General features: G+C 43.7%; 1 protein-coding gene across 1 annotated transcript; it reads right to left on the reverse strand.

Annotated features, from left to right (window-relative positions):
• Positions 1-12,606: 12,606 nt before the first annotated feature.
• Positions 12,607-60,451, reverse strand: tmem231 (transmembrane protein 231). Its single transcript, XM_059993099.1, has 7 exons — positions 60,224-60,451; positions 41,327-41,493; positions 39,358-39,486; positions 29,730-29,873; positions 18,072-18,153; positions 17,844-17,954; positions 12,607-15,979 (listed from the first exon to the last, which is right to left on the reverse strand). The coding sequence occupies exons 1-7, from the start codon at positions 60,360-60,362 to the stop codon at positions 15,822-15,824; spliced, it is 930 nt and encodes a 309-aa protein (XP_059849082.1). The 5' UTR covers positions 60,363-60,451; the 3' UTR covers positions 12,607-15,821.
• Positions 60,452-62,061: the final 1,610 nt, after the last annotated feature.

A 62,061-nucleotide genomic window follows, 5' to 3' on the forward strand; every position in this document is an offset into this window, starting at 1 on the left:
GCTGAGTCTCTTTCAGCACTGCTTCTGGGTTCCCCCACCTGCCTCTCTCTGTTACACCCTTGTGAGCCAGGCCACAGACTGATTCTGAAGTGGGTGTGATCGCCTCCTGAAACACAGTGCCCACCTAACTCTTCTGATGCATCACAGTGTTCAAAGCTCAGGTTCCAAGTCATCAACTTTGGGCAAGGTGTAGCACCTGCTTTGCCCGGCCCCCCCAATCAGGGTCACATGAAGCCGTGGGAGCAGCTGGTGCATATCGCAAGACCTGGTTATGCAACCGCCGACACCAGGCAGACAATCTCTGAAGAGTATTGGTAACAGCTGGGGTCACCCATCTTGTAAAGACACTGCCCAAGAAGAAGGTAATGGCAAACCACTTCCTTCGAAAAATTTGGCAAGAATAATCAGGGTTATGGATAGACCATGATCGCCTATGTCATATGACTTAGCACATCATGAGTAATTATAAAAATAAAACCTTACCTGATCTTACCTGTGACTCACTGCTGAAATCTCTCAAGCCAAAGCCTCGGACTCCACCGGTGGCTTCTGCCTCTTCTGTCCATGTCCTCCCTCCACTCTTCCTTCATACCACCCAACCCTCCTCCCTCCCAGTTACCTCTCTTTCCCTCTCCACCTCTTCCCTCCCTCACTCTCTCTCCCTCCCCATCCAAAAGGAACGAAAATCCCGATGGCAAAAAGTGAAATGTTTATCAAAAGAAACTTAAATTACCAAAACGGTTAGGAGAGGGAGGGGAAGTGGGAGTGGATATGTTGAGTCAATTTGTTTTTGTGCATTTGGACGACATTCTTATCCAGTCACGCTCTTGTCAGGAACACACCAAGCAAGTCTGACAGGTTCTCAGATAACTCCTTGAGACCATCCTTTATGCTGCAACACCATATTGATGTTGGCATTCGAACTGTACTTTCCCAGTGCTCTTCTGTAGGTAATCTTTCCCATTGCTTCACTCCTGCAGAGTATAATGATGATGTCAGAAACCAAGAACTTCTGGCAGTCCAGAGGCATTGGGGGAATGGCAATGCTAGCTGGAGGGGGCAGAGCTCCTCTTTCTGGTATGGACAGATCAATAGAACTTCTCCTGCATCTGTGACGCACAGAGACTCGGCTCTCATCAAGCCTGTTGGGCTCTCTTCTTCATTCAGTTCAATTTCACTCTCACCTACCATCCTGGCAGTAAGAATACTAAGACCAATATTCTCTCCTGCCAGTTTGACATCACTGAGGACAACACCCCTTCAGGGCCCATCCTTCCTCACTCATGCCTGGCTGCCTTGGTGATTTGGGGAATGGAAGCAGAGGTGAGGGCTTCCCAACAGTCAGATCCAGGCCTAGGTGGGGGGACCGCCCAACCATTTGTCCACACCACCGAGTGCCCCAGAGTATTAAAGTGGGGTCACTCTTCCTATCTGGTTTGCCCTTCAGGAATTCAACAGAATCTGGAATTTATAAAGAAAGGACATTGGTGGCCATCAATGTCCTAGGATGTCCAATGTCCAACTTCATCTCTGCCTGTCCCACTTGTGCCCAGTACAAGATGTCACCTCAGGGCCCTGCTGGTCTTCTCTGCCCACTGCAAGTGCCTGACTGCCCCTAGTCACACCACATTACTGGCCTGTCTCTGTCAGATGGAAACATTACCATTCTGGTAGTTGTGGACTGGTTCTACAAAGCTGCCCACTTCATTGCTCTCCCCAAGCTCCCAACAGCTTGTGAAAATGCCACCCTGATGGTTCAGCACATGTTCAGTCTGCACGGCTTCCATCAGGGTATGGTGTCTGAACAAGGAGCACAGTTCTGGAAGGCCCACTGTCCTCTTTTGGCAGCCACAGCCTGCCTCTCATCTGGTCTCCGCCCCCAATCTAATGACCAGACTGAGAGAGTGAATCAGGAGCTGGAGACAACCCTGCACTCCCTTGTCTCTTCCATCTCCTTGACCTGGAGTTCCCAATTGGTTTGGGCAGAGATTGCCCACAATAACTTCCAGTCATCCTCTACTGGCATTTCCTCCTTTGAATGCCACAAAGGATTCCAATCACCACTCTTCCCTGACCAAGGGATTGACTTGGGAGTTCCTGCTGCTGAACAGTTGGTCCAGTGCTACGAATACATGTGGAAAACGGCCAGGGCTTCTCTGCTGCACGCACAGGTGCGATATACCCTGCAGGCTGATCAGCTCTGGTGACAAAGAGGAAGTCTGGCTCACATCTAGAGGTCTTCCTTTGAGAGATGAGAGCCGCAAGTTGGCCCCATTCTGCATAGGACCATTCGTAGTGGAGAAGGCTATCAATAGAGTCTCTTAAAGACTGCGCCTGTCATCATCGATGAAGATTCACCCAGAATTCCATGTTGCTCAACTTAAGCTCATGACTTCCTCTCCCCTTGCTCCATTCACTCCCCCTCCTTTCTCTCCGCTTGGTGAATGGGTCCATGGTCTATTCTGTGAAGCTCTTCTTGCCATCTCACTGGGTGGGGGGGGCAGGATTGGGAGGGGTATGGCCCTGAGGAACGTTCTGGGTCATGACATCCTGGACAAGTCCCTCATCTGGAAGTTCCAGCGGACACAGATCTCCGCCGCCTCAGGAGTTGCACCTGAGGGTGGGGCCTGTCACAACCATGGACTCTGCCACAGAGTCTGGCTGCTTTTTATAGGTGGGCAGCTGAACAGGACTGCCAATCACGTCCATGAATATGCACGTTCCAGCCAACTAGTGTTTCATTATGATTGTATTTAATTCACTTCCTTTTGTTTCAGTCTTGCCAAGACTTGACTGAAACATAGTGACTACAATGCTCTCTGCTTACCTTAGTCCACCGTCTGGGTAAGATTACGTTAGATTGACGCTGCAAAGGAGCACTATTAATTTAGTATTAAGTTACAGCTTCTGAGCCACACTAGATTTTAGTTTGAGAGTTTTAGTTTGTGGCCCTGTTGACCTAGCGTTTATTATTTTTTCCTTTTGATCAGTACAGATCTTATTAATACTTAGTGAACTGTTCATTCTGCTGCTGTGTCTCTGCCTCTACACTTGGGCCATCACTGAACACCATGTCACTTGACTTCCTCATTTGCAATGGAGAGTGTTTACAAAGTCTCCTCTTCATTGTTCATCAGTACAGGTGCACCTCGAGATTGCATGCTTAGCTTCCTACACTACTCTCTGTACACCTATCACTGAGGGGCTAAGCACAGCTCCAATGCCGTCTTCAAATTTGTCGACAACACTACTGTTGTTGGACAAATCGCAGCTGGCAATGAGTCAGCTTAGCAATGTGTCACAGGCACATCCCTCCACACGACTCGTAGCACCTACTGAGACACTGCCTAAAGAAGGCAACATCGATCATCAAAGTTCCCAATACCCAGGTAGGAGGTACAGAAGCTTGAAGTTGCACAGCAGCGGGTTCAAGAACAGTTAATTACATTTAACCATTTGTTTCTTGGATCAAGCAGCAAACCCTTAATCACTGCAGTTCAGCAACACTATGAACACTTAGTACTAAAATTAATTTTGTTTTTCCTTTGTTCTTATTCTGTTTCCTTTTGTTAAAAGTAAAGTACAATATATATTTGCTTTGGTGTGAATATTGCCATACATTTGGGGTGCTGCTTTCATTTCATGCACTTGTGCAAACATGTACTTATGCACATGACAATAAACTCATCTTTACTTTTTAAAGCATAAGTGTCAAACTCAAGGCCCGCAGGCCATATCCGGCCCGGCGTACAATTATATCCGGCCCGCGAGATCATTTTAGATAGATCTATTATTTTAATTATTAATGGCCCGGCGATATGAAGCCTATGATTGTAAGTTAATACCAATCATAAAAATAATGCTTGCTCAGCAGTCTTCTTCATAAGAAATGGAATTTGTGAAGTGAAACACTTTGTAGTTATAGCAGAGACTGAGACACATGAGGACAGGCTGAAAAAACGGAGGCAATGAAAGCTGCGTTCGCACGCGCCCGATTGATCCGGCCCGCTTGAAGCTGCATTTTGCCCAATCCGGCCCGTGACCTAAAATGAGTTTGACACCCCTGTTTTAAAGCATTATAACAGCATTCAAAAGAAAAACATAATTTTTACAAGAAAAAACACAATTACAACAAAAAAACTAAGCCAATTTTAGTGCAGTGAATTCAAAGTGGGTTTAGTTCTTTTTGAATATAGGGATTAACATCATTATAACTATGTAATGCCCTGGTTCATATATTTTACTGTTATGCCGTATGTATTTCATTTTGTGCTGTTCTGTGTGAGCGGCTTGTTTTCAGCTTATGTTTGGGTTATTGTTGAAGATAAAAGATGAGGAGAAATGTGTGCCATCCAATTAGGATGGTCAGATTAAGGGGAGGTTTCTTTGGTGAGGGACACTAAGGTTGGGTTTGGGACTTCTGTTCGAGAGGAGCCAGAAAGAGAAAACACTGGGGAGAACCGGTCGTAGCATATGATCCGGTGGGAGACCCGTTTGTTCAAGATGGATTGTGATCGATGTTCGGAAGGTGGTGTGTGTTTTCACGTTGACCGAGGGCCTAGCGTGTGAGTGATAGAGAAGTTCAAGATGAGCCCCAACTTGTGCCCATTTGACTGTTTAATTAGAATGGGCCTTTTTATTTTTGTTATTCTTTACTAACCCTGTAGCTAAGATTCATAAATATAATTCCTTTAATTGTATGCAGTGTACTGTCTATTATTTTGTGGCATTAATTTGTAATAGGGTAGCAAATTACACAGCATCCACACAAACAGGGGGTTTGGGGTGGGCTCACGAGTTTGGCGGGGTTGAAAATTGTCTTCCCTAGACCTATGCAGCCGAGGAAACCAGAGTGTTTCAACTATTTATGCACTGGAGGAAGAGTTGAGGGAACTAAAACAAACAAGAAATGGCACACAATTTAGAATATCTCTTTTCAAGTCACTAAGATTTAGGACTGGCATTTCAGGATAGAGAGGTAGTAGGAAGAATCATTTAGCAAAGTCTGAGATAACAGAGAGATTTGATCTTGGCTTAAGTATCAACGTGCAGAGAGTACCAAAACAGATAAAAAAAGACGTCATTAGATGGATTGTACCAGGCTCCATGCCAGTATCTACAAAAAGGACAAACAATAAAGCAAAAAATATTGGGGACTTGTGAGAAAGAACAAAACACCTTGGCAACCTTAATCTTCATACAGAGTAGAAAATGTCAGATTAGCATGGTAGCGTGGCAGCCTTGACAACATTCATATTGTGTTCAAGCAAATTTCTTAACATAATATGTATGGAACAGTCTTGGAAATAGCTATTTTAGTTCTGCTGCATACAATGAAGGAGGATTAATCATTGATCTTATAGTAAACAATCCTCTGGAGAAGAATTATATGATAGAATTTCCAATGAGATTAACAGGAAGATCGATTCAGTTTGAAAGTGAGAAACTTCCGTCTTTAACTGCAATCTTAAATAAAGGTAATTACGCAAGCATGAAGGCAGAATCAGCTAATAATGGACTGGGAAAATAAATTAAAAGGTCAGATGATGTGCAATAGCACATATTTAAGGACTATGTCATTATTTTTAACAGATAAATTCCATTGGTAAATAAAAACTACATGAAGAAATGATCTTTCCATGGCTAAGTTAAGGACAACATTAAATTATAAGAAAAGCATAACAATATTGTGAGCATAGGTCAGAAAATCAGGAATCCTTTTAGAAGCAGCAAAGGATGACTAAGCAAAGTAGAAGGAGAAAGTAAATTATTAAATTAATCCGGTAAACATATAGTATATAGACATAAAGAATGAGGATGTGCTGGAGCTTTTGGAAAGCATTAAGTTGGATAAGTCTCCAGGACCGGATGAGATGTACCCCCAAACTACTATGGGAAGCGAGGGAGGAGATTGCTGAGCCTCTGGCGATGATCTTTGCATCATCAATGAGGATGGTAGAGGTTCCAGAGGATTGGAGAGGTGTGGATGTTGTTCCCTTATTCAAGAAAGGGAGATAGCCCAGGAAATTATAGACCAGTGAGTCTTACTTCAGTGATTGGTAAGTTAATAGATAAGATCCTGAGAGGCAGGATTTATGAACATTTAGAGAGGCATAATATTTTTTAGGAATAGTCAGCATGGCTTTGTCAAAGGCAGGTCATGCCATATGAATCTGATTGAACTTTTTGAGGATGACTAAACATATTGATGAAGGTAGAGCAGTAGATGTGGTGTATATGGATTTCAGCAAGACATTTGATAAAGTAGCCCATGAAAGGCTTATTGAGAAAGTAAGGAGGCATGGGATCCAAGAGGACGTTGCTTTGTGGATCCATAATTGGCTTGCCAACAGAAGGCAGAGTGGTTGCAGGCGGGTCATATTCTGCATGGAGGTTGGTGACCAGTGGTGTGCCTCAGGAATCTGTTCTTGGACCCCTTTTCTTCATGAGTTTTATAAATGACCTGGATGAGGAAGTGGAGAGATGGGTTAGTAAATTTGCTGATGACACGAAGGTTGGGGGTGCTGTGGATTGTGTGGAGAGCTGTCAGAGGTTACAGCGGGACATTGATAGGATGCAAGACTGGGCTAAGAAGTGGCAGATGGAGTTCAACCCAGATAAGTGCGAGGTCATTCATTTTGGTAGGTCAATATAGTATTAATGGCAAGACTCATGGCAGTATGGAGGATCAGAGGGATCTTGGGGTCCAAGTCCATAGGACACTCAAAGCTGTTGACTCTATAGTTAAGAAGGCATATGGTGCATTGGCCTTCATCAACTGTGGGATTGAGTTTAAGAGCTGAGAGGTAATGTTACAGCTATATAGGACCCTGGTCAGACCCCACTTGGAGTACTGTGCCCAGTTCTATTCACCCCACTGCAGGAAGGATGTGGAAACCATAGAAAGGGTGCAGAGGAGATTTACAAGGATGCTGCCTGAATTGGGGAGCATGCCTTATAAAAATAGGTTGAGTGAACTCAGAGCAACAGAGGATGAGAGGTGACCTGATAGAGGTGTATAAGATGATGAGAGGTTTTGATCGTGTGGATAATCAGACAATTTTCCCCAGGGCTGAAATGGCTAACATAAGAGGGCACAGTTTTAAGATGCTTGTAAGTAGGTACAGAGGAGATATCGGGGGTAAGTTTTTTTACGCAGAGGATGGTGAGTGCACGGAATGGGCTGCTGGCGGAGGCAGATGCAATAGGGTCTTTTAAGAGACTCCTGAATAGGTACATGGAGCTTAGAAAGATAGAGGGTTATGGGTAAACCTAGGTAATTTCTAAAGTAAGTACATGTTCAGCACAGCATTGTGAGCAGACAGACCTGTATTGTGCTGTAGGCTTTCTATGTTAAATAATGTAAATAGTGTTACAGGTAACTAGGATTAAAAAAAGAGCTTTTGGCACATAGCCTTCCATAAACTGGAGTACTGAGTACAGGAATTGGGATGTTATGTTGAAGCTGTAGAAGACTTTGCTGGTACCAAATTTGGAGTATTGTATGCTGTTCTGGTCACCTGCCTATAGGAAAGGAATCAGTATTCAATACAGAGAAAATTTACAAGGATATTGCTGGAACTTGAGGACTTGAGTTATAAGATAAAGTTGAATAGGTTAGGACTTTTTTCTCAGGGGTGTTGGAGAATGAGACACAGAATTTTGAATGGTATAGATAGGATAAATGCAAGCAAGCTTTTTCCACTGAGGATGGGTGAGACTAGAACTAGAGGTTATATTTTAAAGGTGAAAGGTGAAATATTTAAGGGCATTGAGGGGGAACGTCTTCACTTAGCGGGTCCTGCAAATGTGAGACGAGCTGCCAGGGGAAGTGGCAGATGCAGGTTCAAATGCAACATTTAAGAGAAGTTTAGATACTTAGAAAGGAGGGGTATGGAGGGCTATGGTCTAGGTGTGGGACAATGGGAAAGGCGGAATAACTTCAGGACAATGGGAAAGGCAGAATAACTGAAGGGCCTGTCCTATAGTTTTTTATGACTGTATGACTCTAAATATAGAGCATAAGAAAATATGAAAGGTACATATAAAGGAAGTGGGTGTCTAAAAGAAATGTTGAACGTTAAAGGACCTTCAGAGAATAGACATTAACAAAGGGAATTTATATTACTAATAACGTTTAGATTCTCTTGTATTGAGTATGGTAATTACTTTAGTAGAGACAATATTCCTCTCATGTATCAGCCCATCATGTATGAATGTTACCTTGGTCTCACATCTTCTCTTGTTGAGAGCAACCACCACTTGGTTTGTGAGTGATATCACTTCAACCATTCTTTTCAGTTTTATTGGGGCTCCTCAATGCCCACTTGGCACTCTCATTTCATTTCTGGAATTCAGCTTTCTGTTCTTCTTTGGTCCAAGACTACGATGAAGTCTAGAGTGGCAATAGCAATACTGCAGGCACAAGAGCAGGAGAAAGGCTGGTTATTCTGGTGAGTGACCCACCTCCTGAAATCTCAAAGCCTTTCTATCATCAAGGCATGTCAGGAATGTGATGAAATACTTTCCACTTGCCTTAATGAGCTCTGCTTTTATGATACACAACAATTATTCAGGATAAAGCAGTCCACTTGATTGGCACACCATCTACCATACTAGCCATTCATCACTTTCACCAGCTGCAAAGTACTGTATATCACTTATGAAGTGCATTTACTCCCTGAAGTTGCTTCAATAGCACCTCTCATGATAGAAACTCCACCCTCAGTAATAACATCGAGCAATAGGTGTATAGGAATAGAATCACTTGCATTTTTCCCTCTAAGTCACACAGTATGATGACTTAGAAGTTTATCACAATTCATAAATTCTCTGTGAGTATAAATCATGTAACTCCCTAGACAACAGTATCATGGGCGTAATTTTACAAAAGGAACTGCCCAGTTTGAAGTGCTCAGCTCCATCTTCTCAAGGCAAAAAAGACTGGCCAATAGATCAAACACAAGGAAATCTGCAGATGCTGGAAATTTAAACCACACACACAAAATGCTGGTGGAACACAGCAGGCCAGGCAGCATCTATAAGGAGAAGCACTGTTGACATTTCGGGCCGAGACCCTTCGTCAGGACTAACCGAAAGGAAAGATTGTAAGAGATTTGAAAGTAGTGGGGGGAGGGGGAAATGTGAAATGATAGGAGAAGACCAGAGGGGGTGGGATGAAGCTAAGAGCTGGAAAGGTGATTGGCGAAAGTGATACCGAGCTGGAGAAGGGAAAGGATCATGGGATGGGAGGCCTCGGGAGAAGGGTGGGGGGGGGGGGAAGCACCAGAGGGAGATAGAGAACAGGCAAACAACTAAATAGTCAGGGATGGGGTAAGAAGGGGAGGAGGGGCACTAACAGAAGTTAGAGAAGTCAATGTTCATGCCATCAGGTTGGAGGCTACCCAGCCAGTATATAAGGTGTTGTTCCTCCAACCTGAGTTTGGATTCATTTTGACAGTAGAGGAGGCCATGGATAGACATATCACAATGGGAATGGGACGTGGAATTAAAATGTGTGGCCTCTGGGAGATCCTGCTTTCTCTGGCGGACCAAGCATAGGTGTTCAGCGAAACGGTCTCCCAGTCTGTGTCGGGTCTCACCAATATATAAAAGGCCACACTGGAAGCAACGGATGCAGTATACCACACCAGCCAACTCACAGGTGAAGTCTCGCCTCACCTGGAAAGACTGTCTGGGGCCCTGAATGGTGGTGAGGGAGGAAGTGTAAGGGCAGGTGTAGCACTTGTTCCGCTTACAAGGATAAGTGCCAGGAGGGAGATCGGTGGGAAGGGATGGGGGGGGGGGGGAACAAGTGGACAAGGGAGCGATCCCTGCGGAAAGCAGAAAGTGGGGGGAGGGAAAGATATGCTTGGTAGTGGGATCCCGTTGGAGGGATCTCCAACGCACCTGAACCCACAGTGATAATTTCAGATGGAACTGACATAGAACGATAGAACATTACAGCACAGAAACAGGCCTTTTGGCCCTTCTTGCCTGTGCGGAATCATTTTTCTGCCTAGTCCCACTGACCCACACCTGGACCATACCCCTCCATACACCTCTCATCCGTGTACCTGTCTAATTTTTTCTTAAATGTTAAAAGTGAGCCTGCATTTACCACTTCACCTGGTAGCTCATTCCACACTCCCACCACTCTCTGCTTGAAGAAGCCCCCCCAATGTTCCCTTTAAACTTCCCCCCCTCACCCTTAATGACTATTATTTGCCTAGAGAGTGAACCCATGCAAACCACCTGATCTGGATTGTGGCTCTGTCAGTGTCCTTAGATCCTGCACATATCAACTGGTGGTGGTATTTGCATACACCTTTACCCTCAGCCTACTTCAATATGAGGTTCCACCTGCTTTAAGACCACTATCATTCCAGTACCTAAGAAAATACGGGGTAACATGCCTGAACTACCATCCAAAAGCTCTGATATTCACCAATATGAAGTGCTTTGAGATGCTGCTCGTGGCAAGCATTAACTCCAGCCTCCCAGACAATGTCAACCACCAGGCAATTTGCCTCCCACCAGAACAAGTCTGTGGCAGCTGCCCTCTCCCTGGCCCTACACTCAACTCTGGAGCATTGGGACAGTAAAGACACCTACACTACACTATTGTTTATTGACTACAGCTCCACTTTTTATAATTCCAAGCAAACTCATCTACAATCTCCTGTACTGAGGACTCAACACCTCCCTTTATACCTGGATCCTTCACTCCCTGACTAGCAGATCACAATCAGTAAAGATAGGCAGCAATATGTCCACCACAATTATTCTCAACACTGATGCCCCATGACTCTGCATCTTCAACCCCCTACTCTACTCCTTATACACTCACAACTGTGAGACAGGATTCTAGTCTAACTCAATCGACAAATGTGCAGATGATACCACTGTAGTGGGCTTTATCTCAAATAATGAGGAGTCAGAACAGAGGAAAGACATAGAGAGCCTGTGACATGGTGTTAAGATAAACACCTTTCCTTCAATGTCAGCAGAAAAAGCTGGTTATTGACTTCAAATGGGGGTGGGAGGCAGAGGGTGTGGGGTGGATTGTGTGCATATGTCCCTGTTCATATCAACAGTGCTGAGGTCGAGAGAGGTTCAAGGTCCTAGGAATATAACCCAGGATATGACCTATACAGTAAATGGCAGGATACTAACGAGTGTCGTGGAACAGAAGAACCTGTGAGTATGAGTGTCCATTTCACTGAAGCTGGCTGAGCAAGTAGACAGGGAGGTGAACAAGGTGCTTGGCATGCTGTCCTTCAGTCAGGGCACTAGGTTTAGGATTAAATACATTATGTTGCAGTTATATAGGTCATTCTTGGTGATTCTCCCCTTGGAGTATTGTGGACAGTTTTGGTATTGTTGTTATGGAAAGGCAGTGTCAAGCTGGAGAGGGTGCAAAAGAGATTTACAAGCATGTGGCCTAGACTAGAGGGCTTTATTTGTAGGGAGAAGTTGGTCACACAGTATCTTTATTCCTTGAGGGGAGTGTCTGGAATGAACTACCAGAGGAATTGGTTGAGACGGGTACAATTGCAACATTAAGTAGTATCGTATAAATACATGGATGGGAAGAGCTTAGGGGTTTATGGGCCAAACATGGGCAACTGGGTCGGCGTGGACAGGTTGTGTCAAAGTACTTGTTTCTGTTGTATTACTTTGTGGCCCTAGGGCATAACCAATGTTCACAATGCCTATCCTGGTCCAACCACAAAGTTGCACAGCCAAGAAATCTCACCTGCACCTCTACTTAGTCAGGAAGCTAATGAAACTAGAATGCCCCTTTGACCTTCATCAACGCATCTTATCTGGATGCATCAAACTTTGGTATGCAACTGCTCTGCCCAAGGCTGTAATACAGAGTGTTGTGAACACTACTCAGAACATTACAGTAATCAGCCTCCATTCCGTGAACCCTGGCTATATTTCTTACTGCCTCGGTACAGCAGCCGACATAATCAAAGACCCGACCCACTCTGGGCATTTTCTCTTCTCCCCTCTCCCCTCTCCCATCAGGCAGAAGATAAAAAGCCTGATGCCATGCATCATCAGGCTCAAAGACAGCTTCTACCCCTCTGTTACATGACAATTAAACAATCCCCTAGTATGATAAGGATTCTTGACCTCAATCTACTTCATTATGGCCTCATTCTTTACTTGTGAGGCACTCTCTCTGTAATTATATTCTTACAGAGAGTGCTTTGCAGGTAGATAATAAGGACACAATATTATTCTGTATTCTGTTATTGTTTTACCTCATACTACACAATGCACTGTTTGAATGAATTAATCTGTATGGATGGTATGCAAGACTTTACATTGATCCCTGTGGTAATAATAAATCAACTTACCATTGCTTCAAAGTTTCTACCATAATCTGAACTGTTCAATGCTGACAGTACCCAAATTTAGAAGCTGCCAGTTTGCAGTGCTCAATTGTTTATATATTAGTATAAAGTTGACCTACATGTTGACCCTTACAACTGTACCATTTGTCAAAAAAATCTTACTTCACAAGTAATTTCACATATAGGATTTATTACACATAGAACAAACAATTAACATGTAAAAAGAGATACACAGGGTCATGCAATTTCCTATAATATGAAAGCAAAATTTCAGTGATTTGCATCACTATTTAAACCCTCAATTGTGCTTTTACGCATTAACATATACCAACCTGAAAATCCTAAAAATGTATTCTTATACAGAACAAAAATTAATGTATAAAAGCATAAATTTTAGCTAGTTTTGCTATTGTTTGTATTCTTCATAAATACTACACAAATATAGCATTTTCCCTCAATTATTTGCTAGGCATACTCAGCAGTCCAATCCACTGTCATTTTGGCCAGCAGTACATTTTTACACATTGAAGCACACTGACAGAATTGTGTACCTTGATCAGTATTTTCCTTTGGTTTTTGAACAATGAAGATTAATGTTGCAAAGGTTTATATTTTTTGTATTTTTTCCAGTTATAGCACTACAGATCCAAACATATTCATAAACTGGTGGCAAATTAAATAAAAATTACATTTGTTAACTCTTTTCTCCAGTTGCACCTCCTAAGGTCCCACAAGTGTGGGGTAATACCCAGGCTGCAATGATTGCACCATCATTAATTTTCAGCCAGAGGTAAACAACAGTTTAATTTTATATTTCACTATATTTTTCAAGGTGACGATTAAGGGAAATTGGTTTGGGGATACCATTATGAACCAATAAAAATGGAAGAAAAACAAAAATAAGTTTTGTGGATAGGACTATCAGTTAATTCATTGTACTTAAAGGATGATATCTGGTAAAGTGAATCCCAAATGGATTACATTTTAATTTGTAAATGAGTATTTAAAAATTATAAGTTAAAATCAGAAATTATGTTCATATGAACTTAAACCATTATTGTAATCAAGGAAGTAAAAATGAGGATTGGAGAGAGATGATAGGAAGTCAGAAAGTTCTACATTGTTTATGTTGGAGAATTATAATACAACTAAGACTTTTAAATGGATACTTTTTATATGGTGTCATTATTGAAAGCAATTCTAAATTGTCAGTGGCAAATGAGAGAAAATTAAATCCTTGAAAATTAACAAAACATATATCAATGCAGACTGAGAGCAAAGCTCATCAACATTGATAGGAAATATTGTATCTAATAAATATTTCTGTAGCTTTTCCCATTACTGTGCAGAAACTGTAAATGTGCAACACTCATCTATTTTTTCATCATCTGTAAACCAAATCAATTAGACAAGTTACAGAGCCACAGCTGAGCAAGAAGCCATCAGTTAGTTCTTCATTTTCACAGTTGTTTCAATCAAATGTCACTGTGTGCTGAGGTGCTGAGATCAGTTGTAGTATAATCAATGTGACTTTGACAGACATCCATTTGTACTTTTATTGCATTTGTTGTCTACAAAATTGAAATAATTTTGACACAAGGCTGAGTGATATTTCTTTTATTTCCTTCAAGATGATCACCAAACACAAGTGAAGAATGTCAGTAGGCTATGAAGGCCAGTCTTCTAGCTTGGTCAAAATTCCTATCCCTGCTATATCACTTCAAACAATGCTCAATCTCTCATTTCAATTTCAATAAACAAGAGGACATATTGCCAAATTCCATTCTAGGATTCCTTGACTTTAAGCCCAAATTGTTTAGTTATTTAAAACATCAAACACAGTTGTAACTAATAAAATGGAACCACAGGGAAGAGTTAGCTCACATCTCAATTTTGCAAAACTCTGAAAATAAATCAATATGCAGGGACTTAAATGACTCTATAAAACAGGAAATCCTTCTCTAGCATTTCCAGAGACACAAGAACTTATGAAAGAGAAAAACAGACTGAATGGCCCATTACCTTGCTATTGAATTAAGCATTGGCTGTTTCTTTAGCTCATATCCACTTTTCCACCCAGTTATCCAGGGTTTTATTATCCCTTGTGTTCAGAATAGAAACATAGAAAATAGGTGCAGGAGTAGGCCATTCGGCCCTTTGAGCCTGCACCACCATTCAGTATGGTCATGGCTGATCATCCAACTCAGAACCCTGTACCTGCCTTCTCTCCATACCCCCGATCCCTTTAGCCACAAGGGCCATATCTAACCTCCTCTTAAATATCACCAATGAACCGGCCTCAACTGTTTCCTGTGGCAGAGAATTCCACTGATTCACCACTCTCTGTGTGAAGAAGTTTTTCCTCATCTCGGTCCTAAAAGGCCTCCCCTTTATCCTTAAACTGTGACCCCTCGCTCTGGACTTACCCAACGTCGGAAACAATCTTCCTGCATCTAGCCTGTCCAATCCCTTTAGAATTTTATACGTTTCAATAAGATCCCCCCTCAATCTTCTAAATACTAGCGAGTATAAGCCCAGTCGATCCAGTCTTTCTTCATATGAGAGTCCTGCCATCCCAGGAATCAATCTTGTGAACCTTCTCTGTACTCCCTCTATGGCAAGAATGTCTTTCCTCAGATTAGGGGACCAAAACTGCACACAATATTCTAGGTGCGGTCTCACCAAGGCCTTGTACAACTGCAGTAGAACCTCCCTGAATCTGTTCACATGCTCAGTTACTGAGCATCAACTTCTCAATGGAATTCTTGATAAAAATTTTGGAGTTATGTACCCCTTGATGGTACAGAATTCCAAAAATTTTCAACTCTTATCCCAGTACCTGGCCCTGTTGTTCTATATTCTCTACCTTCCTGCGATATTTCTGTGTATTTCTGCCTTAAAAGCCACAGCATAAAATCAACATATACCTAAAAAAAAATACATCGTTCAGTTAAAGTATTATACAAAGTATCATCAATCTTCTGCTCCGTGCATTTTTTTGTAATCTAATCAATACCGATAATGAAATGTGGAATTACTCTCCAATCGTGTAACTTATATACAAAAAGGTATCATAATTATGAACCATTATTGCTGTGATAAGTGGAACCATAGCAGTGCAAAAACAATTATTTGTCAGTGTTGTTTGCCATCATTGCTCTGTGTAGGATGTTAACAATTTTCAAACATCAATGCAATTAATAAAAAGATAGAGAACTATTCTATACGACAGTATGTTGATAATACAAGATGAAAGAAAGGGGAAGAAGCCTCCTGTGGAATATTAGCACCAAATGTTTGATGCAGATTGCAAGATTAATTAATCTTCAGTTCACACTGGTATGCAAGTAATAAGTTTGAATTTACGCTCGTCAGGTGGCAAGACGTAATAGTATTGTTGTTGACTACTTCTTATGGTTTCAGAACTCCTTACCAGCTGTCCTTTTTAATTGATTATGACTGGTGCTGCTTAAATGGTAGTATCATTATTGTAGTTAATACTTTATTTTCAAAGACAAATATCTTGATCTTTTCAAAGACCCACAAGAAGAGAAGAAGAATACTGACATACTGGATCCACGCAGTCTTAATCAATTCCCAGAAACCAGGTCGATATGTAAAAACACTATTAAGGAATATAAAATAGCAAGAAAATAACCGTGAACTAGGGATATAACTAGGGATATCATATAAGAATCAGCATTATTGATCAGTATTAATTAGTAACAAATTTAAATTAATGGTATCTAGGGCAGTTTACTAAAGGTACAAAGTTCACCATAATTTTTATTAATGATCTGAGTTATATACAGCTAGAGATTGTCCAAGCTTTTTCTCCCCCCCAAGGCAGATAACTTTTAAGTTGTTTCACAGAAAGCACAGGGGGAATATCACAGGAAGTCTGTCTTTTTCTTAAATAGAGAGTGGTAAGTCCATGGAGCATGCTGCCAGGCACAACGTAGTGAGCTGAAGTCTTGTACTGTTCTATGTTCAAGGAACAAGTTATCTGGTTGACAATAAAGCAGAAATGATTCCAAATCCATAAATGATCATGACAGATGCTAAGTAAATTTGAAAAGCCCTGTAAAGTGGTAATAGGGACATTTCAAGTTTCTTCAGCATACTTTCCTACTATATTTTGCATCACTGGTATGCAAAGTTTATCACATGCTTATTTTCATACATGGACATCTGGTAATGTAAGGGTGCATGAACATGTAATGTGAATGCGCCTGATTAATTTGTTCTAATAAAAAGAAACATTAACATTAATGTTCATATGTTTGTATCAACCCCAATCCTTAACAGCTTTTCCTTCCTTACAGTTTTTGACAGATTTTTTTTGATTTGTGGGAAAAGAACTAGAGTTAGGGAAAACATCTGCAATTCAAGTAAAATGTAGTTTAAAGATGGATTTATTCTGTCCATAGGCAACAAGGTAATTCACCAAAATTTTAAGAATGAACTTCTGTTCGCAGAGGCAGCAGAATTAAAAATATATATTCATAGTAACACTTTCAGGAAGCACTGTACTGCTGCCAAAATAACAAATTTCATGACATGAGTAATAATTAATCATTTTGAACAGCAATTGACAATTTAGCCCATGATTCCTGTTTTATCATACAATTATTTATGATGGAACTGTTCTTCACCTTCTTTTAAGTGCATTTTGCTTTAAACTTTTGTAAATAAATGTGTTGGAATCAAGTTTATTCTATAATCTGAAACTTTTTAAGATAGAATTCCAGACGTCTACATTTGTTTATAATCACTTACATAACCCTTGCTTATTACAATACAAAATTTGTGCAAGAAAATGCTGTCCAGTTCTCCCTAGCAAATTGTCCACCCTTATTTTCCAAATAACACCCTCCTAAGGGAAACACTTTATCGTATCAACGTTTTAAAATACCATTTACACCTTAAAACAAATTTAAGAGATTACCCAATAAATTCTTTAGATAGAAGAGTATACATTTACCCTCCAAGTCCCCAAAACATTCTAGCAAACCAGTGCTTTATCCCCCTCAATGTTACTAAATGCTTCATGAAGTGTGGTGACTAAACTGAATGCAACGATCTGGGTATAGTTTTACAAAATGTTTTTTAAACAATCCATCATAACCTCCAGCTCAGCAAACATTTGTTACAATAAATATTATAACAATTTCATCACCTTTGTTTTTGCCTCTCTCAGATGACATAGTGGTTGATGGAGAGGATAGGAGGGTGTCAAACCATCATGAATGTGGAGGCCTGATGATCAGGTATTCCTTTCTTACCCTTCCCTTTTCTGTGTTGTTAACTTGAGTGCTAACAATCCTAATAAAATTACATGCAACATAAATTTCATTGAAAGAAACACATTGCCATCATAACCTAATGCTCTGGGTTTTAAAGTGAGCTCAGATTTAAATTACTTAACATTAATTTTCAGTGTTAGATAACATTACTTTGCATTTACAAAAAAAGGATATGTGATAATTTCCACTGGATATTTCACAACTGCCTTAATAATAAATGGTACATTAGCAGCTCTCACTGGAGTCCACACAGCATACTGATTGGCAAGAATAGTTGTTACTGAAAGCAAGAGAAAGTTAGAAATAAAGTTGGATTCAGAGGGCAAAAATTAAATACAAAACTGATCATTTTGTTTTGATTATTCAAAGAATAATGCCATAGTAATAAGAATCTCACCATTTCTATCTTGATATGATGCAGTGATATCTGCCAAGTCAAAGGAACTTGCAAATGGGCTGTCATCATTAACTACTGAAAGCTGTGAAGTAAAGATAACCTATTTTTTAATTTTTAATTTGTTTTTTTTCATCCATGCTTGATATCTTTTATGGTTCTATACAACTAATCTGCAGTAATAACAATAGTTTGGTCATTGGTTCAGTCTTTCTTCAAACTACCTATCCCTCATTTTGGGTTTGAGATCCATTTACTTAATCACTTTTATTTTAAGATTCAGCTCTTTAAACACCTTAACTTCTGGCTTTAAAGGCAGGAATAAAAAATATTAAGTAGAACACAAATAACCAACTCTGTTGATACTGAAAGTTAGGTCAGAACATAAGTCACAAGGATATAAAAATATGGAAAGTTTAATTAGTGGTGACACAGAAAATCGGAAGTTAGCTTTGATAGAATAATACAAACCTTTTTTTAAAATTGCCAACATCAGAAATAGAAGCATGGGTTAGACCTTATTCCTAGCTAAAGAAATGATCTTCAAGAAATTTCTTTCAGAATCTCACTTAGTTCCCCCATAAGTTTAAGACAACCTATTCAGCCCAAATTGCTGATCTTTTTAAAAGTTATCCAGTTAGCATCTCTCACTAGCTCCAATAATGCCCTCCAAATTAAAAAAAAAACATTTTCAGATCTGTATCATTTCAACTCCAACCTCAGGATCACTTTATGAACTCCCAATTTTGTTCACTAGTTGTCTTCAACTAACTTTGGATGCCAGTTTAGAGCATATACTATATTTTGTCTCTAATTTGTAAATCAATGTTAAACCTCACAGCTGGAACAAAAAATGTACAAACTTTGGCTAATCAAATTCTAATTGAACACTAAATTAAAATCTTCCCAAATGAACGTACAGCACAACATGTACATACATATCTTTATACAGTCTTCTTTGTGCAGAATTCAGTGAAGAAGCACATACAAATCTGCTTCATAAGACTGCCTAGATGGCATCTGTTTACGTAGGCAGAATAAAAGGACAGTTTTGGGCATCAGTACTTTTAACTGAAGTACATAACACTGTTTGCTATCATAAGATTGGAATAGCATTTAAATTTACAATTCACAAACAACTTCATTGTGCTACTATTTTCTCTACAATTTAAAATCAGTACAAAAAAAAAGAGTCAATTCCTGGAGGAAAATCAGGGATTCATTGCAGGTTATGATTTTCATTTGTCACGTACCAGCAGCAATAGATCACAAATTGAGTCCAGTTTTAATGTTAAAACCACTATATTTATTACTATCTACTTAAAATATAAGAGATTAAATGAAATAAACAGAAGTTAACCAGTGTTATGTATTTGTGTGGCTCCCAAACTGTCAAGCTTAGGAACAGTTCTTAAAGTCTTAAGATGGTAAACTAGAAAGATCCAGTAATCCACAAAATAAATGAAGGGAGAAACTTATAAATCCACGTTATTGTGTAGAGAGGAGGATCACAAAGAATTCCACAGGTTCCACGCTGGGAAAATGAAGTAATAGTTGCCAAAGATCTTATCCATCGAGTCGTCTCGAAATCCACATAGAAGTATCACAAGGTGACAGTCACACATCCAATATGCACTGTGTGCCGTTAATCAACCCAATCCTTTGGGCATGGGAAAGTACTGTATTGTAGCGGTGTGCTACACGCAGCGCTAAAATAACGACACAGAGTCGGTAAACTGCAGATAAAGAAAGATTTTATTCGAACTTCACAGCCTTGCTTTAAAGCCTCCCTGATCCCACCCTCCCCGGGCGTGGATGCTATAGGGGCACGTACTCACAATCCCCTGCAGGCTTTTCCCTTTGTTGGTGAAGCAGACCTGGCGCCTTTTTGGGACTGGCCTTTGTGCCGGCGCGCTGGCTATTTGTGAGCTGGTTCGAGTGCGCTAGGAAGTGGGTCGCCACATAACCCCCTCCCAGAACCGGCGATACACCCCCCAATGTCCACAGTCTGGGCCGGACCCTGTTTGGGAGGTCGGCCTCTGCGCTGCGGTGCCGGAAACTCGACCGGTTGCGCCAAGTCCACATAGGCCGGTTTGAGTCGGTCCACCGTGAAAACCTCCTCTCTCCCCCCAACGTCCAGCACGAACGTGGACCCGTTGTTCCTGAGCACTGTAAATGGCCCCTCATAGGGCCGCTGTAGCGGTGGCCGATGCCCGCCCCTTCGTACAAACACAAACTTACAGTTCTGCAGGTCTTGGGGTACGCAGGTCGGGTTCTGCCCATGCTGTGAAGTGGACATGGGGGCCAGGTCACCAAGCCTCTCACATAGTCTGCCCAGGACTGCTGCGGGTTCTTCCTCTTGCCCCCTTGGGGCTGGTATGAACTCCCCGGGGACGACCAGGGGTGCACCGTACACCAACTCAGCCAACGAGGCGTGCAGATTGTCTTTGGCCGCCGTGCGGATGCCGAGTAGGACCCAGGGAAGCTCATTCACCCAGTTAGCTCCTCGCAGGCGGGCCATGAGAGCCGACTTTAGGTGACAGTGGAAACGCTCCACCAGGCCGTACGACTGTGATTGGTAGGCAGTGGTGTGGTGCAGCTGTGTCCCCAAAAGGCTGGCCATAGCTGACCACAGGCTGGAGGTGAACTGGGCGCCTCTGTCGGAGGTAAGGTGGGCTGGTACACCAAAGCGGGACACCCAGGTGGCAATCAGTGCCCGGGCGCAAGATTCGGAGATGGTGTCGGTGAGCGGGATCGCCTCTGGCCATCTTGTGAACTGGTCCATGATAGTCAGAAGGTGCTGCGCTCTGCGCAACACTGGCAGGGGGCCCACGATATCCACATGAATGTGGTCGAAACGCCGGTGGGTGCGGTGGAACTGCTGCGGTGGGGCTTTGGTGTGCTGCTGCAACTTGGCCGTCTGGCAGTGCATGCACGTTCTGGCCCATTCACTGACCTGCTTGCGGAGTCCATGCCAAACGAACCTGCTGGAGACCATCCAGACGGTTGTCCTGATGGAGGGGTGCGCCAAGTTATGAATGGAGTCGAAAACGCGTCGCTGCCAATGTGACGGGACAACGGGACGGGGCTGGCCGGTGGCGACATCACTGAGTAGGGTCCTCTCACCTGGGCCTACGGGGAGGTCCTGGAGCTCCAAACCAGGGACTGTGGTTCTGTAACTCGGGATCTCCTCGTCTGCCTGCTGCGCCTCTGCCAGCGCCTCAAAGTCTACCCCCTGGGAAAGGGCATGAACGTTAGGGCGAGAGAGCATGTCCGCCACGACATTGTCCTTACCCGAGACGTGCCGGACATCCGTCGTGTATTCAGAGATGTAGGACAGATGGCACTGCTGGCGGGACGACCAGGGATCGGACACCTTCGTGAACGTAAAGGTAAGCGGCTTGTGGTCCATGAACGTGGTGAAGGGCCTACCTTCTAAGAAGTACCTGAAATGCCGGATTGCCAGGTATAGCGCCAACAGTTCCCGGTCAAAAGCACTGTATTTGAGCTCGGGTGGCCGCAGGTGTTTGCTGAAAAACGCCAGGGGTTGCCAGCGACCAGCAATGAGTTGCTCCAGTACCCCACCAACTGCCGTGTTAGAGGTGTCCACTGTGAGGGCGGTAGGGACGTCCATTCTGGTGTGCACTAGCATCGCGGCGTTTGCCAAGGCTTCTTTCATTTTAATGAAAGCAGCGGCAGACTCCTCGTCCCAGGTAAGGTCCTTGCCCGGACCCGACATCAGGGCGAACAGGGGGCACATGATTCGGGCAGCTGAAGGGAGGAAGCGGTGGTAGAAATTGACCATACCTACGAAATCCTGAAGGCCTTTGATTGTGGTGGGTCGGGGGAATTGGCGAACTGCGTCTACCTTAGCGGGCAGAGGGGTCGCCCCGTCTTTAGTAATCCTGTGGCCCAGGAACTCAATAGTGTTGAGCCCGAACTGGCATTTGGCTGGGTTGATTGTTAGACCATACCCACTCAGTCGGGCGTAGAGTTGACGGAGGTGGGACAGATGCTCTTGACGACTGCTACTGGCTATGAGGATGTCATCCAAATAGATGAAAGCGAAGTCCAGGTCGCGTCCCACCGCGTCCATTAACTGCTGGAACATCTGTGCGGCATTCTTCAGGCCAAACGGCATGCGAAGACCCTCGAAAAGGCCGAACGGGGTGATGAGAGCCATTTTGGGGACGTCGTCCGGATGCATCGGGATTTGATGGTATCCCCGGACGAGGTCTACCTTGGAGAAGATCCGTGCGCCGTGCAGGTTTGCTGCAAAGTCCTGAATGTGCAGCACAGGGTAGCGGTCCGGTGTGGTAGCCTCGTTCAGCCTGCAATAGTCGCCGCATGGTCTCCAGCCCTCTGTCGCTTTAGGCACCATGTGCAGGGGGAAGGCCCATGGGCTGTCGGACCACTGGATGATCCCCAATTCCTCCATCCTCTTGAACTCCTCCTTCGCCAGTCAGAGCTTGTCCGGGGGAAGCCGCCAAGCACAGGCATGGAGGGGTGGTCCCTGGGTCAGGATGTGGTGCTGTACGCCGTGTCGAGGCATGGCTGCCGTGAACTGCGGTGCCAGATCCGATGGGAAATCCGCCAGGACTCTGGTGAAGTCGTTGTCGGACAGCGTGATGGAGTCGAGGTGTGGGGCTGGCAACTGGGCTTCTCCCAGGGAGAACGTCTGAAAGGTCTCGGCGTGGACCAGTCTCTGCCTCAGCAGGTCGACCAGCAGGCTGTGAGCCCGCAAAAAATCCGCACCCAGAAGCGGTTGGGCTACGGCGGCCAGTGTGAAGTCCCACGTGAACCTGCTGGAGCCGAACTGTAGCTGCACCGTACGGGTGCCATAGGTCTTTACCGTGCTGCCGTTCACGGCCCTCGGGGGGGGGCCCAGTGCCCTGTTGCGGGTGTTGTAACTCGTCGGAGGTAAGACGCCGATCTCGGCTCCGGTGTCGACCAAAAAACAGCATCCCGACCTCTTGTCCCACACATACAGGAGGCTATCCCGATGGTCAGCTGCCGTAGCCATCAGCGGCGGCTGGCCCTGGCGTTTCTCGGGAACTTGCAGAGCGGGCTACAGCAGCGGGCTTCTGCACCCCACCGCTGGTGGTAGAAGCACCATTGTTCATTGGTCTCCTCACCCCTGCCTCTGGGGTTAGCTGGCTCTGTGGCTGGGCCTGTTCTGGTTTGCTGCTGGGAGCGTGGCCTGGTGATCTGTGCGACGGACGCCCCATTCTCCTTCTTGGCATTCCACAGCAAGTCCGCCCGGGCTGCCACCTTCCAGGGGTCGCTGAAATCCGCGTCGGACAGCAGCAGGCGTATGTCCTCGGGTAGCTGCTCCAGGAATGCCTGCTCAAACATGAGGCAGGGTTTGTGTCCGCTGGCCAGCGACAACATCTCATTCATTAAAGCCGATGGAGGTCTGTCTCCCAAGCCATCCAGGTGCAGTAAACGGGCAGCCCGCTCGCGCCGTGAGAGTCCGAAAATCCTTATGAGCAGGGCTTTGAATTCTGTATACTTGCCGTCTGCTGCGGGAGACTGTTAGAACTCCTCAACCTGGGCCGCTGTGTCCTGGTCGAGGGAGCTCACCACGTAGTAGTAATGTGTGTCCGCTGAGGTTATCTGCCGAATGTGGAATTGGGCTTCTGCTTGCTGGAACCATAGGTGAGGTCGCAGCGTCCAGAAGCTTGGCAGTTTCAACGAAACCGCATGAACAGATGCGGCGTCATTCATCTCCGGTCCAAAAATCGTTTGGACCGTCGGGGTCACCAATTGTAGTGGTGTGCTACACGCAGTGCTAAAGTAACGACACGGAGTCGGTAAACTGCAGTTAAAGAAAGATTTTATTCAAACTTCACAGCCTTGCTTTAAAGCCTCTACGATCCCGCCCTCCCCAGGCGTGGATGCTGTAGGGGCATGTACTCACAATCCCTCGCAGGCTTTTCCCTTTGTTGGTGAAGCAGACCTGGCGCCCTTTTGGGACTGGCCTTTGTGCCGGCGCGCTGGCTATTTGTGAGCCAGTTCGAGTGCGCTAGGAAGTGGGTCGCCACAGTATCAGACTTTACCCACTGTCGCAGTAAGCTCCAGTCAGCAGCTTGCGGTCCAAAACTTCCACACTCTCTCTCTCTCTCTCCCCCCAAAAGTCCCAACGGTCTGTCGCAGCTTGTTACACTGACGTCATAGTCCCGCCTCATCCAGGCATTTTAAAGAGACACCCACAGTAAACGATACCTGGCTGAAATAATGGTTGATTTAAAGTAGACCTCAGTAGGATCAACTAATAAATTCCCACAGAGTTCAGATTCATTGTTACTGATAACAACCATCATGGCTGCCGTCTGTTTCTCATGATACAGCTTAAGCATGTTTATGTGGCAAAGCTACATTGGCCTTCATCTAACTGGTATTTTGACTACATAATCCACATCACTGACTTCAGTCACAACTTCGTAGGGACCACGAAACTTAGCCGAAAGAGGGTTTGTTTTCACAGAGAAAAAAACCAATACCTTATCTCCCTGCTTGAATGACCTCATTCTGGCTTCCTTATCATACCAAGTTTTCATTCTTTCCTGGGCTGATATTAAATTTTCCCTTGCTAAGTTGCAAGCCCCTTGCAATCTGTCCTTGAATTTTAAAACATAGTCCAACAAATTAATATGCAGGTCATTGTTAATCCACTGCTCTCTTAACAATGCCAAAGGACCTTGGACCTGGTGTCCAAACACAAGCTCAAAGGGGCTACAACCTAGGGACTCTTGCACTGACTCCCTTACTGCAAATAAAAGCAAGTGAACTCCCTCATCCCAATCCTTCTTATTTTCAAAACAGAATGTCCTAATCATGGTTTTGAGGGTGGAATGGAATCTTTCTAAGGCCTCTTGGGATTCTGGATGATACGCAGATGACTTAATCTGTTTGGCTCACAGTTCGTAATCTACTTGCTGAAATAATCCTGACATAAAATTACTTCCTTGATCGGACTGGATTTCTTTAGGCGACCAAATAAGGTAAAAACTTTGAAAGCCTTTGACACAGTTGGAGCTTTTATATTCCTGAGAGGTATTGCCTCGGGAAATCTAGATGGTTAACAAATACTGATGGCCAGCTTTAGTCTTTGGCAATGGGCCAACACAATCCACAATAACTTTAGAAAAGGGTTCACCAAATGCAGGAATAGGCTACAGTGGGGCCACTGGGGTGACCTGATTAGGTTTACTAACAACCTGACAAATGCGACAAGTCCGGCAAAATGTCGCAACATCTTTCTTTAAACCAGGCCAGAAGAATGGTTTCAAAACCTTGTCCACAGTTTTATTCACACCCAGATGGCCACCTAAGGGTATATTGTGGGCCAAAGTTAAAATCTCATTCCTATAAACTTTAGGAACTACAACCTGGTGAACAATTGCCCATTCCTCACTTGCCAGAATATCAGGTGGTCTCCACTTCCTCATTAACACTCCAACCTTGATATAATACCCTACTGTCACTTTCTCAATCTCATCACTTGAGAGTGCTCTTTCTTTCAAGGCTGCAATCTCAGGGTCTCTGGTCTGTTCCACTACAACCTCCTTCCTGGACTAAGGCAAATCTTTATAGTCAGACTTAATACAAGGATCCTGGTCCAACAATGAAGGCAGGAAAGTCACTGTCAAGTCATCAAAACCTGGGTCCTGATTTGGGCTATCATGGATAGCAGAACCATCCACTTTGGCAAGCTTCTTGGCCATAGCTCAAGTTACTGTGCAGGAGGAATAAACATTAGAATCCATACTTGGGTCATCGGTGATTGGCTTCCTTGTCAACTGCATTGCAGGGACAGCTCAGCCACTTGCTAGGTCATTCCCTAACAACAAAGAAACACCTTTCACTGGTAAACTGGGCCGTAGTCCTATTTTAACCAGTCCTGAAACTAACTCTGACATCAAAATTATCTTGTGCAGAGGTACAGAAACAATGTTGTCCCCAATGCCTTGAATAAAATTTACCTCACCAGTGGCAGTCTCATCACTAAACTTAAAAACATTGTCTGACAAGAGAAACTGAGAAGCACCATTATCTCGAAGAATTTTCACTGGTACCTTCATTCACTGAAATAAACCCCTCTGACACAAAAGGAATTAATTCTTTCCTAACCAGCTCAGACATTTCAGCCCCTGACAGAGCTTCATCAGAATGTCCAGAACCCTGTGGGTTTATAGGTGTTGAATACAGGCATCTGGAACTGCTTCCTTTTCCTCCTTCTTCTTTAGGAGGAAACAGTTAGCCATAACATGACCAGGTTTCTTGCAATAGTGACAAGAAGAACCAGAATGTTTCTCCTTTAACTGCTTCTCTTCATCCTTACCTTTGTCATTAGTCCCAGATTTGATTTCTGGTTTACCCAGACTATCCATACTACTGTTTTGGAAGGTCTTACTCAGGGTAAACTTAACCTTGTGAGCTAGAGCAAACTCATCTGCTAATTTAGTAGATTCTTGCAAAGTGGCAGCATCCTTCTCATCTAAATATGTCATTATGGATGAACCTTTCAAACTCTTCAATTAGAATCAATTCTTTCAATTTGTCGTAATCGTAATTCACATTTTGAAATGTGCACCATCGTTCAAAACACACAGACTTTTCACAAGCAAATTCCACATGACTCTGGCTCACAGATTTTCTCAAATTCCTAAACCTTTGGTCTAGGGGTATGAGGAGTTCTTGCTTGGGGTGTGAGGAGTTCTGGGTTCAAATCCCAGATGAGCTCCCAATTTTCATTAGATACCAGCAGCAATAGATCACAAATTGAGTCAGGTTTTAATGTCAAAACAATTATATTTATTAGTATCTACTTAAAATATAAGAGATTAAATGAAATAAACATAAGTTAACAGCATTATGTATGTGTGTGGCTCCCAAACTGTCAAGTTTAGGAACAGTTCTTTAAGTCTTAAGATGGTAAACTAGAAAGCTCCAGTAACCCATGAAATAAATGTGGGGAGAAACTTATAAATCCACATTATTGTGTAGAGAGGAGGATCACGAAGAATTCCACAGGTTCCACGTTGGGAAAACGAAGTAACAATCACCAAAGATCTAATCTGTCAAGTCGTCCCTAAATCCACATAGAAATATGTTACGAATCCCGTAACTGGATAACTTACCAGCAAAGATAGAGAGGTCTGTTGAAGTCTGGTGTCACTATTTTCAAACGTTTTTATTTATAAAGGGACACAAAAGTAGGGTTAATCCATACATTCAGATAGTGCACATCGTCAACATTCAATCTAAAGCACAGGTATAGTGATAATCATCATTAAGAAGTGAGCTCTGCTGGTGTCTAGGGGTTAATAGATTGTCCGTTGGAAATATAAAAGTCACTCTGAAAGTCTGCAGGCCTCAGCCCTTTGAAAATCGCTGGGTGTTGCATGGGGCGACCGAGAGAGAGAGATTGGGGGAGAAGAGAAAAAACTTGCCGAGTCTCGATGAATCTTCCGTGAAATCGGGGGAGTGTTGGTTTCTTCTCCCCGATGTTAGTAAAAAGCGGTTTTCTGTGATTCCAGCCACAAATTCCAATCCCGGAATCTGACGCACGTGGCTTCCTTCAGAATGGCTTCCCGCTGCTGCGGGACCACTCTCTCGTGTCTTCTGGGTGCGTCTGAGGGGCTGTCCCCCTGAGACTCTTTATACTTCCTCACGGGGTCGCAGGTGTCAATCAGTTTGGGATGATGCAATCTCTCTCTCAACCAGCCCACCTTGCCCGAGGGCTTTTCACGTGGTCTCCATGAGACAATAGTTGCTGGCATCTTATTCTGTATCCCTGGTGGGACGTGCAATTTTTCACGTTTCTCTCTCTCTCACTTCCTGGGTCTACTGACCACCCCCCCCCCCCCCTCAACGGGTGCTCTTGCGATTCTCACAAAGGAGGGGGCTGGGATCATAACAAATACAACAAGCTGACAGTCACACATCCAATATGCACTGTGTGCCATTAATCAACCCAATCCTTTGGGCATGGGAAAGTATCAGACTTTACTCATTGTCGTAGCAAGCTCCGGTACACCCACAGTAAACAAAACCGTGGTCACATAACAATTTTGAGACATTCTTGCATTTGATGCATAAATGCATAGACAGTAACTTCCAAAAATAATACTCATCTAAATACCTCTTCTGGGATTTTCATTGATCATACACACCAATCATGGAGAAGGCAGCTTTCATAGCAGTCATAAGGTGTGCTTTGATGTTAGTAAAAGAGGCTGTGCCTGAATAGGTTGTTGCTATTGAACCTATCACATAGAAAGTAGGATTGGTCTCTTTAAGTAATAGACTTGTGTCATAATAACTCCTCGCAGACTTTCCCCTTCTCAACAAGCTTATGATATTTTCCTCTCATACTCCATATGCTAACCACCCCACTAGATAAGTGACCCACAAGCTACCAATCTGATGGCCTCATCCACCTTCTTCAAAATACAGTGGATTCCAGTTAATTGGCCCAACAGTTAATCAGGGCAGACACTCTTAAAGAACAAAACCAAATAGAGAAAATAGCTGAGATTTCCTTCATTTATTTGGGACACCATGCTGCTTAATTGGGACAAGAGACTGTTGGCAAACAGTTTCTAACTAACATCAGTTGCATGTACATATGTGGCCATTAGACACTACAACTTTTGAGTGGTGTCACTTGCATAGGTTTGGATTCAAAAAGCAGTGATTTTTGTCACTAATGGCTGGTGAATAATAAGCAGTAAAACAATTTAGAACTTAGTGTTTTGCTCACTGCAGTTTCAAACATTCAGGCTTGGAGATGTCACAAATGGCCATGAGCAAAAATTAAATTATTTCTCTACTTCAAAACATTAGTAACTATGAAGAATTAGAATGATGCAATTGTTAAAAGCATTGATTAAAGGCAATACATTACCTGCACTAGGTGTCTATGTTGACTTTGTTCATTTACAATCAATAAAAAGAACACGGCAGCATATACTGGATTAATTCTTCTGTCGATAACCATAAGGAACTAACACACAGTTTTATAGTACTGTAATAGTATTGATAGTGTTCTAATTTGTTCTGTATTTCATTTAAATGCATAATTTGTTATTCAGTTAAGTAGTACTTCCATGAAACTTCAGCTAATTAGGACAGCCTAACTTGGCCAAAATGAACTGGTCCCAGTGTACCCCAATTTAACTGGAATCTACTGGTGCATGCATTAATCCTATTCCCAACTATTGATCTGTCAGCCCTAGTCCTGCTCTCCCCACTTCCCAAAAAAGGAAACTGACCTCCAAGCCACTATTAACCACCGACCTCCTCGCCTGACCCAAAGCAAGCTCTCCATCAACTGCTTTGCTCTCATTACCCATCCTACTTCTCTCTGATGTCCTCACTTAAGAGTCCAGGCTTCTCTCTGCCATAATCCAAACCTAGACACTCAACTAATTGTCCTTCTATGCCCCATAAAAATTAAACTTGCAAGGGAGGAGGACCATCCTTGTGTAAAGTCTGTTCATTAGTGCAACAATGTTTTGGATTTTGGGTGCTACTTAATTTTACATGGACAGGTTATCAAACATAACATTTATTTGCTTGCTAAACTATCTCATTAAAGCACTTTTACTGGCAGCATAAAACCTTTCTGGACAAATTCTTATTAAAAAGACTTACATTGTAGCGTGTGTCAAGTCCTCTGTGTTTAAGTGGCTCTCGTTGATATAGCTTTAAGTCACCAATCACAGAAAGCTGAGCCCCAGATATGGGAGATGAGAAGTGGATATATGCCATGCTCTGCATAATGAATGTCGACATCCTCTGAAACCAAAAGGTTAAAAGATTTAAGCTACCATGATGTTATTATAGTACTCAGTTACACTGCTTTGTGCAAAGGGAAGACTTGTTCAGATGCAGACCAATTGGACTGAGTCACAATTGCATTGTGTTATTTCAGAGAGGGAAATCAATACTTCTTAATTTTACCTGCTCTGTCTGGAGGACAGCAGGTGGAGAAATATTAGCAAGGGCAGTTAGAGAGATAAAAAAAAATAGTGTTTCAATGGAAATTATAACATTATGAAAGAAAAGAAAATGAGCTGAAAGAGATGTACTAAAATGCACACAGGCACATTCATGGCACAGTTCACACCAACTGCCACATTAAAAAGCACATGGATTGAAAGTATGCAGAGTACAACTACACGGATCTAACGAATGTGCATTGCCCACTTAGCACCAGTGAATGATACTGACTTGAAAAACTACACCCCAATAATGCAGCTAATGGCTGCTATTATCTAACCACACAACTTGTTTGGAAAGTGCACAGCTTAACTACAGAGAGAACCCTCAAGGCTGCTATTTAAATGGGCCATCAATTACTTCTGATTTGAAGTTAACTGATTTGAACTTGAGTTGATTATCAAAAAGTACAAATTACACCTCTGTCCATATCCCTGATGGGCCAAATTAATGCTGTCAAAATGAAGATCCTTCCTAAATTCTTATACCTTTTTCAATCCATACCAATTTTCATTCCTGAATGAAGTCTATCTTCAAAAATCTTAAAGTGTTGGGGGCATGGCTCCGCCCAATTTCCGCTTATATTACTGGGCAGCTAACAAACGTTATCTCATCTTTTGGTCTAATTTCCACAACCAATCTGACTGCCCAATATGGGTGGGAATGGAGCTGAACTCTATTGAAAGAATTTCTCTATTTCCACACTACTTAGATCCGCACTCCCTTTTCTTATGCCTAAACCAATTGCTAATCCAGTTATTAGGCACACCCTGAGAATATGGGCTCAGTTCAGAAAGTATAGTGGTCTGTATGGCTTCTCGCTTTCAAGTCCTATTCTACATAATCACCTATTCCAGCCTTCTATACATGATCCAACATTTCAAGACTGGTATAGAAAGGGCATTTAAAGCATTTAAAGAAGATCTTTTTATAGACAACTGCTTTGCATCATTTGAACAATTGTCTACAAAGTTTAACTTACCCAACACTCATTTCTTCAGATATTTGCAAATTAGACATTTTATTAGCCCTTTGTTATCAAACTTCCCTGAGGTACGTGATATGTTTCTCTGCATGAATCTATTGCGCAAAGGTCTAATGTCTATTTGTGACAAGGTAGCAGTTCTGAGGCAAGCCCGCCTTGACAAAATTAAAACTGCCTGGGAGCAAGATTTAAATTTTTCACTGTCAAATGATGTATGGGATTCAGTTCTCAAGTTAGTTAACTCAACCTCTTTATGTGCCTGCCACTGCCTGTTGCAGTTCGAGGTCGTACACAGGGCCCATACGTCTAAAACCAAATTATCTCGCATTTACCCAGACGTTAATCTGAGCTGCGACAAATGCAAAAGGGGCCAGGCTTCCCTTATTCACATGTACTGGATATGCCCTAGCTTGGAAAAATACTGGAAAGATCTTTTCCAAACTCTATCCCAAATACTTAATTACAATCTGGAACGTTACCCTTTGATTGCTCTTTTAGGCACCTCCGGAGAGGGGGACACGCACCTAAGTCTGACTAAACGTCGCGTACTGTCTTTTGCCTCTCTTTTGGCCAGGTGCACCATCTTGCTCCGGTGGAGGGATGCTGCCCTGCCCACCCATGCTCAGGGATATCATGTCCAGTCTGTACCTTGAGAAGATCCATTATTCAACTCTCGATTCAAAAGTTCCAAAAGGTGTGGGGACCCTTTCTTGAATATTTTCAGAATTCCCAGCCAAACTAAAGGTTCAGTCCTTCTTCCTTTCCTCTGCACATAACTCCCTGAATTTCAGCATTCTCCAGTAAAATTCTACAAACTCAGACGTGTAAACATACAACAGTTTATGTGTTAGGAAGCTACACCTTCTCTATACCAATGCAGCTCTGTGGGGATAAAGGTTCTCTTTAATCCTTTTTGCTAATGCAATGATGGCTTGAAGATGGAAATTGGGAAGGGTAGGTCAGGGCAGGGAGGCAACCAAAGCATGATTGTATTACGGGTGCATCTCTTACATAGATGTGAATTGTACATTTGTTACATTTGTTATGTACTGCACAAACCTCCTTTGTCCTATGCTTTCTTGATTAAAAAAAAACAATAAAAATATTGCTGAGAAAAAAAAATACAAATTACACCTGTAGATCTCAACATATTTCCATAATTATCTGGTGAATGGCGTTGTATAATATTGTCTTGATTTCTAGGCTATAAAAATCATTTGCACCCAGTCATCAAATATTTTGCTGAGCATTCCTCTCCTTGAATGATAGATGACACAGAACAAAGTGAACTGCAACAAAAAGGTGAGAAGAGCCCTCAGCACGAGGTCCTAAATACCAGGTAATGATACCAGGTAACATTTCTTACCTGAGTATCACAAGCAGAAATGTTTTAAAGACTCCAATATGGTGTCATGAATAAATGTCTCATATTCCAGCCATACAGTTGCAGAATACGGCTTGATTCAATAGTTGCAATGGTCACTCTTGGGCACTTGGCAAACTAATACATGAAATATTTTTGATATTCCATCATTTCCAACACATAACTGAAATTGGATAGACCTGGGGAATTTCAATATACAGCTAGATTGAGAAAAATCAGGTTGTTGCAGGATCCCAAAAGAGGAAATTTGTAGAATGCCTACGAGATGGCTTTCTAGAGCAGCTCGTGGTTGAGCACACTAGGATGATCAGCTATTCTGGATTGGGTGTTGTGCAATGAACAAGAATTGATTAGAGAGCTTATGGTAAAGGAACCCATAGGGGAAACTGATCACAAGATGATTATATTCACCAATTGAGAGGGAGAAGCTAAAGTTAGACGTATCAGTATTACAGTGGAGAAAAGGGAATTACAGAGGGATGAGAGCAGAGCTGGCCTAAGTTGATTGGAAGGGGACACCAGCAGGGATGACAGAAGAGTAGCATGGCTGGACTTTCTGGGAGCAATTTGGAAGGCTCAGGATAGGTACATCCCAAAGAAATATTCTAAAGATAGGATGACACAACCGTGGCTGACAAGAGAAGTCAAAGCCAACTTGAAAACATATAATAGAGCAAAAGTTGGTGGGAAGTTAGAGGATTGGAAAGCTTTTAAAAAACCACAGAAGGCAAATTAGAAGTAAAAAAAAAGGAAAAAGATGGAATACAAAGGTAAGCCAGCTGATAATATTAAAGAGAATACCAAAAGTTTCTTCAGATGTATAAAGAATAAAAGAGAGGCATGAGTAGATATCGGACTGCTGGAAAATGAAGCAGAAGAGGTAGTAATGGAAATGGCAGACTAACTGAATAAGTATTTTGCATTAGTCTTCACTGTGGAAAACACTAGTGGTATGCTGCAAGTTCTAAAGGGTCAGAGGACAGTGTGAGTGAAATTGCTATTACTAGGGAAGAGGTACTTGGGAACAGAAAGGTCTCACCTGAACCAGATGGTCTACACCTCAGGGTTCTGAAAGAGGTGGCTGAAGAGATTATTAATGATCTTTTAAGAATCTCTAGATTCTGGCATGGTTCCTGAGGACTGGAAAACCACAAATATCCCACTCTTCAAGAAGGGAGAGGGGTGGAAGAAAGGAAATTACAGGCCAGTTAGGCTGACCTCAGTGGCTGGGAAGATGTTGGAGTTGATTGTTAAGGATGTGGCTTCAGGGTACTTGGAGGAACATGATAAAGTAGGCTAGACACCATGTTTTCCTTAAGGGGAAATCCTGCTTGATAAGTCTGTTGGAATTCTTTAAAGAAATTACAGGCAGGATAGACAAAGCAGAATTGGTGGATCTTCTGCATTTGGATTTTCAAAAGGCCTTTGACAAGGTGCCACACATGAGACTACTTAATAAGTTAAGAGCCCATGATATTACAGGGAAGATAGCATTGCCCAATTGGCATGGGGTAAAGAGTGGCAATAAAGGGAACCTTTTCTGAGTGGCTGCCAGTCACTAGTGGTGTTCCACAGGGATCTCAGTTGGGACTGCTTCTTTTTAATTTATTTGTCAATAATTTGGATGATGGAATAGATGGCTTTGTGGCTCAGTTTTCAGATATGTAGATAGATGGAGGGGCAGGTAGTGCTGAGGAAGCAGGGATCTACATAAGAACTTAAGCAAATTAGAAGAATGTGCAAAGAAGTGGCAGATGGAATACTGTGTCAGGGTGTGTATAATCATTCACTTTGGTGGAAGAATTAAAAAGGTAGACCATTTTCTAAATTGAGAGAAAATTCAAAAATCCATGGTGCAAAGGAACTTTGGAGCCCTCATGCAGGATTCCCTAAAGGGTAATTTGTAGGTTGAGTCAGTTGTGAGGAGGCAAATGCAATGTTTGCAAGAGGACTAGAATTTAAAAGATGTAATGTTGAAGCTTTATAAAGTACTGAGAAAGCCTTGTTTGGAGTTTTGGGCCCCTTATCTAAGAAATAATATGCCGACATTGGAGAGGGTTCAGAGAACGCTTACAAGAATGATTCTGGGTTACCATATGAGGACCAATTGATTGTTTGGGGCCTGTATTCATTGGAATTCAGAAACATAAGGTGGGATCTCATTGAAATCTATCAAATGTTGAAAGGCCTTGATAGAGTGGATGCGGACAGGATGTTTCCTATGGTGGGAGAGTCTAGGATCGGAGGCACAGCCTCAGAAAAAAGGAACATACATTTAGAATGGAGATGAGGAGGAATTTCTTTCGACGGAGAGTGGTGAATCTGTGGAATTCATTGTCTATGGAAGCCAAGATCATTTAACATATTTAAGGCAGAGGTTGATAGGTTCATGATTAGTCAGGGCATAAAGGCTTACAGGAAGGCGGCAGGAAATTGGGGCTGAGAGGGAAATAGATCAGCCATGATGAATTGGCAGAGCAGTGTTGATGTGCCAAATGGCCTAATTCTGCTCCTAAATCCTATGGTCTTATGGTCACCACAAATTCCCTTTATTCTCGGAGTATTGAATTCTAGGAGAGTTAAATTTATTTCCTTCTCTCTGAAAGAGAGCATTATATAACAATTCAACATAGATTTTCCAGGTATGTGAACTGTCTAATTATAAAGGGTTCCATGAATGAACAGAAATCAAGCTGACAGCATCAGACTGAATCCTGAGATCTTGTACAATCATATTTAACAGTTTATGAGTACTTGAAGAATTATAACCAGCAAGGTTACGGTCTAAAAGCAAGGAAAGCTAAGGTCAGCTTTAGCTAACACGAACATGATGAGCTGAATGGTTTGTTTCATACCATCAGTTTCTGAACATACACTTTATTCACATTCATACTGAGAAAATCACGACGATTCCTGATTGATACTTAGGTAGGACTCGCAACACATTTTTCGTGTGACAATTCACTGAGCCTCCATCATTTAGATGATTAAAATGATTTATGGGTTATTTTTCTTTCTTCCACGAGGCATACAATATAACAGCAGGGAGGTTGTACTAAGGATTCACACAACTGTAGTTAGGCCACAGCTGAAGTACTGTATACAGTTCATCACATTACAGAAAATATGACACAGAGATTGGAAAACAGAGCAATGAAAGAACACAACATAAATTACAGTTGTTTTTCTTGGAGAAGGCAAATTTTCACCAGTTGGGTATGAAACTCACCACCCAAATGTTAGCCCTGACAGAAACTCTCATCATGTTCAAAAATTACTTGGATATGCACATGAAAATCTATGACTTGCAGGGCTACGGATCTTGTTATGGAAGCTGGGATTAAGTCGGTAGCCCTTTTGAAATAAGCATTGGTACGATAGGCTAAGTATCTTCAAAAAGTGTCACCACATATTTTTTAATTGAATCTTCATTAAAGGGTGGCTTCTTATAACAGCTATTATTTCACCAATCCCTCTTGATTTTTTTGAGAACTACCCAAAAGAGCACAGTGAGAATCATCCTGTCACCTGCAGCCACATCATATATTGCATTGCTAAGTCTCTGCCAAAATTACAAATTCCCCAAGCAATGGGCAGAATCATCTGACCCATCTCTCGCTGCCATTCCTTGCTGCATTCCTTAGTGTCTGATTTCTTCTTGATCACTGTCACTATGTTTGGCTGTTCTTGGAGCTTATTATCCTCCCACCTATCTCACCTGTTTCTGCAGAAGGCTCTAAAAACTAATATTTTAAATAAGGAAATTACAGATATATTAAACATTTACTTCACACAGAGAGTGAAGGAACATTATGGCATTTATACAGAATAAAATGATAAAGAAACTAACATTACTAAGCATGATAAATCAAAAGGAACAGATCATTTTCACTCCAAGGCATTAAAGGAAATAACAGAGGTTAATGCAAATACACTAGGTTTCCATGATTCAGAAATTTTTCCTTTAGAATTGCTTTACTACTTAAGAAAGGCGAGAGAGGAGATAAAGACACCTATAAATCAATTAGGCAAGATTTAATGAGTAGAGTATGAACCAAAGATAAGAGCGACTGAATGCTCAAGTTCCATCTAACTTGAATGATTCAGGCTGATTTGTAAAGATAGGTCATACTATAAATGTTGACTTAGTGTTAACTTGATGACTCAGGTAATGGTCAGGAAAAGTCTGTGTTTGTCACTTATATGAACATTTAGAAAACATTTCATAAAGACTTGCATAAGGAATTACTGCCTAAAATCAAAGTACAATTGATGACTAATTATGTACATGATCAGAGTTTGATAGAGCAGCAGGAAATTCAAAACATGGAAAATATCAGAATCAGGTTTAATATCACTGGCATGTGTCGTGAAATTTGTTGTTCTGAAGCAGCAGTACTTTGCAATACATAATAACAAAAAAACTATAAACTATGTTAAGTATATATAAAAATAAATTAAATAAGTTGTGCTAAAAGAGAGGGGAAAATAGTGAGGTAGTGTTGATGGATTTATTGTCCATTCAAAAATATGATGGCAGAGAAGAAGCTGTGCTTGAAATGTTGAGAACATGTCCTCAGGCTCCTGTTTCACTTCCTTGATGGTAGCAATGAGAAGAGGGCATTCCTCGGTGATGGGGATTCTTAATTATGGGTGTCACCTTCTTAAGGCATCATCTTTGGAAGGTATCCTCAATGCTGGGGAGGCTAATGCCCATATTTGGACCTGGCTGAGTTTACAACTTTCTTCAGCTTTTTCCAATCCTGCACAATGGCCCCTCCATACCAGACGGTGATGCATACCAGACAGTTAGAATGCTCTCCATGATACATCTATAGAAATTTGCAAGAGTCTTTGGTGATATTCCAAGTCTCCTCAAACTCCTAATGAAATTTAGCTGCTATTGTGCCTTCTTTGTAATTGCATTAATATATTAAACTTGACAAATTTTTAGAGATGTTGACACCCAGAAAATTGAAACTGCTCACCCTTTCCAGTGCTGATCCCTCAATGAGGACTGGTGTGTCAACTTCCCTTCTTAAAGTCCACAATCAATTCCTTGGTCAGAGTGCCATTGAGTGCAAGGTTATTATTACTGCAACACCACTCAACCAGCTGATCTATCTCACTCCTGTACGCCAGTCAGGTACTCCATGTTTAAATCATTTAAGCTCACTGGCCATATACAGAAAACAAATAAAGGCTAATTTAAGATTTGCCTTAATATTTGGATAACTAGAAAACTAAGAAACTGGCCTCAAGATGGAGGTAATCGTTCAAACATGAAAATAAGATGCACTATTACATGTACAGAAGGATAGAAATATTGAACTCTTCTGCAAATGGCAGTCAAAATTATGTTAATATTAAGTCCAAGATTTCTGATATCTGAAAGAATTAAAGAATGTGAGCAAAGGGATACACAGCTGGCCCTCCTTATCCGCGAATCCTGCACGTGCGAATCAAGAAAACCCGGAAGTGCCCTTCCAGCACTTGTTGCTCGAGCATGTACAGACTTTCTTTTTTTCTTGCCATTGTTCCCTAAGCAATGCAGTATAACAACTATTTTACTTAGCATTTACATTGTATTAGGTACTATAAGTAATCTAGAGATGATTATACAGGAGGATGTACGTGGGTTATCTTGATCGGGATCGAAAATGCGTGGGTTATCTTGATTGGGAATCAAAAAAAATCAGAAGTTCTGTTAGTCAGTAAATTGGAACAGATACATCCGGTATTATTTAGCATCAGTTAGTCAAGCGTTTGTCTTAGTATATAGTATATATTTTACCTTTCTATGCATATAAAACACTTAAGAACATATGTTTCAATGCTGGGCTCGGGAACTTCTTCCCAAGTTCGATCCGGTGACAGACCGCTATTGAGTGCGCTCTCCACCATGCCGGATTGATGTGAGGATCAAAAACCCAAAACCCCAAAACACAATAATTAAACCATTGCATTGCTTAGTAATGATTGTAGCTTTCTTTGGGGCAGAGCCTTTCTCACTTTATCCATTAAAATTGTTCCTAAAAGTGTGAGGCGACTGTAGCCTAACGCTTTTCCAATGACTGATGGCATTTCACCTCTTTCCAAACACTTTATTATTTCCACTTTATTTTCAATTGCGATCGCTTCCCGTCAATGGAACAGAAACACTGTGGGCCGCAGGTCCCGAGCTCCACCGGCTCCCGAGGTCTGCTGGGTCCTAAGGACCACCACACTGAATTGCCCGGGTCCTAAAGTCCACTGCACTGAGCCAGGTTAAATGGGACAAGTGGCGACTGTGCTGGGTTTGGGCATATGATCCTCCACAATATTCCGCATGGAAATTTAAACTGGAGGTGGCAATGCTTTTTTTTACAAGGTTGAGTTGCGAGCTCGACATCAATCTGGAACGGATAGTACAGGAGTCACTGGATCAACATCAAACCGGCACAGGAGCAGTCTGTCATTGGATCAAACTCAGGAAACTCCGTTCTCGAGCCCAGCACTGATCTCACTGCGCCACCAGCTGACCAGAACGAGGGGAGGGGTGAATCTTGCTAAGAAAAATTTAAGCCAAATACAAAGTTACACACTCAACATAGTGTCAACGGCAACGACTTAAAATGGCAGACAGCGTCATGATCCAACTTAAAATGGCAGACAGCGTTGTCCTTCCTCAGTTCATAAGTAAGAGTATGTCCGTAAGTCGGATGTTCGTAACTCAGGGACTACCTATATATCACTAAAAACATTTCACACCAGGATAGCTAACAATATAATTTCTGAACAGAATGCATATATACTCAGATTAGATAAAAATGGAATGGATTATTTTCACAGAATGAGATTTGATAAATATAAGTCAGCCTTTATAAAGTGGACTTCAATGTAAGAGAAATGGAACTATAATGAACACTTACAAAAAGTTGGTATGAAAAGGTCAAAAGAAGTTGTACACTGTACACATGCTCTGATGATTGCAGTGGAAGCTCTAGGCGGAAATTCAGAAGGTCCATCTTCCCATCTTGATTTATGTCTTCTTCTAAAGCCTACAAAAATGTCATGTTAAATGACTTAAAATTTATTTTACTATGTTTTTGAGTATGCAGAAGCAAATAAAATATCAGTCTAAAACAGTATAACATAGCATTATAGAACAGATCTGTACAGCACAGAAATGGTCCCTTCAGCCCATAATATCTGTGTCAAACATGATTCCAAATTAAACTAGCTCCAGTCAAGACAGCACCAAGCAGTGGTCTCCATCTAGATTGCAGTTTGGATTTAATTGTTTTTAAGTTCATTGTGATGGCTTTGGGGACAGAGAGGGGAAATTGAGGTCAGATTAGAGTTTGTGGACATGGATGTGGAAGAGTTAGAGGTAAGGCCTCTGCTCCGCTCTCGAAATCCAGTGACATAGGTAGGTGATGAACGATTCCAAAATCCAGGCCTCTGCTCTGCTCAAAAGCCAGTGACTTGGACAGGTGATGAAAGAAATACGTGGATGTCAAGCTGTCCCAGGTTGGTAGGTCCCAGGATCAAAAGTCCGTGCATGCAGGGGGCACAAGGACAGGTCAGTCAGTGAGCCAATCAGAGTCCTGTCATTGGCTAGTCTGGGGGTTGATACCAAAGACAGAAACCTGAAGATCAATTGGAAATCGAGAAATTTAAGCCTGACGCCGAAGCCTTGAGACTGGAGACTTATCCTGTAGTTGAAGGACTATCCCTGTGTATGGGTGGGTGTGAAGGATGAAAAGGGCAAATTTTGCTGTTCTTTTGCTGTGTTCTGTGCTGTTCTGCTGAGCAATGTGGAAATGTTACATTGGCACTGGAATGTGTGGTGACACTTACAGACTACCCCCAGCACATCATTAATGCAAACAACACATTTTGCTATTTGTTTCCATGTATACATGATAAATACATCTGAAACTAATTCCCTTGTGTCTCCACATGATCCATGCATGAGTCCAACAGCCTCTTAAATGCAACTATTGTATCTGCATCCACTACTCTCCTTGGCAGCCCATTCCAGGCTCCTACCATGCTCTGTGTAAAAAAACTCACTCCGCACATCTCCTTTGAACTAGCCTCTAATACTTGAGAAAAGCTCACACTTTTCTCAAGTATTATACTATGAGAAAATACTACCATGAGAAAAGCCACACTTCAATAAAAAAGCTAAAACATAAACAAAAATACAAATTGCACAATGTCTTACATTTTCATGATGGCCCTTTATTCACCTGGTACATGGCTTACACATTTATGCACAGTGATATGTTGCATGTCATTGAAGAATCACTTGATTAATTGTTTAATTGTGGCCCATACCAATGAAATATAATTTTGCCCTACTTAAAGGAAAGCTGCAAGCAGGTTGCCACTGTAAGCCAATTCACATAGGTCTCCTTTTTACAAGTTTACTGCCCATTTTTGCTTCAGGCAAGCCTTTATATATGAACAGGCTTTGGGGCGACCAGCTGGGATGAATCTATCAACTGCCGTGGGGCGACAGGCATCTTCAGTCACCTAGGAACTCGGATGGTAGCCACGTTTCTGACTTGCATACTGCTCATTACAAACAATTCACAGGATCTTGGAAGGGAGGACATGTACAGGGTTTTGTTGCTGTTTCCTGTATTCCTCTTGAATTTGTGGACAACAAAAATCATGTCCATTGTTTTTCGAAATAAACTGAATCCATACTTCAGTAAACACTTCCATAGCCACTAGGAAATGATGGGGAATAGTACTTCTGTGGTAACCATGATTAGATCTGTTTCTGTTCTTGTGATTATGGTGTCTTTGAGATCACGTGGAATGCCTTTCCTCTTTCCAGTGGATCTGCTTAGATTAATGACATAAATATCACATTGAATGACTTACTGTCACTAATGGAACTCGAAGATGGTCCCCTTGTAGATTATTGAAATTCTCAAATGTACTCCATGCCACAAAGTCACCACTTGTACTGGTTGCAGCAATCATTAAAACTTGGTACTGGAACTTAACATTTGGCTGCTCTTCGTATGTGTTTACCTTTAACCAAAACCCTGCAGGAACAAAATCAGGTTTAATCAATGGCATGTACATACCAAACACTAAGTTAAACTAAATTTAAAATTTTACAAACATCCCATCAAGCTCCAATGTGTACCTTAATTACATATCACAATATTTATTACAACTACAACAGTCTCAGAAAATCATGAAGCAAAAAATTGTTAACTAAATAAAGCAGAATGCCTAAGAAATAATACCTAGAGAGCCTAGCAGCAAAGAAGCAATAACTTGGCACACAAATAAAGAACTAGCAAGCAGACTCAGATATACGATCAAATAGAAAGGAAAAGCAAATCGAAATTGTTCACTGTCATTTCTGAAAATACTTCAGATTCCAGATTCATTTATCGTATTCCATCAAAGCGTACATTGAAATGCTTTGTTTGAGTTAACAACCATCAAACACACAAGTGTTACCACACACCCTGGTTCCAAGAATTTTTCGCCCAAGAAATTGAAGTATAACTTGTTATACAAGTTTGTGAAATAACAAACCACAGGTTGTAGTGATGTGCTACACACAGCGCTGAAATAACGGCATGCAGTCGTTAAGTCGTTAACTTCGCGATGCTGGCATTTAAATCTCCAGCGCCCGCCCTCTCCAGGCGGAAATGACGTCAGAGGTGCATTACCATAGTCTCCATAGTTACCATTACCATAGTTACTATTTGTGAGCCAGTTCGCCTGCGCAGAAAGTGGGTCGCCACATAACCCCACCCCAGAACCGGCGATACACCCCCCAATGTCCACAGTCTGGATCAGCCTCTGTTTGGGAGGTCTGCCTCTGCGTCACGGTGCCTGAACCTCGACCAGCTGTGCCGTCCACATGGGCTGGTTTGAGTCGGTCCACTGTGAAAACCTCCTCTTTCCCCCCAATGTCCAGAACATACGTGGACCCGTTGTTGATCACCTTGAATGGCCCCTCGTCCGGCCGCTGTAGCAGTGCCCGGTGTCCGCCCCTTCGTACAAACACAAACTTACAGTTCTGCAGGTCTTTGTGTACGTGGGTCGGGGTCCGTCCATGCTGTGAAGTTGGTACAGGGGCCAGGTTGCCGAGCCTTTCGCATAGTCTGTCCAGGACTGCTGCGGGTTCTTCCTCTTGCCCCCTTGGGGCTGGTATGAACTCTCCCGGGATGGCCAGGGACACGCCGTACACCAACTCGACCGACGAGGCGTGCAGATCCTCATTGGGCGCTGTACGAATTCCAAGCAGGACCCAGGGAAGCTCATCCACCCAGTTAGGTCCTCTCAGGCGGGCCATGAGAGCCGACTTCAAGTGATGGTGGAAGAGTTCCTCTAGTCCGTTCGACTGTGGGTGGTAGGCAGTAGTGTGGTGCAGCTGTGTCCCCAAAAGGCTGGCCATAGCTGACCACAGGCTGGAGGTGAACTGGGCGCCTCTGTCGGAGGTAATGTGGGCCGGTACCCCGAAGCGTGCTACCCAGGTTGCGATCAGTGCTCGGGCACAGGAATTGGCAGATGTGTCGGTGAGCGGGACCGCCTCTGGCCATCTCGTGAACCGGTCTACCATCGTTAGGAGGTACCGTGCTCCTTGGGACACTGGTAGGGGGCCCACAATATCCACATGAATGTGGTCGAACCTCCGGTGGGTGGGTTTGAACTGCTGCGGTGGGGCTTTAGTGTGCCGCTGCACCTTGGCTGTTCGGCACTGCACACACGTTCTGGCCCATTCACTGACCTGCTTGCGAAGTCCGTGCCACGCGAACTTGCTGAAGGCCAGCCGGACAGTTGTCCTGATAGATGGGTGTGCCAAACCGTGTATGGATTCAAAAACTCACCGCTTCAGGCTGCCGGGACGATGGGGCGAGGTTGGCTGGTAGCCACGTTGCACAGGAGGGTCCTATCACCTGGGCCTACGAGAAAGTCCTGCAGCTGCAAACCTGAGACTGCGGTCCTGTAGCTGGGCATCTTGTCGTCTGCCTGCTGCGCCTCCGCCAGTGCTTCATAGTCCACCCCCAGGGACAGGGCCTGGACAGCTGGTCTGGAGAGTGCATCCGCCACGACGTTGTCCTTTCCCGAGACATGCTGGATGTCCGTCGTGTACTCGGAGATGTAGGACAGATGTCGCTGCTGGCGAGCCGACCAGGGATCGGACACCTTCGTGAATGCGAAGGTCAACGGTTTGTGGTCCGTGCATGCAGCGAATGGCCTGCCTTCTAAGAAGTACCTGAAATGCCGGATTGCTAGATACAGTGCCAACAGCTCCCGGTCGAAAGCACTGTACTTGAGTTCGGGTGGTCGTAGGTGCTTGCTGAAGAATACCAGGGGTTGCCAGCGCCCCTCGATGAGCTGCCCCAGCACCCCACCAACTGCTGTGTCAGATGCGTCCACCGTGAGGGCGGTCGGAACGTCCATTCTGGGGTGCACCAGCATCGTGGCATCTGCCAAGGCTTCCTTGGCTTTAACGAAAGCGGCTGAGGCCTCCTCGTCCCAAGTAATGTCCTTGCCTTTACCCGACATCAGGGTGTACAAAGGGCGCATGATACAGGCTGCTGAGGGGAGGAAACGGTGGTAGAAGTTCACCATACCAATGAACTCCTGCAGGCCTTTGACTGTGTTGGGCCAGGTAAAGTGGAGGATCGTGTCTACCTTGGCTGGCAGAGTTGTTGCCCCATCTTTGGTAATCCTGTGGCCCAGGAAGTCGATGGTATCGAGACGGAACTGGCATTTGGCCGGGTTGATCGTGAGGCCGAAATCACTCAGGCGGGAGTAGAGCTGGTGGAGGTGGGACAGATACTCCTTACGACAACTGCTGGCTATAAGGATGTCGTCCAAATAGATGAACGCAAAGTCCAGGTCGCGTCCCACTGCATCCATTAGCCACTGGAACGTCTGTACAGCATTCTTCAGGCCGAACGGCATTCGGAGGAACTCGAGCAGGCCGAACGGGGTGATGAGTGCTGTTTTGGGGATGTCTTCAGAGTGCATCGGGATTTGATGGTATCCCCAGATGAGGTCTACTTTGGAAAAGATTCTTGTCCCATGCAGGTTTGCTGCAAAGTCCTGTATGTGCGGCATGGGGTAGTGGTCTGGAATGGTAGCCTCGTTCAGTCTGCGGTAGTCGCCGCATGGTCTCCAATCCCTGGCTGCTTTGGGCACCATGTGCAGGGGGGGAGACCCATGGGCTGTCGGACCTCCATATGATCCCCAATTCCTCCATCCTCTTGAACTCCTCCTTCGCCAGGCGAAACTTCTCCGGGGGCAGCCTTCATGCACGGGCGTGGAGGGGTGGTCCCTGGGTCGGAATGTGATGCTGTACCCCGTGTCTGGGCATAGCTGCTGTGAACTGCGGTGCCAGAATCAATGGAAAGTCCACCAGGATTCTGGTGAATTCGTTGTCCGACAGCGTAATGGAGTCCAGGTGTGGGGCTGGCAACTTGGCTTCACCCAGGGAGAATGTCTGGAAAGTCTCGGCATGTACCAGTCTTTTCCCTTGCAAGTCAACCAGCAGGCTGTGAGCTCGCAAGAAGTCCGGCCCCAGGAGTGGTTGGGCCACCACGGCCAGTGTGAAGTCCCACGTGAACCAGCTAGCGCCAAACTGCAGCTGCACTGTGCGGGTGCCGTAGGTCCGTATCGTGCTGCTGTTTGCAGCCCTCAGGGTGGGTCCTAGCTTCCTGTTGCGGGTGTCGTACCCCGTTGGGGGCAAGATGCTGATCTCCACTCCGGTGTCGACCAAGAAGCGGCGTCCCGACTGTTTGTCCCAGACGTACAAGAAGCTGTCCTGGTGGCCAGCCGCCATAGTCATCAGCGGCAGCTGGCCCTTGCAGGATCAGCAACAACGGCAGGCTTTTGTGCCCCACCGCTGGTGGTAGAAACACCACTGTCCACTGGCCTCCTCACTCCTGCCTCTGTGTTGTGTGCGCCCCCTGCCGGGCCTGGTCTGGTCTGCTGTTGAGAGCGTTGCCTGGTAATCTGACAGACGGACGCCACGCTCTCCCTCTTGGCTTTCCACAGCACGTCTGCCCGGGCCGCCACCTTCAGGGGGTCGCTGAAATCTGCATCGGCCAGCAGCAGATGTATGTCCTCGGGCAGTTGTTCTAGGAACGCTTGCTAGAACATGAGACAGGGCTTGAGTCTGTCAGCCAGGGACAGCATCTCGTTCATCAATGCTGATGACAGTCTGTCTCCCAAACCGTCCAGGTGAAGCAGGCGGGCACCCCGCTCACGCCGTGAGAGGCCAAAGGTCCCAATGAGCAGCACCTTGAATGCTTCATATTTGCCTTCTGCCGGGGGCGACTGTATGAAATCCGCAACCTGGGCGGCCGTCTCCTGGTCAAGGGCACTCACCACGTGGTAGTAACACGTGGAATCAGAGGATATCTGCCAAATCTGGAACTGGGCTTCTGCTTGGCTAAACCACACGCATGGTTGCAGCTTCCAGAAAGTCAGCAGTTTTAGTGAAACTGCGTGAACAGATGAAGAGTCAGTCATCTTTGGTCCAAATCCCATTTGGACCATCGGGGTCATCAATGTAGCGATGTGCTGCACACAGCGCTGAAATAACGACACGCAGTCGATAAGTCGTTTTGAGATTAGTTTATTCAAACTTCACGGTGCTGGCATTTAAATCCCTAGCACCCGCCCTCTCCGGGCGGAAATGACATCAGAGGTGCATTATCAAAGTCTCCCCCCGCGCGCTGTCTATTTGTGAGCCGGTTCGCCTGCGCAGAAAGTGGGTCACCACAAGGTAACCTTATATAATTCACTTTACTTACTAGAAAACAAATTTGCTTGGAAAACTAAGTAACCTTTTCCACAGAGACATACTTGGCCCGTCGAATCTGCTCCACCATTTCATCAGAAGCTGATCCAATCTCCTCTTTAGTCCCATTCCCCCACCTTCTCACCATAACCTTTGATGCTCTGACTACTCAGATACCTATCAATCTCTGCCTTAAATCTCTGCCTCACCCAATGACTTGACTTCCACTGCCGCCATGGCAACAAATTCCATAGGTTCACCATCCTCTGGCTAAAAAATTTTTTTCACATCTCTGTTCTGAATGGGCGCCCTGCAATCCTCAAGTCATGTCCTCTTGTACTAGACTCCCCCACCATTGGAAACAACTTTGCCACATCCACTCTGTCCATGCCTTTCAACATTCGAAATGTTTCTAAGAGGTCCCCCCTCGTTCTTCTAAACTCCAAAGAGTACAGTCCAAGAGCGGTTAAACAGTCCTCATATGTTAACCCTCTCATTCCCGGAATCATTCTAGTGAATCTCTGAACCCTCTCCAATGTCAGCACATCCTTTCTTAAATAAGGATCCCAAAACTGCACACAGTATTCCAAGAGAGTATTCCACAGTATTCCAGTGCCTTATACAGCCTCAACATCACATCCCTGCTCCTATACTCTATTCCTCTAGAAATGAATGCCAACATTGCATTCACCTTCTTCACCACCGACTCAACCTGGAGGTTAACTTTAAGGGTATCCTGCACGAGGACTCCCAAGTCCTGTTGCATCTCAGAACTTTGAATTCTCTCCCCATTTAAATAATAGCCTGCCCGTTTATTTCTTCTACGAAAGTGCATGACTGTACACTTTCCGACATTGTAATTCATTTGCCACTTCTTTGTCCATTCCCCCAATCTATCCAAGTCTCTCTGCAAACTCTGTTTCCTCAGCACTACCACCTATCTTTGTATCATCAGCAAACTTAGCCACAAAGCCATAATCCAAATCATTGATATACAACGTAAAAAGAAGCGGCCCCAACACGGACCCCTGTGGAACACCACTGATAACTGGCAGCCAACCAGAATGGGATCCCTTTATTCCCACTCTCTGTTTACTGCCAATCAACCAACGCTCTATCCACGTATGTAACTTCCCTGTAATTCCATGGGCTCTTATCTTGTTTAGCAGCCTCATGTGCGGCACCTTGTCAAAGGCCTTCTGAAAATCCAAATACACAACATCCACTGCATCTCTCTTGTCTAGCCTACTTGTAATTTCCTCAAAAAATTGCACTAGGTTTGTCAAGCAGGATTTTCCTTTAAGGAAACCAAGCTCAGTTCTGTCTATCTTGTCATATGCCTCCAGGTACTTCGTAACCTCATCCTTGACAATCGACTCCAACAACTTCCCAACCACTGATGTCAAGGTAACAGGTCTATAATTTCCTTTTTGCTTCCTTGCCCCTTTCTTAAATAGCGGAGTGACATTTGCAATCTTCCAGTCCTCCAGAAGCAGGCCAGAATCTATCAACTTTTGAAAGATCATTGCTAATGCCGCTGCAATCTCCACTGCTACCTCCTTCAGAACACGATGGTGCATTCCATCTGGTCCAGGAGATTTATCTACCCTCAGACTATTCAGCTTCCTGAGTACTTTCTCTGTCGTAATTGTGACTGCACATATTTCTCTTCCCTGACACCCTTGAATGTCCAGTACATTGTTGATGTCTTCCTCAGTGAAGACTGATGCAAAATACTCATTCAGTTCCTCCACCATCTCCTTATCTCCCATTACAATTTCTCCAGCATCATTTTCTATCAGTCCTATATCTACTCTCACCTGTCTTTTACTTTTTATATACTTGAAAAAGCTTTTAGTATCCTCTTTGATATTATTTGCTAGCTTCCTTTCATAGTTCATCTTTTCCCTCTTAATAACCTTTTTAGTTTCCTTTTGTAAGCTTTTAAAAACTTCCCAATCCTCTGTCTTCCCACTAATTTTTGCTTCCTTGTATGTCCTCTGCTTTGCTTTTAATTTGGCTTTGACCTCGTCAGCCACAGTTGCATCCTTTCCCCATTTGAAAATTTCTTCTTCTTTGGAATATATCTGTCTTGCACCTTCCTCACTTCTCGCATAAACTCCAGCCACTGCTGCTCTGCCGTCCTTCCCACTAGTGCCCCTTTCCAGTCAACCTTGGCCAGTTCCTCTCTCATCCCATTGTAATTTCCTTTACTCCACTGAAATACCGACACATCGGATTTCGGCTTCTCTTTCTCAAATTTCACAGTGAACTCAATCATGTTGTGATCACTGCCTCCTAAGGGTTCCTTCATTTCCATCTCTCTAATCACCTCTGGTTCATTACACAATACCCAATCCAGTACAGCCAATCCCCTAGTGGGCTCAACAATAAGCTGTTCTAAAAAGCCATCTCGTAGACATTGTACAAATTTTGTCTCGAGATCCAGTGCCAACCTGATTTTCCCAATCGACTCACATGTTAAAATCCCCTACAATTATCATAACACTGCCCTTCTGGCAAGCCTTTTCGATTTCCTGTTGTAATTTGTAGTCCACCTCACTGCAGCTGTTTGGAGGCCTGTAGATAACTGCCATCAGGGTCCTTTTACCCTTGCGATTTTTTAGCTCAACCTATAAAGATTCTGTACCTTCTGATCCTATGTCAACTCTTTCTAATGATTTAATATCATTTCTTACCATTAAAGCCACGTCACCCCCTCTACCTACCCGCCTCCCGAAACACTGTGTATCCTTGGACGTTCAGCTCCCAAAGACATGCATTCTTTAGCCAGGTCTCAGTGATGGTCACAATATCATACCTGCCAATCTGTAACTGTGGTACAAATTGACTCACATTATTTTGTATACTACGTGTATTCAAATATAACACCTTCAGTCCAGTATTCACCCTTACTGATTTTGTCCACCTTTTATACTGCAACTCATCACATTGACAACAACTTTGCCCTATCATCAGCCTCTTCCTGATAGCAGTCTCACTACACACTACCTCATCCTCAGTCCTATCACTCCACTTCCCATCCCTCTGCCAAATTAGTTTAAACCCTCCCCAACAGCTCAAGCAAACCTGCCCACTAGGATATCGATCTCCCTCGGGTTGAGGTATAATATGTCCATTTTGTACAGCCCATACCTTCCCCTGAAGAGATCTTAATGATCCACAAATTTTAAACCCTGCTCTCTGCAGTTCCTCAACTGTGCATTCAAAGGTTCAAAGATTCATTTTTTTGACAAAATATGCATGTACAATACAACGCTGATATTTGTCTACTCCAGATAGCCATTAAATACAGAAAGACCATGAAAGAAAAGACATCAACTCCCCCCAACCGGCAAGAAAAAGAAAAGAAACAAAACTCACAGACCCCAAAATCACCCCCTTGCCTGCAGCAAAAACACACAGCCACAATAACAATCAGCCACTCCTTACACATAACAATTCTGACCCCCTCACTCACAGCAACAGTAGCATCAAATCCCCAACTCCTTGCACACAAAATATTAATGGAAAACACACCCTCCATAAGAAAGAAACCAACATTAAACTGAAGGAAACCAATGTAAAGTACAATCCAACAATCATATAAAACTCAGAACATGGGAAATGTCTTTTTGTTTGCATACAAGGAGAGCAGCTGCACGAATTCAGTCCTTCCATAAAGAGTGACTGACGACCTGGATCCAAACGCCACCGATCCGGCTGCTACTGGAAGCCATCGCTGACCCCTCTGCTTCAATCTTCCTTGCCGCTTCGAGATGGAATAGTCTATGACCCAGCGCCTCATCTATGGTATTTTCCACAAGTCAGCTTCTGTTCCTGGACTTTTTTAGCCCATCTCTGATCTCCACAAGGCAGCTCTCTAGACACAGCATAGCATTAGATCCTTCAATCGAGATCCAAACTGTATGTCACAGCCTCCAACAGTTTCCGTAACACAATCAAGACAAATAAAAAAACAAGCAGCAGACGTAGAAAAAGTGAAATAATTGGAAAGATTTGCTATCCGAAAGATGTTGCTCCAGTAATCATTGCTCACTGGCACTATGTTGACTGTATCATATTGCCAAATTAGATTAGATCAGATTCAACTTTATTGTCATTGTGCCGAGTACAGATACAAAGCCAAATGAAATGCAGTTAGCATCTAACCAGAAATGCAAAAGACTAGTGTTATTTACAAAATAACTGCAAATAAAAATTAAGTGCTACAGCACACAAATATAAAAGTTCTGAGACAGTACAATATGGGTGCAATACTGCTTAGCGCTGTGATGTGAGGTTCAGTAGGGTCACAGCCTCTTCCTGTGCCTGCTGGTGCAGGAGCGGAAGCTCCTGTAGCGCCTATTGGATGGGATCGCTTTTTGCCCTGCCCAGGCAGCATTTATGGTAGATGTTCTCAATGGTGAGCAATTGGGTGCCGATAATACGCAAATAATCCAATTCTTACCCTCACTGGTGCATGGCCATTAGCACTCCTGTTTTGGAATGGCGATATGTGTCTAGAGATCACTATTCCCTAGCTTTCATGAACTTCTCCAGACAGATGTACTTTAATGATCCCGAGGGAAATTGGGTTTTGTTACAGTCGCACCAACCAAGAATAGTGTAGAAATATAGCAATATAAAACCATAAATAATTAAGTTATTCCAAGCGGAAATAAGTCCAGGACCAGCTATCGGCTCAGGGTGTCTGACACTTTGAGGGAGGAGTTGTAAAGTTTGATGGCCACAGGCAGGGATGACTTCCTATGATGCTCAGTGTTGCACCTCGGTGGAATGAGTCTCCGGCTGAATGTACTCTTGTGCCTAACCAGTACATTATGGAGTGGATGGGAGACATTGTCCAAGATGGCATGCAACTTAGACAACATCCTCTTTTCAGACACCACCATCAGAGAGTCCATTTCCACCCCCACAACATCACTGGCCTTATGAATGAGTTTGTTGATTCTGTTGGTGTCTGCTACCCCCAGCCTACTGCCCCAGCACACAACAGCAAACATGATAGCACTGGCCACCACAGACTCATAGAACATCCTCAGCATCGTCTGGCAGACGTTAAAGGACCTCAGTCTCCTCAGGAAGTAGAGATGGCTCTGACCCTTCTTGTAGACAGCCTCAGTGTTCTTTGACCAGTCCAGTTTATTGTCCATTCGTATCCCCAGGTATTTGTAATCCTCCACTATGTCCACACTGATCCTTTGGATGGAAACAGGGGTCACCAGTGCCTTAGCCCTCCTCAGGTCCACCACCATTTCCTTAGTCTTTTTCACATTAAGCTGCAGATGATTCTGCTCACACCACGTAGCCCTGTACTCCACCTCATCTCCCGTGCTGATGCATCCAACTATGGCAGAGTCATCAGAAAACTTCTGAAGATGGCAAGACTCCATGCAGTAGTTGAAGTCCGAGGTGTAGATGGTGAAGAGAAAGGGAGACAGGACAGTCCCCTGTGGAGCCTCAGTGCTGCTGACCACTCTGTCTGAGACACAGCATTGCAAGCGCACACACCGTGGTCTGCCAGTCAGGTAATCAATAATCCATGACACCAGGAAAGCATCCACCTGCATCACTGTCAGCTTCTCACCCAGCAGAGCAGGGCGGGTGGTGTTGAACGCACTGAAGAAGTCAAAAAACATGACCCTCACAGTGCTCACCGGCTTGTCCAGGTGGGCGTAGGCACGGTTCAGCAGGTAGACGATGGCATTCTCAACTCCTAGTCGGGGCTGGTAGGCGAACTGGAGGGGGTCTAAGTGTGGCCTAACCATAGGCCGGAGCTGCTCAAGAACAAGTCTCTCCAGGGTCTTCATGATGTGGGAGGTCAATGCCACCAGTCTGTAGTTATTGGAGCCACTGGGGCACAGCATCTTTGGTACAGGGACGAGGCAGGACGTCTTCCCCAGCACAGGAACCCTCTGGAGACTCAGGCTCAGGTTGAAGACATTACAAAGTACTCCACACAGCTTTAAGAAGGGCACAGGCTTTGAGCACCCTGGGGCTGACACCATCCGGGCCTGCAGCCTTGCTTGGGTGGAGACGTTTCTGTTGTTGTTCTCATGTTGCTCTGCTGGAGTTTCCACTCAAGCTTCCTCCTATACCTGTCGTTAGCCTCCCTGATCTTGGCTTTCAGGTCCCTCTGTATTGTCCTCAGCTCCTCCCTATTTCCATCTTTAAAAGCCCTCTTTTTTCAGGATGTCCTTAATGTCCTTTGTTACCCATGGTTTGTTATTTGAATGACAAAGGACATACTAAACACAGATGGGAAATACTAATTTAAGACCACAACCACCTCCACATAGAGACCATATTGACCCCCAAGAGCCTTTATTCTCTCCCTAGTTACCCCTTTGCTCTTAATACACTTGTAGATTCTCAGAGTTCTCCTTTATCTCACCTTCCAAAGCTATCTTATGACCCCTTTTGCCTTGCTTATTTCCCTCTTAAGTGTTCTCTACGTTCATAGAAACATAGAAAACCTACAGCACAATACAGGCCCTTCATCTCACAATGCTGTGTTGAACATGTACCTACTTTACAAATTACCTACAGTTACCCATAGCCCTCTATTTTTCTAAGCTCCATGTACCTATCCAGGAGTCTCTTAAAAGACCCGATTCTATCTGCCTCCGCCACCATCACTAGCAGCCCATTCCACGCACTCATCACTCTCTGCATAAAAAAACTTAGCCGTGACAGCTCCTCTGTACCTGCTTCCAAGCACCTTAAAACTGTACCTTCTCGTGTTAGCCATTTCATCCCTAGGAAAAAGCCTCTGACTATACACATAATGGATGCCTCTCATTATCTTATACACCTCTGTCAGGTCACCTCTCATCCTCAGTCACTCAAAGGAGAAAAGGCCGAGTTCATTCAGCCTATTCTCATAAGGCATGTTCCCCAATCCAGACAACATCCTTGTAAACGCAAACACGAGGAAATCTGCAGATGCTGGAAATTCAAGCAACACAGACAAAATGCTGGTGACACACAGCAGGCCAGACAGCATCTATAGGAAAAAGTACGGTCGACGTTTCAGGCCGAGACCCTTCGTCAGGACTAACTGAAAGAAAAGTTAGTAAGAGATATTAAAGTGGGAGGGCAAGGGGTAAATCTGAAATGATAGGAAAAGACAGGAGGGAGAAGGATAAAGCTAAGAGCTGGAAAGTTGATTGGCAAAATGGATACACAGCTGGAGAAGGGAAAGGATCATGGGACAGGAGGCCTAGGAAGAAAGAAAGGGGGAGGGGAGCACCAGAGGGAGATGGAGAACAGGCAAGGAGTGATTGTGAGAGGGACAGAGAGAGAAAAAGGGGGAATAATAAATAAATAAATAGATAAATAAGGGATGGGGTAAAAAGGGGAGGAGGGGCATTAATGGAAGTTAGAGAAATCAATGTTCATGCCATCAGGTTCGAGGTTACCTAGACAGAATATTAGGTGTTGTTCCTCCAACCTTGACAGTAGAGGAGGCCATGGATAGACATATCAGAATGGGAATGGGACGTGGAATTAAAATGTGTGGCCACTGGGAAATCCTGCTTTCTCTGGCAGACAGAGTATACATGTTCAGCGAAACGGTCTCCCCATCTGCGTAGGGTTTCACCAATATACTGAAGGCCGCACCGGGAGCACCGGACGCAGTATATCACATCAGCCGACTCACAGGTGAAGTGTCGCCTCACCTGGAAGGACCGTCTGGGGCCCTGAATGGTGGTGAGGGAGGAAGTGTAAGGGCAGGTGTAGCACTTGTTCCACTTACAAGGATAAGTGTCAGGAGGGAGATCGATGTGAAGGGATTGGGAGGAACGAATGGTCAAGGGAGTTGCATAGGGAGCGATCCCTGTGGAAAGTAGAAGGGGGGAGGAGAGAAAGATGTACTTGGTAGTGGGATCCCGTTAGAAGTGGCAGAAGTTACGGACAATTATATGTTGCACCCGAAGGCTGGTGGGGTGGTAGGTGAGGACAAGGGGAACCCTATCCTGAATGGGGTGGCGGGAGGATGGGGTGAGGGCAGATGTGTGTGAAATGGGAGAGATGTGTTTGAGAGCAGAGTTGATGGTGGAGGAAGGAAAGCACCATTCTTTAAAAAAGGAAGACAACTCCTTTGTCCTGGAATGAAAAACCTCATCCTGAGAGCAGATGCAGCAGAGATGGAGGAATTGCAAGAACAGGATGGCATTTTTGCAAGAGACAGGGTGGGAAGAGGAATAGTCCAGGTAGCTGTGAGAGTCTGTAGGCTTACAGTAGATATCAGTAGATAAGCCGTCTCCAGAGATGGAGACAGAAAGATCAAGGGGAGGGAGGTGTCGGAACTGGACCAGGTAAATTTGAGGGCATCCTTGTAAATCTCCTCTGCACCCTTTCTACAGTTTCCACATCCTTCCTGTAATGAGGTGACCGGATATGAGCATAGTACTCCAAGCGGGGTCCGACCAGGGTCCTATATAGTTGTAACATTACCTCGCAGCTCTTACACGATTGATAAAGGCCAACGCATCATTTGCCTTCCTTTCCACAGTCAACCTGTGCAGCAGCTTTGAGTGTCCTAAGGACTCGGACCCCAAGATCCCTCTGATCCTCCACACTGCCAAGAGTCTTAACATTAATACTATATCTGCCATCATATTTGACTTACCAAAATGAACCACCTCACACTTATTTGGGTTGAACTCCATCTGCCACTTCTCAGCTCACTTTTGCATCCTATCGATATTCTGCTGTAACCTGTGACAGTCCTCCACACTATCCACAACACCCCCAACCTTTATGTCATCAGCAAATTTACTAACCCATCTCTTCACTTCCTCATCCAGGTCATTTATAAAAGTCATGAAGAGAACGGGTCCCAGAACAAATCCCTGAGGCACACCACTAGTCACCAATCTCCATGCAGAATATGACTCGCCTACAACTACTCTGTGCCTTCCATGGGCAAGCCAATTTTGGATCCACAAAGCAATGTCCCCTTGGATCCCATGCCTCCTTACTTTCTCAATAAGCCTTTCATGGGGTAACTTATCAAATGCCTTGTTGAAATCCATATACACTACATCTACTACTCTACCTTCAATGTGTTTAGTCATATCCTCAAAAATTCAATCAGGCTCATAAGGCATGACCTACCTTTGACAAATCCATGCTGACTATTCCTAATCATATTATGCCTCTCCAAATGTTCATACATCCTGCCTCTCAGGATCTTTTCCATCAACTTACCAACCACTGAAGTAAGACTCATTGGTCTATAATTTCATGAGCTGTCTCTACTCCCTTTCTTAAATAAGGGAACAACATCTGCAATCCTCCAGAACCTCTCCCATCCCCATTGATGATGCAAAGATCATTGCCAAAGGCTCAGCAATCTCCTCCCTCACCTCCACAGTGGCCTGGGGTACATCTCATCCAGTCACGGTGACTTATCCAACTTGACGCTTTCCAAAAGCTCCAGCACATCCTCTTTCTTAATGTCTATATGCTCAAGCTGTTCAGTCTAATGAAGCAAAGTATTCATTAAGTAACTCTGCTATCTCCTCCGGTTCCATACACACTTTTCCACTGTCACACTTATAGTCATACTTATAGAATGCCTTGGGGGTTTCCTTAATCCTGCTCACCATGGCCTTCTCATGGCCCCTTCTGGCTCTCCTAATTTCTTTCTTATGCTCCTTCCTGCTAGCCTTATAATCTTCTAGATCTCTATCATCACCTAGTTTTTTGAATCTTTCATAAGCTTTTCTTTGCTTCTTGACGAGATTTTCAACAGCCTTTGTACAACACAGTTCCTGTATCCTACCATCTTTTCCCTGTCTCATTGGAACGTACCTATGCAGAATACCACGCAAATATCCCCTGAACGTTTGCCACATTTTTGCTGTACATTTCCCTGAAAACATCTGTTCCCAATTTATGCTTCCAAGTTTCTGCCTGATTGTTTAAATGGAGTAAGTAGAAATATAAAACTGACTCCTAACTTGTCTGTTCCTATGCCTCTCCAGTGCTATGGTAAAGGAGATAGAATTATGATCATTATCTCCAAAATGCTCTCCCACTGAGAGACCTGACACCTGATCAGGTTCATTTCCCAATACCAGATCAGGTACAGCCTTTCCTCTTGTCAGCTTATCTACATATTAAGTCAGGAAATCTTCCTGAACACACCTAACAAACTCCACCCCATCCCTTGCTCTAGGGAGATGCCAATCAATATTTGGGAAATTAAAATCTCCCATCACAACAACCCTGTTATTATTACATTGATCCAGAATCTGTCTCCCTATCTGCTCTTCGATGTCCCTGTTTCTATTGGGTGGTCTATAAAAAACACCCAGTAGAGTTATTGACCCCTTCTTGTTTCTAACTTCATCCCACAGAGACTCAGTAGACAATCCCTCCATGACTTCCTGCTTTTCTGCAGCCATGACACTATCTCTTGGAGATAGTACTGATCCACACTCTAAGCTCATCTGCTTTGTTCATGATACTCCTTGCATTAAAATACACAAGCCTATCCTCCCTCTCACACTGTCTACAAGCTTTCTCTATTTGTGAGCCAACCACCTCTTTCTCTGTCTCTTCAGTTCGCTTCCCAACCCCAACAAATTCTAGTTTAAACCCTCTCCAATAGCCTTATCCAACATCCTTGCCACAATATTGGTCCCCTTCGGATTCAAGTGCGACCCGTCCTTTTTGTACAGGTCATGCCTGCCCCAAAAAAGGTCCCAATGATCCAGAAATCTGAATCCCTGCCCCCTGCTCCAATCCCTTAGCCACGCATTTATCCCCCACCTCATTCTACTCCTATACTCACTGTCGCATGGCACAGGCAGTAATCCCAAGATGACCTTTGAGGTCCTGCTTCTCAACTTCTTTCCTAACTCCCCGTAGTCTGTTTTCAGGACCTCCTCCCCTTTCCTACCTACATCATTGGTACCAATATGTACCACGACCTCTGCCTGTTCACCTTCCCACTTCCAACATGGACGCGATCAGAAACATCCTGGACCCTGGCACCTGGGAGGCAAACTGTCATCCGTATTTTTTTCTTGCGTCCACAGAATTGCCTGTCTGACCCCCAACTATAGAGTCCCCTATTACTGCTGTCTTTTTCCCTTCCCTACCCATCTGAGCCACAGGGCCAGACTCTGTGCCAGAGGCGTGGCCAATGTTGCTTCCTTCAGGTAGGTCGGTCCCCCCAATAGTACTCAAACAGGAGTACTTATTGTTAAGGGGGTCAGTCACAGGGGAACTCTCTGGTATCTGACTCTTGCCCTTCCCTCTCCTGACAGTTCCCCACTTAACTGTCTCCTAAGACCCCCGTGTGACTACTTGCCTATAGCTCCTCTCTATCACCTCCTCACTTTCCCTGACCAGATGAAGGTCATCAAGCTGCACCTCCAGTTCCCTAACCCGGTCCCTAAGGAGCTGCAGCTTGACACACCTGGTGCAGATGTGGCTGTCTGGGAGGCTGGGACATCCCAGACATCCCACATCTGACACCCAGAACAGAACACCAGCCTCACAGAGTTACCTCCTGTTTCGCTTCTTCACAAGTAACTTACCCTTTATTGCTGACATCCTGTTAAGCCAAAGCCCTCCCACTCCAACTCCCTCTACTCCGACGCCCACTCCTCCGCTCTATAAAGCTGTCTTCTTTTTAAACTCTTCATGCTGGTCTAACTCGCTGATGTCCATGCACTTGCGCAGTCGTGCCTCAATCAAACCGCTGAAGAAAAAACTGTGTCCTTTTAAATCCTTCCGACTGGTCTAACTTGGGGACTCCATGCGCTCGTGCAGACGTCCCTTGATTCCTACATATCTACACCTCAAGGGATTCATTTCACCCTAGCTGGCAATCATTGGCTTTCTCTCTCTAACCTCCCCCCTTCCCAATCCAGGACATATGCCAGAAGCAGTACATTTACAGAGCACTCAGCATTGACCAGGACTCCTTCCATCCATCCCACAATCTTTTTGACCTCCTACCTTCAGGCAGAAGCTAATGCAAAATAAGAACAAGGACTGTTGGGCTGGATAACAGCTTCTTCCTCCAGGCTGTGAGACTTCTGAACACCCTGCTACCACCCAAAAAACATTAGAGTGACAGTAACATTATACTGTGGTAAATTTAATTATATGTCGTACATGCATTTTATGTCAACTAGTACATCTACAAAATTTATTAGCTGTTAATATCATTGTTATGATTATTTATGTGCTGTATATGACATATGTATTGTGGTTTTACACCTTGGTCCCAGAGGAACATTGTTTTATTTAGTTGTATGCATGTGTGTGGTTGAATGCATATAAACTTGAACTTTACCTGATGTATGTCTCGTTTTCTGGGATCAAAAGCCTCAACATCTCTTATGAACCAGAGTTCTTTAATCCTCCCAGCCATGCTAAAATAAATTTCCCTTGGTCAATTTAGGAATTTAAATTCTGCACCAGTCCCATCTTTTTCCATAACAATTTTAAAACTAATTGAATTATGGAGGATGGTAGGTATATGGAATGGGCTGCCGGGGAAGCTGTAGAGAAGGGTACAATTATAACATTTAAAAGACATAAAGGTAGATACACGGATTTTAAAAGTTTAAAGGGAGATGGCTAGCTTGAACAGACACCTTGTTCAGTATGGACAAGTTGGGCCATAGGGCATATATCAATGCTGTAGAACAGTTATTCTTACAACTCCATGATCTCTTGACACATTGGTTTCTCTAATTCCTGCTGACTTTTGGGAACCTGTTGTACAACCCCATCAAAGTGATCCCTCTTTTATTTCTGAGTTACTCCAATATAGCTTCATGTGATGATTTACTAGGAATACCTTCTCTAAGAATGGCCATATTTTCCCTAATCAGAAATGCAACTCCTCCTTCTCTCTAATCTTCACCTCTACTAGGCCTGTAACATTTGTACTGAAGAACAGAGCTGCCAGCCCTATCCATCCTTGAATTATGTTTCTGTTCTAGCAATAATATCATAGTCCTACATAGCTATTCATGCTTTGAGTTCATCCACCAGAGCTGTCAGGCTTCTTGCATTAAATAAATACAGATTTGTCTATCAGAACTTCTTTGATCCCTGTCCTGCCTACTGAATTTGCTCGCTTTAGCTACACTTACCTCAGCTTTTCCATTCTGCCCCACTTTGGGTCCCACCCCCCTTGCCAGAATAGTAACCCTCTTGAGTAACACTGCAAATCACCCTGCCACAATATTAGTCCTCCTCCAGCTGAAATCCAAATCATTCCTCCAAATAGGCTACAACCTCCCCCAGAAGAGATCTCAGTGATCCAAGAACCTGAATTTCTCCCTCCTGCTCCAGTTCTTCAGCCACACGTTCATTTGCCCCATCCTCTTCTCTCATCACATTTTCTATCAATATGTACAATTACTTCTGGCTGTTGCTCTCCCTGGAGAATGTTCAACAATCACTGGACATCTTTGACCCTAACACCTGGGAGGAAACTTATCATTCATAAGTTTCATTTGCAGCTACAGAATCACCTGACCATCGAACCTCCTATTTCCACAGCTCTCAACTCCACCCTCACTCTTATGTTCAAAGTAAGTCGTGGAAATCAGACAGAAGTAGTGCACAGACAAACGGGCCTACAAAGGTGGTCGTTTCCAATTTACTTCAGTAAAATTACTAGGTTACTGAAGCTCCTATATAGAATTCCACTTTTCACAATTGAACTAGTTCTGATATCTTGGTCAGGTTCTTTTCAAAGGAGTGAGACAACTGCTGGGCCACAATGAAACAAGCATACAATTAATTCTGATTGTCGTACTGTCCATCTTCATGTATAAAATACGGGGATTTCAAGGCCTTCTATTGTACTTCCTTGCTTGGACCAATAATAGTGAACGTAAAATGAATTAATAGTCGGAACAATTTTCATTTATAACATTTTGCTATTCGCCCTTATGCTCATTAGACATGAGCAAAAACGGCATATCACTCACCGTGACTCCTGTAGGCAACCAAAAGTGGGGATATGTACGTAAGCGCCAAAACTATCAATAAAAACAGCGTTGCTTTAGTGAAAATGCTTGTCCTGTACCGGATTAGCGAGGGGTGCGAAAAGACTTCATAAATGGCCATCTTTTACGAGGGTTTTCAATAAAGGTTTTTTTTAAGATTGGTGTGTGCGGGTTACCATAGCTTCCCTGGGCAACCGATGCCGGCGGGAGCGGGAGGTGGGATTATTATGATTGACAACAATAATGACCAACAACAGAGCGTGACTCCTCCGTCATCACGACCATCCAATCAGGTCATGGGAAAGGCGGGTAAAGTTGTGTAGCGCTCTGTTCCATTTGTGTGCTTTTGATGTTACTGGGTATCATTAAAGTTCGTTAATGTCATATTTATTTGAGGGAAGAAATTTTGTTCATAAATTTTAGATGTTGTATTAGTTAATCCGGTGGCAATAAGGAAACGTTTCACGAGCCATATACAATGGAGGGTACTAGTTGAGCATTGTTAATTTGTCCTTATAGTGCTCTCGTACAATTTTGGAAGTTCAGCAAGAGTCAACTAGACATAGGATTATTGTCTCTCTGATGGCCAAAGAGTGGACAGAATCAATGAACAAATTACTGGTCCTGACGAAGGGTTTCGGCCCAAAACATCGACAGTGCTTCTTCCTATAGATGCTGCCTGGCCTGCTGTGTTCCACCAGCATTTTGTGTGTGTTGTTTGAATTTCCAGCATCTGCAGATTTCCTTGTGTTTGAACAAAATAAATAGTATCCATCTATCAATGGAGAGGGTTAGCAACTTTAAATTCATGGGTGTTCTTGTTTCAAATGGCCTATCCTGGACTCAGCGTGTTGTTACGTACCACGTAGCTGGTGTCTTACCAGCAAAGATAGAAGTGTCCGTTGGAGTCTGGTGGTACTATTTTCAACAGTTTATTAGTAAAATATACAAAACAATATCAATGCAAATATACAGATAATACACATTAGCAATACTAAACCTAAAAGTGTTGGTATAATAATAATCAATAATAAATAAGCTCTATCGTTGTCTAGGGGATAATGAATTGTCATATGTGAATATAAAGTTCAGTTCAGTTCATGCAGGCTGAGGTAGTTGTTGGTCGATGTGTTGCAATTGTTGGAGAGAGAGAGAGAGGGAGGGCGATCAAACAGTGACAGCTATTGTCTTGCAAACCTTCCTTTACGATCTTGATCCGTCGATGTGTTGTTGTGGCCATTCAAGCATGACCCCTCTGTCCTTTAGCTAGACCGTTCTTCCGTGGTGGACTCATCACCCAGGCAAGGGTGGACACACACACAAGCCCCCACTGGCCTCGCTATAAACACTGAGTTAAAATTGACCGATCCTTCATTTGGTCTCTGATGCCCCACACTTTCTCGTGGGTTTCTGATGCTCACTAGTGTGTCTCCTGGTGCGTCTGAGGGGTGTCACGCCAGACCTCACTTTTATCCCCACTCACGGGGTCTCAGGTGTCAATCAGGTTTGAATGACTTAACCCATCAAACCAGCCCAATCCGGCTGTGCACTGAGGAATTTTAATGAGCAGGATGGTACCACGTAAACAGCCCTCTCCGCAGCCATAAGTCTTTCGGGAGTCATAACATGGTGGATAAACATAACTCTCTCTCAAGCTGTTATCAGTAACAGATTTCCTGGCATGTTTTCTTTTGTCTCTCTTACTCTCTTGTTAGCAGCATTGAAATAGTACCTGTTTGCGATTCTCCAAAAGGGGGGATGGGCAACTCTGCACCCTTCTGCCCATCAGAGTTGTTCATCCTTTGTAACAGTGTAAATGC

The sequence above is a fragment of the Hypanus sabinus genome, chromosome 17 (genome assembly GCF_030144855.1).
Source record: "Hypanus sabinus isolate sHypSab1 chromosome 17, sHypSab1.hap1, whole genome shotgun sequence".
Classification (NCBI taxonomy): Eukaryota; Metazoa; Chordata; class Chondrichthyes; order Myliobatiformes; family Dasyatidae; genus Hypanus; species Hypanus sabinus.

Bases quoted from the DNA above. Each gene is read 5' to 3' on its own strand.
- tmem231 (XM_059993099.1), bottom strand. From the start codon at position 60,362: ATGGCCATTTATGAAGTCTTTTCGCACCCCTCGCTAATCCGGTACAGG. The intron at 41,494-60,223 runs GTGAGTGATATG...TTGTTCCTGCAG, and splicing joins GGTTGCCTACAGGAGTCACG to GGTTTTGGTTAAAGGTAAAC. The intron at 18,154-29,729 runs GTAAGTCTTTTT...TTTACTTCACAG, and splicing joins GACTTGACACACGCTACAAT to CTTTCAGTAGTTAATGATGA.